We start from the raw sequence: 72,089 nt of genomic DNA, 5'->3' as shown, positions 1-72,089 counted from the left end.
CGTCGTACAGGAACCAACAGATCACTCTCCCTATAAGTATTCCTCCAACTTATCAAGGCCACAAGGACATGAACGTGTGGTCCCCATTTCTGTACGGTAATGCCGTACCCGTGGCGCCGTACCTGGCCGCGTCGTTGACTCAGGATCAATCAGCAGGGATGTTGTTGGTCCATATTAGGATTAATGGACGGGTGAGATGGAAAGTTGGGACGTGGATCTCGGGGCGTTATCATCTCTATGTTAATTGTCCTGCTTATTTAACGTTTGGGAGTGGGTTTTCTGGTGTTTCCGTTGGTCCTGCCATTAAGTTTGCTTTGGATAGAGAGTGCAGCACCGACGTCTGATGTTCAAATTATCCCATAAAATGTTTTTTTTTTTTTTTTCTTTTGTGTTTTTTTGTTGGGCTTTGAGTTTTATCTCTATCTAGAGATAAGGGTAAATTAGGGAAATAAATTGTATAGTTTGTTAGAAAATAAAATAGAGAAGTAAAAGGAGGAAGAAAAAAAATTGGATTAAAAGCTGAGACTTGGGATAAGTAATATTGTTAATTAAATTCGATGTGATATTAATAATTTCAGTTTTTTTTTTTTGTTGTTGACATAAATACCCTCTCCAATTACTACAATGCCGATCGTTGTTTATAAAGGTAAACACTTGGGACATTATAATTACCAGTGTTACAACAAGAATGGATTTAAATTTAAAATTAGAATTCCAATTCCAATTTTTAAACTTAGTTTCAAGTTTTAAGATTAATTTTCTTTCTGAAACAATTTATTTGAATATTATTAAAATGAATTATTTAATAATGATCAAAATAAATTATTTCTTCTACATATTATTATCATCCAACCCTATATTCATCAGGTTAGTTCTTATAATCAAAACCAACAAAAACCCTGATTTTGTATATTAGAGAGAATTATAAAAGTATTAAATACATATATACTAGAAAGTCTTCAGTCAGTGAATACTTGGCAGACGTGGCATGGACACGAAAATCATAAAAGATGGACAGTTGTGTATTCTAAGGAAAATGATCTATTATTTTATATTCGTACCACATCACTTGAGTATTGACCTAGTGAAGACTTTCTAGGTAGAAAATCATTATTCATATTATTTCTTTGAAGAGGAGTCGTGCTGGGGTGACCAGGATTTACTATGATTCTCACAATTCTGATGTGGACATGCATACATAACTATAGATAATTTTTACTCGTATCACGAGAACACATCTATGCTTATGTACACATCCCACGTCAAACTTGTGAGAATCGTAATAAATATTTTGTGTCATTTCAGCATTTTCCTTAAGAGAAACATCAATGAGAATTGAGAAGAGCATGTTTTATTAAAGATAATTAATAAGCAAGCTAGGTTGCTAGAATAAATGTCAATAGTTTTATGTGGGCTATTTGACGATTTTATGATTGGTTGGGTGAGGGGACCAATGTTCCATTTGCATTTGGAGAGATAAAAAGTGGAGAACGGACCTAAGGAAGGTTTAATTTACTTGATCTACCCATCTTGAAAAAGTTGTATATTATGAGAGATTAAACTTACCTACTAACTACTAAGTAGTAATTGATTTATTGGGATTTTAGGTGAATGATTGAATTTTCATAGTGATGGTCCTTGTCACCTGCACTTACCTACTTTCTTTTTGTTCTTTTTTGATTGATTCAAACCTGCACTTACTTAGTGCGTGGAACAAAGTATTAGTGGCATTTGGGTTTAATTTAATTTAAACATGAATCTTCATAATTATAAATAATAATAAAAAAATTGGGCAAAAAAATAAAATAACTTATATAAGGCATGGTTATCATTAGTTTAAGAGATCTCCCTTTTTACAGAATTTGTAGGAATATCTTCCCATCTCAGCTTTTGATTGGTTGTTGTGTATTTATTGGGAACTCTTAAGTTTTCTTCATAACCCTTGGAAGCCTAGACTTTATCATAGTCATAAAGTTCTCTGGATTTTAATTTTTTTAAAGTACATAAAATTCTCTGAAAAAGTATTTGATCGATCAAATTTGTGAATCAATAAACTAATTGACAATTCATCAATCAATCGGAAAATATGGTAATATTTTTATCGTTCACCCTCAAAAAATAAAAAATAAAAATTTCCTCCAATATTAAAATTTCAGTAATTAGATTAGGGCTTTTAGAGAGGTTGAAGAGGATGAGTTTTGACCAGAAAGCTAAAAAAAAAAAAATCATTTATATATTTTCCAAAAATTTTTATGATTTTTTTTTTTTTTTTTTTTTTGAATTTATCCGAATTAACTGAACTGGACCCCTATAAAATCAGAAAATTATTATTATTTGTCTTTATGTACATGTGGTACAATTAGGAATCCGTCCAAAGGGCAAGGATACAATTCACTCATGTAAGAAGATTACATTAAAACTAATTTATTGATGATCCCTCAAATTAAAATCATTGACAACAAAGATAGTGCGAAATTATTAAAAAGTAAACGAACGACCATTGTCTCGATTTAGATAGAAATTACATCCATCTCATTCAATTAATAAACGTGTTTGTTTACGTATGTATAACATTATCCACACTAGCACAAGAAAGTGAAATGGTTGTCTTTTTCATCTTATAATTTATGTTATAAAGTATAAACTCAAATGATACTTGAGACTTATTTAGAATTCGCAAATACTACTATTGAAGTAAATTGTTGAGGTTATAGAGTTTTCTTCTTTCCCTTTCCATGTCCATGAAAACTCAAGTCAATAATGACTACTATTAAGAGTGTGGGGGGTGTGGGAGTTGGAATAGGAGATGCCCATGTGGAAGTAGTTGTCAATGGAAGCTGTCATGCAAGTCGCCATCTAATTAATATTCGTTTATTTCACTCTAACATTACATCTACATTGTGTACCCTATCGATCGATCTTGACCAACCACACATAAAGCCATGAACTCGGTATTTGGAAAGCCAAATTGCTCCTAGTTTGTCTTCAACTGGCTTTTGTTCTTTGTAACGCGTTATTAGTTGAGTAATACAAAAGGTCAGTCAAACATCATAGATCAGTAGGGACGAAGAGTGGTCTGACATGGACCATTGATCTTTGAACGTCTTGTCTTTTGTTTATGATCTCAAAGGGGATGATGAGCAAGCCAATGTGTAAGGGGATACTGGAGTATTCTTTATTGGAGGGATCATAGGCGGTTGTGTACATAATTCATTAAGAGAGATTCTACTGTCACACCAAATTTTGCTAACGACACCCCAAGATGTGTGCTAATTTTTTATGATTTACATATAGTCTAATGTCATAAGGCTCTATCCGGCCTACAAATACTAGAGTAGTTTGTAATAAAGCAAATTTGTTGCATGAATCCGAGATAGCCAAATCCATACATTGAAACCACCAAAGGTAAAAGTGCGGGTTCTATGTGTACAGCATTGTACATAATCATTGCATACATGACCATCATGCTAAGTCTCAGGTTCCACAAGTATGTCGACTTGATGATCTTTCTAAGACACATCGAAGTGCTTCTTATGGCCCTAAGTTGCACTAGGGGGTGTCCGGATATGGACTTGGTGATGGCCATGGGAAGGGGGTAGGGTAAGCATCCTTCCTTTAAAAAGATATTACAGACTTGTGGTAAATCAAATCTTTTGTGTTTAGTGTGATCTGCCCCACACACCAATGCATTTGAAGCATGAAAAGAGGCTAAATTAATTTAAAGGACGTGAAGAATTTCATTGTGCCATTTTCAAAGTACAACCCTTACCTTATGGGAAAATATATATAGAATTCCATTTCATCTCCATAAGTTAGCATATCTGCCTGCTATGCCCAATAAAGGCAGACTGTCCCCCGACTTGAAGGATTTCAGATAGCACCCATTCACTTTTAGTTTTGCTTCTCTAGGGCATTGGTCGTAAAAAAAAGTTAATTCAGGATTTCACATAATTCGGATTCACCAATCGTAGGATGTCACGTGCGTGTATTGATTGCATATCCAATTTACCAAAATACACGCTTTAAGGAAGCCTTCCCTCAATTTACGAGGCATCCTGCTATTAGTCAATTTAGAATTCTGTGATATCCTAAATAGATTTTTCTATGCACAAAATATTCTTTGTGGTTACTCTATTGCACCAGTAATAGTAAGGGTGCACATACGTGGCCAGCCCAACGTCCTCCACCCTACTTGATATAAATATGGGCCTAAGTCTGATGGAATGGGCCTAACAAAGTTGTATCATCCATGAGAGGCTTAGGCTTTATCACTAGTTAGTAAACCTGAATTCTACCTGCCTAGACTCTTATCCGAAATTCCATGATTTCTTAATACATCATTTCCTACTTTAGCCGTGATAGTATCTTGTTTATATATCCTAATATCTCTTCCTCGAAGGCATTCCAAGACCCTCCTTTCTCTTTTATTTTTCATAAACTCTCTCCCTCCTTAAGACTCTGAATCATCGTCACCTTAAGTATAAATCGAAAACTCAAAATCTTGTTTATTCCAAAAAAAATTTCCATATATTTTTTTCATTCAATTTTCTTGGTAGATTTGAGTTGAATAAAATTATTTTCCCTGAGTAAAGATTAAAAATTCTAAATGTACCCATTCTTCCCTTCAATTTGCTCTGTAAACTTAAATTGTTACTCTATATTTTCTTTCTCCTATATTTTATGTTTTATTTTTCATTTTCTGTGCACATGCATTCTATTGGCTTTTATTGACAATAGCTTAAGCCGTTGTTCGTCTTTGGGCTCTACTTTAAGCCCAAGCCCAACTCCAAATATATGTTGGTTGGCCTATGAATCTAAATCAATTGTTGGTCACGTACTCTTAAAAGAACTAAATGGCCCATCGTTAGGACATCCAATTAATGAACCGAGCTTTGGTCTGACCCATCATGGATTGGATTTGGGTGGTATTACAAGGCCTACTTAGTCATCTTTAGGGCTCAGCTCATACTTCATAGTTGGTAATGTAGCTCAGCCTGATAACTGATATTATAATTTTACTAGAGTTTGCACTTGTATACCGGCACGGGCATCCTCTTTGGGGTTAGAGGGTGATTGAGGAAAGACAATTAAGTTGAAAGGGTATTCTTGTAAAAGGGAAACAAAGTGAATAGTTGTCCTTGAGATTTGTGGGGAGATTAAATCTTAACCCCTACTTATGAAGAAATTTTCAGGCCAAGATGGCCCATAAGTGGATCCAAGTACTAATCATAGGTTAGCACCAGCCGTTAAGGACCTGGCCCATTATGTGCTCACCTAATCACCATAGTATTATGGTTAGAATTGATTTTAGTTATGATGAGCTCACTATTGAGCTTCAAAGAATTGTTGACAAGGATGCCTCTAGGCATGCCTATGAAAGAATGTAATTTGTGTTGGTTTTCTGCCTAAAGCCCCAGTTATCTTCCTAAAAAAAACATATATAGATATTTAGGAAAAATTACTTAAAAGGCCCTGACGGAGGGGTTTCTTTCTAAATAATTTCAAATTATTGGACGGTAGCTTGGTAGTCCATTTAACATAGTCACAAAATTCTCCGAATTAAGCGGCAATCCCTCAATTAATCATAGAATATGGTGATATTTGTACCCATCACCTCCAACATTTTAGTTTTTTCAACATTCTAACATAAAAAAAGAAAATAAGATTTAGAAAGTGGTTGAAGATGATAGGTTTTGGTAATATATCCAATAAAATATTTTGTATAATTCTCGAAATTTTCTCTATTTTTTTACGAAAGTTTTCTGAATTTATCTGAATTGAACCCTCACCTAATAATCACTGAATCCGAACTTTGTTACTTAGTCATTTAGCAAATTTTTTATTTCTTAATGATCCCTTAACCTCATCTCACATTTTAATATTTTTAAAATACCAAAATTATCTTTTTTCACATCCTCTTCACAAGTTATGATGAAATCTTTAAAAAAATTAGAATCTTAATTTCGTTCTTCATTTTTTTATTATATAAATTATTCAAATAAATATAAATGTTCAAAATTAGATGTATATCATTCTCAATTCATCCTTCGCGGCCAAAAATCATTGGAATTGATCTCAATTCACGTTGGAAAACTAATGTATGTGAAAAAGATGAGAAAAAGTAGTCTAGGTATTTCAAAAGTTAGGTGAGGTTGAGGGAAGATTAAGAAATAAAAAAGTTCACTACATCGACTATCAAGCTATGACCCAAAACCTAGGGACTATTTAGAAAGAGATCCCTCCTCCAGGGTACTTCAAGTAATTTTTTCGAATATATAAAATAGATATTAGTGTTGACTCTTCTCATAAGAGTTGTTGAGTTTGCTTGAATGACATCAGTACCAGAAAAACCGCTATTCTATATGATTTACTAACATTTTCATACATCTGCTTCTCTCAACTATCAAATTTCCAGATTTTTTATTTTTTTTTATCATTGAACATTGATTAAAGAGCTCCCTCAACCACCCCCCACCCCAAAGAGGATACCTTTGAAAGGCCCACTCCAAGAATCATTATTATTTTTAATGGGTAAACTTAACTTGAACCAAGAACTTGAAGTTGTTCTGCAATTTGTCAAATGAAGTGAGCTATGGGGCTAAGCCCCTCACTTGAAAAACCTTAATAAAGATGATCTTCAAATCTTTGTAAAGTGTTTCATGGATGGATTTCTATATGTAATTTTTTTAACATTGAGGTAATAAACATACCATTATATTTTATTGTTAGTATAGACACCCCAATTTGAACGAGTCTCACTCGAAAAAGGCTCATCAAAATATCATCAATGGGCCTGAGGGTCAAAATCTTCAAAATATAACATTTTCACTCAAATCAAGGGCTCCTCATGGACTCACAATAAGACTTCTAAGCCCAGCACACTCCAACCTCGAACTCACTATCAAGTCTTAGGACCCATTTCTAAGCCTACCTAGTCCACCAATCCTCAATCACCCTAAGCCCTGTTTAAGCCCCACGTTAAGACAAACCTAACCCTAACTCCAACCCTAGACCTAAACCAATTCCAATGGAACTTTTAACCTAACTCACAATCAAATCTCAAGCCCAACACACAAATGGGCCATCCTAATCAAAACCTACATTCCAAACCATACCCATACCCATGTTAATGATCATAGCCAATCAAGATTCATACAACATTTTATCATCAAGGAGGTTACATGTCACCCCTACAACCAACCCCCCAAAAGAAATCATTCTCATCACCCGATCATTATTCTCATATCATAACACATGCCACCACTTAACCCCATCACGTTCTTCTCAAAACATCACATAAGTCATCTTCATACTCCACACCCCTTCTCCTTAATTAACTCACCTAACACACACACCCATGCCTCTTTGCCATGTGTCACCATCTCTTCCACCCTCTCAAAATATCAACAACTACCCTCCTTACATAATTATTCTTCTAACCAACACTCACACCCCTTAACCTCACCTACTACTCAACCCATATGGGTTGAAAGATCCAACTCATTTGCACCACTTTTCACATATACCCTTCCCCTAATCTTAAATTTCATACACCTCATTCACAAGTCTCAAATCATTCCCCTCTATTTTATACTTTCATCTCATTCTACTCATAAAAATCACCTTAAAATCTTATTAAAAACCCCTCTCTTGCAAACCACTAAAACTTAACCCTCTCTCAAACCTCAACACTCTCACCTCACATGTTTTCTAGTCCCCCTTTCAACCTAAAACCTCTCCTCACCTCAATTTTCTCTCTCTCGTCTTTCTATATCTTTAAATCTACAATCCCTACACCATTAACTACTCAACACACTCTCTTTCATCCCTACACTATCAACTATTCAACTCTCCATCTCTACAAATAAATTCAAGGATATCAAAGCTCCTCTATTGAAGATTAAGAAAAAAAATTAAAACTTCAAGATAGACGTAGAGTAGGAATTTGTATTTTGTTTATTCCCTCTCTTCTCTATTCTACCTCTTCTTTCACCTCTTTAATTTTAGTTTAAGAGGTCCATCTCTATTAAAATGTAAGTCATTATGTCTTAGTTACAATGGGGTCCCCCTCTTAATGAGGTGACCCCCACAACTTAAGCTTTAAATCAAGATCCCTTCAAATTTCAGGGTACAAAGTTTCATTTTTGATAATTTTTCTTTTATATTTTCTAAAAAAGAAAAAACAATCAAGTCATAAATTACCATCAAACATAAAGGAAATAGGGTGTCTAATACCTTCCCTATTTTCTAAAATAGACCCCCTACCTAGATTTTAGGCAAACCAATGTCATTTATCTGTACAAAAGTCACTACGACAAAAATGATTTTTCTAAAACTATCTTTCGGGTGCTCATTCACACTCTATTCTAAAAAAAAATAATCCTAAATTAATGTGACATAATTTAAAATTAGGGAAGCCATAATCAATATGCTCCCTAAATTTCATGGTTTTGAGAGTGAACAACCCTACAACGGTCTTAACAAATTCTTGACCTTTTGTCAGACTTTTAGAAAAGATAACTTGAACGAGAAAAGTGTCAAGTTAAGGTTGTTCCCCTTCTTCCTAGAGAATCATGCAGCATTATAATTGAACTCTTTGGCCTCTAACTCTATCACGACATGGGATGAGTTATTAAATAAATTCATTGTCAAATTCTTTATAATGACAAAAACTGAACAATTTAAAATTTTCATTCGAAATTTCAAGGGACGACCCGATGAAGAATTCTCCCAAACATAGGAGAGATTCAATGACCTGCTAGTCCAACGCCCTCATCATGGATAAATAAAGCCCAATTGGTCAATTTTTCTATCGTGGTCTCCCAACAACATAACTTGTCCTATTGGAGTTAATGCACAGAGCCAAGTTTATGAATCAAATTCCCAATCCCTAGTTGAACTGGTTGAAAATGCTCGAAACTGAAGTATCAACTTAAGAAAATTCGATAGAGAAGACATGGGAGCTAAGAAACCAGGCATATATGAAATCAAGATTGGTATAAAAATATCATAACAAGCCTGGTGCAAAACTTAAATAAAACGCTTGACACTTTCAATACCAAAATTAACACTCAAGAGGCTACCTCAATAATGTGTGTCGTAACTGATCCACAATCAATATGCCTCATATGCAAAAAATTTGATCACTCCATCGAGGAGTCTGCCTATAGTAAAGGCTGAGCAAGTACATGTTATTAAGTTTTATATCACTTATAGGAAACTCATTCATAATTTTTATAGTCAAAAACTTATCACCATGATAATATGTTTCACCCGAATTTTTCATATCGTCAAAATGAGCCTATCCAACAGGGTCGTACTCCAGGTTTTCAAAATGGCTATAATAAACAATCTCAATCCGTTTTAAATCTAGCCTTGGTTCTACAGTAATAATACTCTTCATCTTTTTAGAATTCTGATCAAAGGGTGATTGTTGTTGACCCTATGACTAACTAATTTCCCCCAATTGTACAAACAAACTTGTCATTAGAAACATTGATGATTGAGTTGTTAAAACAATAACAATTACAAATCAATCAGAAATAATTGCAAATCAATCAAATAAATGCACAAGCAATAAATAAATTTGAAGTTCAATTAGGTTAGTTAGATCTATTTATTAGGGAGAGAAATAATGGGCAATTTTCTAGTCAAACAATCCCAAACCTAAGAGTGTATGTTTTCAATGCTCAAAAATGGCAATATGAGATAGTAAGAGTTTGTTGCTCCTCAATAAGAGCCTAAAATTGCTTGTCGCTCCTCAATAAGAGCCAAAACTATATGTTGTTCCTCAGTATGAGTTTAAACTACATTTTACTCCTCAACAAGAGTTAAACTGTATGACACTCTCTAGTACGAGATATAACAACATCTTTTTCTTCAATAAGATCATAAACTACATGTTACTCCTTATCGTATGAGTATTAACTGCATGATATTCTCAGTTTGTAAAAACAAAATAAAAATTGAGGAAAAAAGAATTTTTATCTTCTTTAGATTTCATAAGTTCGTCGTTTAAAGTAAAATATATCAAATCATTCTTGTCAAAATATACTTAGATTGCAAATCTCATATTCACTTTTCAGTCGTTTCAATCCTTATCAAACTCTTGGCCTAGGAAAACAACTTCTTACAATAGATCTCATCGCTGTTAGACTCAAAATTTGGGAAGATTACATTTTTTTAATTTTCCAATCACTACAATCAAAGAGTATTACGATAAGTTTGAAAAGTTCTTTAATATAGACCTACAAAATGATCATCATAAGCTTTTTAGTTCTTCCAAAAAGTTTTTATTATTTGAGTTTATTTTATTAAAAGAAGTACCTCATTTAAAAAAAATCAAGAATTTCAAAAAATCATTTTTAAGTTATATTCAATCTCAATTTGTTGAAACACGACCAAAAACACCAAAATTTCAAAACACATCAAATTTTTATCAAATCTGAGATCTCAAACGAGCTTTGTGCTACAAGATCAAGGAATTCTTAGGTCAATCCTGTCAGATCTCATGTTTGGGTAGCCACTTTTTACAAATCATCAATTCATGCGTATTTTCAAAATTGTGTTTTAACGGATTTTTGAGGCCCGCACAAATAAGGATTAAGTGTATTCTTTGTAGCTCTTTGCACACAACTCCTATAAAAAGGGGACAATTGTAGACACCTGAATTTGAACGGGTTCTACTTGTAAAGGGCTCAAAAAGATATATTTATATTAAAATTCCGTCAACGGGCCTAATGGCCCAAATCTTCAAAATTCAACATTTTCATTCAAATCAAGGGTTAAGAATTTAAAATGCCTCATGTACCCATAATAAGGCTTCTAAACCCACTACCTTTCAAACCATCATTATTCCAACCTCGAACCGACTATCAAGTCTTGGGACCAATTTCTAAGCCTACTTAGAGTTCACCAATCTTTAATCACCTTAAGCTTCGTTTAAGCCCCACGTTAAGACAAACCTAACCCTAATAACAATCCTAGACCTAAACATATTCCAATGGAATTTTTAACCTAAGTCACAACCAAATCCCAAGTCCAACACACAAAAAGCTCATTCTAATCAAAACCTACATTTTAGCCCAAACCAATACCCATGTCTAAGGGTGCAACTTAATTCAATTCGAACTGAGAACCGAACCAATCTGTGAATTTTGGATTGGGTTGGTTCGGTTTTAAGTAAGTACTGTTCAGTTTCAGGTTAAAGAAAATAAGAATCGATGGATTCGATTCGATTTTCGATTCAGGGTTTGTAAATAACCAAATTGAACCAAAATTCTATTTAAAAATAAAATGTAAATTTTTTAAAAAACCTAACCCTCCTCTCTCATCTCTACGGCTGCTACCAACTCATTTCTATCTCTCTCTTTCTCTCTCTCTCTATAGTTAGACCTAATACATGCGGCTTGCTGCTGTGACCTCCGACTGCGGCCTGTTGCTGTGACCTTTGGCTGCGACCTCTAGCTGTGACCTGCGGCTGCCATTTACGACCTACGACCTGCGACCTGCAGCTGCACACCGGTTCATCTCTCTCTCTCTCTCTCTTAAGATATATATATATATCTTAAGTTGCAAAATAAATTAAAGATGAGAAAGATGAAGAAATTTCTTCTAATGAGGGAATCTCTTAGCAACCCATGGAACTGAACCGAATTAAGGTCGGTTTGGGTTGGTTCGGTTCTAAAACAATTCAGTTCAGTTCTAGTTCTCATATAATGGAACCGATTTTGGTGGGTTCAATTCTGATTTTACTCTAAACCAAACCAACCCAAACCAAGTTGCACCCCTAGCCGTGTCCACGATCATAGCTAGTCAAGATCCATACAACCCTTTTATCATTAAGGAGGATACATGTCACCCCCACAACCAATCTCCTAAAAGAAATCATTCTCATCATCCCATCATTATTCTCATATCATATCATATGTTACCACCTAACCCTATCACATTCTCTTTAAAACACCCCACAAGTCATCTCCATACCCCCATTACCCTTCTTCTTAATCAACTCACCTAAACATACACCCATACCTTTTTGTCATGTGTCATCGTCTCCTACACCCGTTCAAAAATTCAACAATTATCTTTCTTACATAATCATTTTTCTAATCAACACCCACATCCCTTAAACCCACTTAACACTCAACTCATATGAGTAAAAAATAACTCATTTGCACTACTTTCCACATATACACCTCCTCCTAACCTTAAATTTCATACACCTCATCCACAAATCTCAAATCATTCCCTTCTATTTTATACTTTCGTCTCATTCTACTCCTAAAAGTCACCTCAAAATCTTATTAAAAAAAACCCATCTCTCACAAACCCCTAAGACTTAACCCTCTCTCAAGCCTCAACACTCTAACCTCATATGCTCTTTAGTCCCCCTCTAAACCTAAAACCTCTACTCACCTCAAGTCTCTCCCCCATTTCTCTATATCTTTAAATATAAAATTCCTACACCATTAACTACTCAACATACGCTCTTTCATACTTGTACCATCAACTATTCAACTCTCTATCTCTATAAACAAATTCAAGGAAATCAAAGTTCCTCCATTGAAGATCAAGAAAAAAAATTAAAACTTCAAATTAGGAAAGTAGGAATTTTTATTTTGTTTCTTCCCTCTCTTCCTTATTATACCTCTCCCTTCATCTTTTTAATTTTGGTTTAGGAGGTTCATCTCCATTAAAATGTAAGTCATTGTGTCTTAGTAATAATGGGGTCTCCCTCTTAATGAGGTGACCCCCACAACTTAGGCCTTAAATCAAGATCCCTTCAAATTTAAGAGTAGAAAGTTTCATTTTTAACAATTTTTCTCTTAGATTATCTAAAAAAGGAAGAATGACAAAGGACCAAGTAGGTTACCTCTCAACGTGGAGGAAATAGGGTACCCAAAACCTTTTTTATTTTCTAAAATGGACTCCCTTACTTAGATCTTAGGTAAACCAATATCATTTATCCGTATAAGAGTCACTACGACAAAAATTAATTTATTTAAAACTATCTTTTAGGTGTCCATTCATACCCTATTTTAAAAAGAATAGTGGTGACTCCAAATCCAAGTAGAGATTGAGTTTCAAACCAAAAATCCATGTATATAATTAGATACAAGATATGATTATTTTTAATAGTATTTATGAAAATAAAGATTCTTTTGGAAGTTGTGGCATCAAATATGTTAGGTAGAACCCCGAGGGGGTGGCTCAATGGTAAATTCGAATCCAATAAATGATGATAGTTTGTAGGTTGTGTTTGATACCTAGTATGAGCAATATTTCCTTGAAGCCACCCGCGAGGGCATTCACTCACTTACCTGGTGTGTATGATGTGCGGGCATTGCACATGCCCAGGGGAAGGTCCCATATGCATTGGTTCCAGCCCTGGCTCAACCAATCCCTTTAGTTGAACGTAAGTCCGGACACCCCTGTTATCAAGAAACAAAATATGTTACTTAGAACCACGCATGACTAAATTATTTCTCCTAGTGGCAAATCCTAATAATTATAATAATAATAATAATAATAATAGTAATAAATCTTTAATATTATAATGAGAGAAGGCTGAGTAGAAGTGGTTCGACAACAAAATTTGGAAGACCAAAAATATCCCCATATTATCTTATCAAGATCAAATTTATTTATTTTTCATAATAAATTAAATTACAATCCCACATCATCGTTAGTTCTTCAAAAGTACAAAAAATAATATTTTATTATGTTATCTCCAAAATTACCTTAGTTAATATTTTTAAACTAAAAAGACCTTTAACAACACAAAATTACAATCCCACCACTCTCATAACCATCTTAGTTACTTCCTCTAATTATGGTATATTCAGAATCACCTTAACATTTTAAATTACATAATATTCTTATAATATATTATATCATAAAATATGATATAAATAAAATTATTTATTTTAAAATTTTGAAATAATTTTTTAAGCAATTATAACAAAATTTACTCATTTATATTCCTAATTTTATAATACACATGTTTTTGGACATGCCACCTACTATTAATAATAATAATTGAGAGTAGAATATTTTGGTTGTGTTTTATTTACCAGTGGCTCAAAAGTCAATGGAATTAACTAAGCATTTGTTGAATCTCAAACAGGGGTGTTCGTCAGCGTAGTTGCTTAGCGCGCAAGAAAAAGACTTATTTTGTTCTATAATTTAGAAATACCCCTCCATGCTTTTGTGAATGTTTGAGATACCCCTGCATTTTTAAACTGATGATATATCCCTTGATTGTGGTCTTTTATGAAAGATTAACAGGAAAGAGCAAAAAAACACAAAAAACAAAAGACCTTGATTCTCCATTTCTCCCCCTTCTCCACTCCCTCAAAATCCACTATTTTCAATATATTTATATTTAGGTCCCATGTAAGGGGCAAAACAAAGGGGAGGTATATCTAGATTACTATTTTTTTTAAATCAATATATTCATATTGGGACGATTATTAATAGATCGGATTCCAATTGGATATGAATCAATCCAGGACCAATCCGGTGAGGAATAGGAATCAACCATTGTTAGATATTTTTTAATTGGATCTCAAAATTAGGTTCCAAATCATATCTGATAACAATCAGATCAATTCCTATTGGATGTAAATGTATACATTTAAAATGAATAAAATATATCATATTTTATTGGAAGGAAGTACTATTGTACCATCACATGGTTGACCCGAACCGATTCGACCAATTATCGATCGAATCCTTTTCAAATCCGATCCAGATCCAAAAGTCATCAAATTGGATTTCACGTATAAGAGTCGTGATAATCTGACTACCCCACGTGGCACACTCAATCGAACCTGAAAGGTCAAAAGAGTTCGATTGAATGTGCCACGTGGGATAGTCAGATTATCACAATTCTATCTATGTACTAGAACCTAATAAACATTAATAAGTGAAACCAACACTTTGTACAAGTAACCTCCTCATATTAGACCTTGAATTTCCAAGAAATATCTTTAAACATCATTGTCCCAATCCCAACGCGTTAATTCTAACTAACAACGCGGGCACTAGCGTGCCCCACCCGTAACAATGACCGTGTCTCCAAATTCATTTCCAAACTTCCTTCCATCACATTTCCCACTCTCAAAACATTTATCTATATATATGTATCTCACCTTCACTTCTTATCTTCACATATCTTCTACCATCTCTCTCTCTCTCTCTCTTTCCATGGCTGATTCTAAGCAATCTCATTTGAATGGAGCTTATTATGGCCCTCCAATCCCTCCACAATCCTACCACAGGCCGGGCCGAGGATCTGGTTGCAGTTGTGGTCCATGTTGTCTAATAAGCCTCTTGTTCAAAATCATCTTCACGCTTGCCCTTATCGTGGGCATCGCAGTCCTCATATTTTGGCTAGTCTTTCGTCCTTCCAAAGTTAAATTTCATGTTGTCGATGCATCCCTTACCGAATTCAATCTGACTAGTGATAACATGCTTCACTACAACTTTGAACTCGACTTGGTTGTGAGGAACCCAAACAAGAAAATTGGTATTTACTATGATCAGATTGAAGCTAGAGCTTATTACAATGATGAAATGTTTGCTAAAGTACCTTTGACGCGGTTCTACCAAGGCCACAAGAATACTACAATTCTACACCCGATCTTCAAAGGGGAAGCTCTAATACCGCTTGGGAGTTCTGAAATCACAAATTTCAATAGGGAGAAGGGGGATGGAATTTTCAATGTTGAAGTTATACTATATCTTCGGATTAGATTTAAGTTGGGAGATTTCAAGACTAAGCGATTTAAGCCTAAGATTGAGTGTGACTTGAGACTGCCTTTGGGATCTAATCGCAGCTCGATTGGTGCATTTGATACTAAGAAATGTGGCATCGATTTCTGATCATTGGATGATCGAGACTCATATATTCATCTTCTTCTATCTTAATTGTTTTTTTTTAGTGGGGGGAGGGGTGGTGATTCTTTTTTCATATTATTTTGTTTCTTTACTTATGTTATAGGCATGTTCATTTTGATACATAGATTAATGTATTTGTTTTAATCTTATTATATGGTTTTGGTGAGTTCATTACGTGGTACCATGTACTTCTTTGTGAATAAATAATATGGTGGATTTGGTCGTATTTTCTTAATGACGGCTATGTGTATGACTTATTAGTTATTTATTTTTTTCTGAGGTAAAGTCCTTGTACTTGATGTCAATGAATTTGATTAATTGATCCGGTCATTCTCATCGTGGTTTTGCTGTGTTAGGTAGGGTTGGACTCTTTTACTTTTTTTTTATATCACAAATCACTAATGAAACTATTGTAACTTATTCATATTTTAGCACAATGGCCATCTGATCATTTATATGTTTTGGCTTGATATTGGGCACTATGTCCGATGCTAAATAATCGAATGTTCGCATAGCTCATTAGTTGAAGATCTATTGCGTTAGGTGCAAAAGTCTGTAATTTTCTATTGCAATATATCAAACTAATTGAACTATGGGTCTAAGCCTCTCAAATGGTATTTTGACATTTTGCATTGTAATCAACATGCAAACCACACGGTGAATGATGCATTGATTATTAAAATGTGAATAAAAGACTTAAATGGGGGAAAGGAAATTTTATTTATTTATTTTCGTTTTGATATTTTAGTTCTCGGCCATGTCACCTTCCTAAAAGGTACGACTTGGCAAACATTGGTCCCTGATAAAATATTGTAAATACAAATATTTGTGGCAATTTACATTTTTTTGCTTACTAGGTGCATGCCATTCGATCTGAAAGTCTGAAAAATTTTACAACATGACCATTAAATAGTGACTAAAATGATGAAAACATCTCTAACTGTAGCTCACGATTCTCAATTTCACTAGGGTTATGATGAATTTTGAGGATATGACAAGTTTTTTGCATTCAATTTGCCTACTAGATTGAACAATGAAATATTTATGACCATGAAAAAAAAAAAAAAAAAAATTAGACATTCACAAAAATCAGTATTTTAGTTCTTTTCTTTTAATATTTTATAACGGGGTGTCCCGGACTTACATCCGACTAGGGGGATCAAATGCGCCAGAACCAAGGCATATGGGAACCCTCCCTTGAGCACCTGCACATCACACGCACCAAGTAAGTGAGGGGTGGCCCTGAGAAAATATTGCTCATACTGAGTATCGATCAAACATACAACCTACAGACTCTCACCGCTTATTAGATTCAAAATTGCCATTGAGCCGCCTAGCGGTTCCACCGTTTTAGTGAAAACTAGTGGTCAAAAATATTTATTTAAACTTTCATTCCAAGTTTCCTCTTGAAGTGTTCAAATACCGGAATGTGTGGTCAATAATAAACTCTTAAATGGGAATAATTTTAGTCCCAGTTTCTTGTATTATTTTCCAATTATTCGTCTGAAAGTAGAATAAGCTACGTGATTAAACTTGTCAGAAAATTAGGGCCACCAATGGGCCGAACCATAAGCCCATACTAAATGGGCCTCAAAATCATAATCAAACTCAAGTCCACAATTTCCAATAGCCTTAAAGAAATTTTTATCTTTGTTAGAAGAAAGAGAATAAGTCCAACAAGTTAAGAAAATTAAAATGGTAGGCATTATATTTTAATACAATTTAATTCATTATCAAATAGGCCGTTTATGTATAAATAATTCCACACCTCTTCTTTCCATCACTCTTTTATTTATTGCAAAGACCATTCCATTCCAATGGATTCACCAAAATCAATCCAATAAAAAATCACAAATTAGGGATAAAAACATTACCCTACTCGCTCGACAATACGATAATTATTTTGATCAACTTAGTTGGATAATAGAACATCTAACAATTAATGAATTTGTATAAACAAATGAGCACAAAAAAACAAAAAAAAAAACCTAAAAAAAAGCTACACTGTGGGCTCTAAAAATTGGTTCCCTCTGTATGTCATTTCTTACATCTCATTATCTTACTGGTTATTATAAGATTAATTTGAGTATGATTCAATATATAACTTAAATAATTCATGAGTTACGTGACTAATTCGAATACCCAAAATAAAATAAAATAAACAAAGATCAATTACCATTTGAGACTAGTAAGACCACAAAATTTGAGCCAAGGAAATTTCCATTGACCCTCTCTCTCTCTCTCTCTCTCTCATTATTGGGGCTGTCAATGGAACGAGTCAATGAAAGGATTTTGGTTTTGATAATCGATGGACCCAATCTAATAAGAATCCAATTTGATAATAATATATAAATTGGTTTGGGATCATCATTTGTGGATTTGATAATGTTTTCGAAACATATAAAAATATACAATGCATATTATATATTATAAGTGCTTTTAATAAAGGGTATTTTTAGAAATATATCATGTTAAATGGGTGATATTAGGTTTATCCCCTTGCAAAATATAAGATTAGGTTTACCCCCCTTGATTGTAAATCAATGTTGTGTTTTCTCAATGATTTAACGATGACATTTTAATAATTTTTTAAATGTTATTCAAATATGTAATTAATAAATCAAAATTTCAATGTTAAATCATCAAGAAAAAGCAACAGTTACTTAGGGTATAGGTTAAACATAATCTTGTATTTTGTAAAATGGCAAACCTAATATCACCAATTTAATAAGGGATGTTTCTAAAAAACCTTTTGTTGGGAAAAAATTGTCTTAGAAAATAAAGAAATTATAATTTTGGAACTTTGAGGTGCGAAAAGACCATTTTCTTTAAGATTTTATTTCTCCCCACTTGTAGAAGAATTTGTTGACGGGTTACCAACAAAATAGTCTTCAAGATACAACAAAACCACTATAAGAATTTACAAACAACAATTTTGATAATTCTCCTATGAAATAATATGTATTTTCCAACTTGATAATTTGAGAATTTGAGAAAACTAAAGTATTCCATAATTAATTTGTTAAAAAACTCTAGTTTGAATTCTAAATTCTAAAAAATACAAAGTTGAATTCCTCAAAAACTTAGAGTGATTTGGCCTAAATGCTAATTCTATTTATAGAGATTGAAGGGATTCTTAAGTGTCTCTCCATAAAGACACTTAAACACAAGGTGTGTCTTTTCATGATAAGTCAAGGGATATATCATAACCAAAATGCATATTCATTCATAATAGTCCAAAGAACATGATTCACCATGAATAACCAACCATTTGCATCTCTTAAAAATTTTATTTAATCAAAAAATATATTTTATAAAAATAAAATTCCAATACCTTTGGATCAAATCAATCCAAAAGAAAGATTTTTTTTATTATTATATGAAAACGTTTTGGATCTAAAACTATACAATGATATCAGATTAGATCCAAACTATAATTGATAGATTTATTTGTATTTGTGTCCAGGAGGAATGATTTTTTACTCAAATAAATTTGCTCACAACCCAACAATCGTTTGACATGTAATGCAAATGAGATTAACAATAGGAAGAAAATTTATCTCTTCTACCTAAAAATTTTAATTTTAAGATTTAAAATCTTAAAATAAGTCAATGATCCCACATGAATTATCATGTTGTCAATCCAACACTATAATCTTCTAGATTTTATGAAAAAATTCATATTCAATAATAATAATAATAATAGTATTAATGATTTTAGATCTTGATCCATGAAATTAAAAATGGATGATTATCAAGTACCTAAATTTAAAATTAAAATTAAAATTTAATGATGAAAAATAAAGTAAAAAAAAAATTTAATAAGATTACGTCATCTACAATCCGTGGGATCGGATCATGTTTTTCTCAATGCCAAAAGGAATCCGATTAGAAAATTTCCGTTTTCCATCGTGCCAAACAGAATCGAGAAATTTCGTGCAATATTGCTGATGTCATTTGCGTCATATGTCAAATGGCAAAAGCACTTGCTCAAGAGTGCGCCACATGGCATTAATATGTATGTATGAATGTATGTATGTAGAAGATATATCCAACCTGTATGGACGAACACATCCCATATGTCTTGATATTAGTTAGCCACGTCGCTTCATTTGAATTTCTGTTCTTTTAATAGAGACCAAATTCTGAACTTGTTAGCGGGGTTCTTCTCTTGAGTCAGCCATGGCCGAATTCCAACACAAAAAAGGTAAAATTAGAGATTAGCTTCTACTTCTTGTTTTTCGTCTTTCTTCTTTGTTAATTGTTAATTAATTAAGTTCTTCATTCATCACGATCTTCTCTTTTGTGTCTCTTGAAGATGAAGAGGGTATGATGGATCAACTCAGAGAACCACGAGCCAAGGAATCCATCGACAATAAAGGATTGAAACGGCTTTCAGATCACATAATTCCTCACATTGTCAACTTGTGAGTCAGTTTTCTCTCTAATTTTCCCGCCCTTTTTGGTGTGTTCTTCTTTAAATTGGAGAATTCTCCTCTTAGAATTAAACAACCATGATGACTCGGTAGGTTTCGTTGAGTCCAACTCAGTTTAGTTTAGTATTCAATATTCAATTGGATTTGTTGAGACATTATGAAATGACAAGTCAAACCCTTCCAAACCTTTTTCTTTTTTATGACGAAATCCTTCCACGGTGACAAACTATAGTTAATGGTTTTGTTAGAAGTTGTAGTAAAGGGCATTTAGGTCATTTCCCAGTAATCTATGAGAGAAAACCCAAGTCAGATAGGACAAAGCCATTTTATTTTATTTTATTTTTTTAAACATTAGGTATCTTAAATATTCACCAAAAGGCCTACATGCCACCTTGAGTTTGGTCTTTTCCGATAGACTAATCCAAAATGACCACATTACCCTCGTCTTCAACCTGAAATCACAAACTCTTTGAATTCTCTTCCAAAAACCGGTCATCTTCAACCTCTTGGGTAAACTTTTTACCCTACTTTTCCTTCTTAAGCTAATCTAATTTAACATTTAAATTTAAATTTAAATAATAAGATAGGATTTTTGAAATAGAAGATAGATGAGATTTTTGGATAGAAAATTCCAAGATTTTATACAAGGGATTTCGGCAATGTTCAAAATGATAGATTGAAGATGAATTTAAATAAATTAAAATTAATTTTCTATAGATGTAGAAATGCTTGAAGATGACTGATTCTAAGAAGAACAAAAAGGTTTTTAGGTTACACCTTGAAGATGAGGGTATTTTGTGTTATGTGCCTAATTGTAAGGATGGGAGTAGAGTAGTTTTAAGTACGTATGATGTATAGAATATATTCTTAATAAGTAGTATAATAGTTAAAATAGGTTAGGTGCATGGGATCATAATCTATATTGTGGGAGAAGTTGAGTTGTGGGTTATGGGATAGTGGGTAGTTAGGGTAGTGTTTCTCTTGTATTTAAATTTATTATGAGATTAATGAAAAGATATGCAAAGAAATTATTATTAAGATCCTATTGGATTTTGGAGATTCACCATCTCGAATTGGTGGCCTAGGAGGTCCGATCTCCCTCGAACGAGATCAATCTCAATATTTTTCTTCTTTTTTATTATTTTTGTGATCCAATTTAAGTGGGTACGTAACATTGGTATCAGAGCGGCGATCCTCACATGGAAATTGAGTCGATGGATGATGAATTCAAGGAGTTTTGCGAGTTTATGCGTGATGGTTTGAGGGAATGTTGTCTCATAATCAAAGAATTTCTCAAAAAAAAATGAAGAACTTATTAGAAGAGGAGAAACTATATTTAATAGAGTCGATGACCCTATAAATGAGAACTTAGACGTGATCGAAGATCAACCTCCACGATCATCTTTCCAAAAATGTGAGATAAATGCCAATGAGAATCTCATCAAGTATGTTGAAGACAAAGAACATCAAGAAGAGGACAAAGGCGAAGTCAATATTTTCGAAAAATATTCAAAAATTGACTTTATCCTCCCTATCGAATTCAAAGCGTATGTCATCGAACCATTAATTATTTTCAAGAAGTGTCAAGACAACGACATCCAAAACAATTATTGCGAGGATATCATCGATTCCAAGAGACAAATAGTTTGGGAGTTCATGTGTTAAGATGAATGTAATTGATTCCAATATCAATTGGGATCCGGGAGGTTTCGACCTTGAGGACAATGTCGGTTTCAAGGAGAATGGAATGTTATGTGCCTAATTGTAGGGATGGGAGTCGAGTAGTTTTAAGTACGTATGATGTATATTCTTAATAAGTAGTATAATAGTTAAAATAGGTTAGGTGCATGGGATCATGATCTATATTGTGGGAGAAGTTGAGTTGTGGGTTATGGGATAGTGGGTAGTTTGGAGAAGTGGGTAGTTAGGGTAGTGTTTCTCTTGTATTTAAATTTATTATGAGATTAATGAAAAGATATGCAGAGAAATTATTATTAAGATCCTATTGGATTTTGGAGATTCACCATCTCGAATTGGTGGCCTAGGAGGTCCGATCTCCCTCGAACGAGATCAATCTCAATATTTTTCTTCTTTTTTATTATTTTTGTGATCCGATTTAAGTGGGTACGTAACATTTTGGTTATTTTTTTAAGGTCAAAGGGGCGTGTCATTAGCTTGAAAACACATGGGTATCTCAAATATTCACCAATTTGATACATGGGTGTCTAAATCACCCAAAAAAATTGAGGGACAAGGGGCCCACAAGGCTGAGAGGGGGGGATGTTATCAATTTGAAAATAGAGGTGGAGATATGTCAAATATTTGCCTATGCGTAGAGGGCATCTTACCACCCCAAAAATTGAAAATAATGGTTTTGAACCAAGTCCTGGAATCAACACTCCACAAACCTTACCTACTTAAGTTGATACCCTCAACTGTTAGTTAAATTATAACAAGCTGTTCAAGGTTAAATAACAACAACGAAAACATTCACCCAACTCCGCACAAACTAAATCAATGTTTTTTCTTTGTATTTTTTTTTTTTTCTATTCACTTTTTCATTGAATTTATTCTATAGAATTATATATACTTTTTATTTGTTTAAAAAAGCATGCCCTTGATCCGTGATATACAAGGTTTTTGCCTATTGATATCCATGTTTGTTCAAATTTTCCTCAATTTTCAATCCTTAGGCAGGAAGGAAAGTTTTAATATGAACCTTCTACCATGTTGTTTCAGATATGGTCCATCTGCAACAGCCCGTGATTTTGAAATATATGCTCCAAATGCGACCTTTGAGGATCCACTTATGTGCGCTCATGGGTATGTACAAGTAGCTCTCTCTAAAAAAATGAAACCTAGTTGGATGACATAGCAACTTATTTGTTTAATTCTTCCTAGAGTTTTTATAGGAGAAGATGACTATTTTCCCATTCCCTTTTACATGAAATCTTATTGCTTGCAGAGTGAAGCAGATCAAATCAGCATTCTATTCTATTCCCAAGGTATGGACTTTACTAGTCGTGTTCTCATTGGGTTTTGATTTTATAGAATGCATGAAACATGTCGTCTTGTCAAATTAGGTAGTTGAGCTGAGACCATCCTCCATGATGGATGGCAGGCCACATTTCCTGACCTTGTTTCCATTGCAATACTGGGATTTCTATCAACAACATTCACATTCCCTGAATTGTACAATTCTAGTTCTTAATTCTCTATTATGTTTTGTTATGTCTTCTATTTCTGATTGGTGACTTCGGACTATGTTGCGGACAGACACGGGGATCAGCTCCCAGGGGTGCAGAGGGCAGCGCCCCATTCTGGGGGTGTGGGGGCAACACCCCCAGGTCAAAATATATTACAGTTTTCTATTAGAGGTCTTTGTCAATTTTACCCCTAGGAGTCGTCATATATACTCTTTTTTTTGTTGCCCTAGAAAGAGAGACTAGCCACATAATTGGAGAGATACAGATATAGAGGGAGATTGTAACTCGGATTCTTCATTGGTTGATATAGTGAAACTGCCACTTTCGCCTGTGGGCATAGGTCAATTCTGACAGAACCACATATATCTTGTGCCTTGTGTTTATCTTAATTCTTACTGATTTTATACTTCAATCCACAGTTTTGCTGTAGCCAAATATTTTCCTCATTTCTTGTCATGGTAGAGTTGCTGTTCTGTATTTTAAAAATGTGTAGATTTTATAAAGAGAGAAACGAATAGAGTTTCCCAATATTCCCATGGGTTTCCTTGTACTTGTGAATGAGGTTATGATCCCTTCGCACATTTCAGATATTTAGTGAATCCAAAATTGTGGAGTACGACATACAAGAAAATGTAATTGCACCCGGAAAAGGAGAGGTACGAACCTACTTCTTGAAATATCTTTGAGAGCATGTCAACAACCTGTTCGTATGTACATATTGAATTTTGAACTTCTTTGCATTGAATTCAGATACTAATTGATAACAAGCAACGTTACAAGTTCTTGGGAAGAGATATAGATATGATTTCACTTATCAAGCTACTTGTTGAGGAAGGGAAGGTTGTTCGCCATGAAGATTGGTATGTAATACTGTTCGTTCATTTTCTTCCATCGTTTTGCTTTTCAATCTTTAGAAGAACTTCAGCATAGTATATCGAACTTCTTCGCAGAACTAGAAACATTAATATGCAATGTCCCTCCATACATGTGGATGATGTCTAGAGCTAGAAATGAATTTCATAAAAATGATTTTGGAAAGAAAAAGTAAATCTTTTATAAATTTCTTGTTTTGAAAACCATTTGTACAAAAACATTTCATAAAAATGATTTTGGAAGGGAAAGAAATTAAATCATTTTAATAAATTATTTGGAAATGGGAACACTGTTTTATTAAGTAGAAACGTTGCTTGATTAACCATGGTTTAAAATCACCACATCAAACAAGGCAATAATTTTGTTTTATTACCATTAGACTCCAACACCTTGTGAACCAAACAATAAAACAGAGTCCAATATTACCAAAGATAACAAACAGCACAAACAACATCCCATAGTCTGTCCATATGCCAGTAAATAATGAATCTATGAGTGATTAAGGCACACGACAATGTGCTTTCTTTAGGAATGGATTCGCCCCAACACTAAACTATACTTACTATAATGCTATCTCTACTTGAAATTCCAACATTTGAACTTGGGTGTAAACCTGCCTGTTTTGATTGGGTAACTTAATTGATTTTGCATCTCGGTACTGACATATCAGCTGTTGTGGTTGTTAGAACTTGCAAACAACACTCTCCCTTAAAAAGGGTAAAGTCTCTTCTAAATTCCACACGAATGGTTTACACTTATGTGACCCAGGGTGGTCCAATGAACAATTTTGACCTTCGGGACATAACTTGGATGTCTCAAAGAGCTCTCTACAAAAGATGTGATTTTCTTGTCTAACACGGCACTAAAAATAGCCAAAAGAAAACCAAAGTGAGATAGGTACCACCTAAAATTTTCATTCCAACTTAAATTTCAAATACAAGAAATAAGTATATAAATGCATAGAACTTTTTAAAACTTGCAAAAGCCAATCCCACATACAACTCATCGGACAAATGGTCTATGTCTAGCTGCATGTGTGCCGCTTGAACTGCCCATGAATTTGGAAACTTTTACATGACATGCTTGCCGCCCAATTGAAATTGTGAAGATAGGATACTACTTCTGCCTGTTTCTAGCAAGAGATCTGAAATAATCTATAAAATGTGTGTAGGTGGGATAAGAAGCCTCTTAGGAACAGAGAGACGGTAAAGCTGCCTCTGTTTGGTAGAGTCATTGAAATGTCACGAAGGTGTTCCATGCTTGCAACTCATGCTATGATGAGGTTTGGAAAGGATCCAAATCCATAACCATTATTACCAAATTAAAGATAAGACTCGATGATATTTTCATGTTAAACATTGGTTTAATTTCATGTTATTTCCTTGTTTATTACCAAACATAATCATAAGCTTGTCTCCTAAGTGGTCATGCTATTGGATTTAATCCCTCCTAGTGGTGAGACCTACTTTGATACTGACGTCGATGTTCAAAATGCCGCGTGTCCATTGACCTTTCGGAAGTTTTACCAATATCTTTGTGGATCTATGCAACTGAGTTGTGATCTGTGAGAAAATGCTTGAATCCGATGGTTAGAAGTGTCTAATGTCGTCAAAACAAACCTTTGCTAAGAAATGTGGTATAAGATTTTGATATCCACATTTAATTTCTATAGGACACGCTTTGGACCTACTGGTCGAGAGTTATGATTTGACTTTCCGGTCATGGGGTTCAGGTAACGACTTGGGGCATCGTCTACGTTATGGTGTGAGTCATAGTTGTAAAATTAGTCGAGTTGACTCAAAACTTGGCTGAGTTGATTTGATTGGATTTCGAGGTAACTCCTCAACTTCTGAGATTTCCAGGTACTCAACTTTCTGAGTCATGTCGGAGGTTTGGACAATTCAATTCAGATAGACAGAGGCAGGTAAGAAACTCACATTTCTAAAGCCCTTGGTTTTTCTCTTAAAAAATCCTCCTCAAGCTATTTAATTTAGAGTCCGGCTCTCCCACGGACGGAGAAATATACAAACTAGTCTTAATGTCCATTGGATTTTACCAAAACATATCTCGAGCTTTATAACCACATCAGCCACTTACCATGTCAGCTTCCTCCCACAAACCCCTCCAAACCAAAAGAAAGACCCAGATCCCTACCAAAATCCACCCTCTCCATCACGACACCAACCAACATTAAACGAATTATGACCAGCATGTAACCTTAATCTCTCTCTCTCTCTCTCTCTCTCTCTCTCTCTCTCTCTCTTCCTGTGGGGAAAATCTAAGTTTTTTATTCTAAAAAAATTGATTCAATCGTTGACCAGTTACAAACCTACAATTAGAATGTGTCACATACTTTTTCTACTCCCTAAGAGATACGTAACTTTTATTTTTATTAACTTTTAAGAATTAAAAGATGTTTTTGAGATACTAAATTCCACCCAAAAATTAGTCCAAATGAGTTGGTTCTATTCTCTTGTTGTAACAAGTATTTGATCAAATTTGCAAATGTTGTTAGCTTTTTAACAACGATCTGGATTGTTTTCACACCAAAAATCGAATTTGTTTAGATTTGGATTGAATCTCCTATCACCCCTAATTATTAATACGATAATTGGGTCGCATATTTCATAGATTTTTATGATCTGTAAAAATCAGATCAAATCTATGTTGACATTGTTAAATTTACTTCAGATTTTTTGCTTTCCAAATATTGTTTCATCTTGATCTCACTAATCAATTCTTCAGATGATCAAATCTTCTTCCCCACATCGATTATTTTTTGAGTTTCAGAGAGACAGATTTAAGGTATAGAAAAAGAATCAACCTAACATGAGAGAACTTGGAGTTTTTGTTTAAGAAAAAAGGTGGTTGTTGCAATTTTTTGAGAGACAAACTCTAATGATTCAAGGCTTTTTATTATTATTATTATTTTTTTTTTTTTTAATTTTTATAGTTTGGAGTTTGTGGGAGAAGGAGAGTGACGTGGCAAGTGGTTATAAAACACAAGATATGTTTTGCTAAAATCCAACGGTCATGGGACTAGTTCATATATTTCTCTCCCATGAACGATCATGAGAGAGCCGGACTCTTTAATTTATAGAGATTCTATTAGCACACCAACTTTTGCTCACGCCATCCCAATTCATATGTAAATCGCCAAAGAATTGCACACATCTTGGTGTGGCATTAGCAAAAGTGGGTGTGTCAATATCAATTCTCTTAATTTGTTCTCTTCGATAGGAAAGCCTTTCTTACCCTACCCTAAAGTTCATAATCATCTACACCTCCCCAAAAATCCTGTTTTGTTCAACCTCGTCTTCAACACTATCAGCATCAACATCTTGAACAAAACCCTTCCATATCCTAAAATCTATCATCATCCACTTCTCCAAAAATCCTATCTTGTGTTGATGGGTGTGAATGTTGCACGAGATTGAAAAGGGTTGGTTGAATTCATAATGAGGGCATTGTAGATCATTTAATTTTAATATTAATTTTGCTCGCTTGAGCTTGAGCTGGAGCTCGAGCTGGAGCTCGACATGCAAGTATTGCAATTCCCCTCATTTGGGGTTTGAGGTGACATATATGTTGAGCAAAGTTTTAGCCTGACTTTTTTCCTTTAAAAGCATCAAGAGGATTAAATTATCTTTGAGGACTCAAATCCCTGATTTCATGTGCTTGTCCCCAGAGAGGTACTACACATTAATGATGTCACAAGGCCTTTTGCAATATATATATAATATATATTGGATTGGAATCCGTTGACTCATGAAGAAACACATGATCCCAACCGTTTATATCAAATACATTATTTTGGATTAGGATGAGAGTGACAAATGCACTTTATATCATGATGTCCCCAAGGTCTCTGTGATACTCTCTGCATCATGCTCAACTAAGCCCAAGGTTCATAAGGATGTTCACTTTTATTGATGGTAACCATACAGGACTACAAGTAACGGAGGAATTTTTTTTTTTTTCCTATGGCCCAGCAGTGGACACGTGGCACTTAGTGATTCATAAGTTAAACTTGTGAGATTTGAATCGACATATAGAGTCCAACTCAGGGACATGACTTGGATCCCTATGGTTATGATAAGCCTAAGCCTTCATCCTATCCGTGGTCGGCCAATGCCTAAACCTCGGGAGGTCGATACACAACATGAGAGAGCTATGAGAGGAATGAGTCAACACAATTCCCGAAAAGTTAGGGATCATATGAGCACAAATCCAATAATCTATAAAATCAAGAAGTGATTTCATCAAGGGAAAGTCTCATAGCAGAAGGGATGCATGGAGGCAGGATCTTAGTTGGATACATTTTAAATCAAGATCCTCTTTCTAAAATTAGGTAAAAATATAATTAATAAGTGAGATCCAAAGGGATGCTAGAGTTGGACCTCTATAAATACAGAAGTAGAAGTAATTGAGGGTATGCCTTTTTTAATTATATATTATTATTTTATTATTTTTATATTGAATCTGACTTAGGCATCGAAGAGATTGTGTTACAAGCACCTAAGAGTTCAATACATAGAGATCTCAAGTCATTAATACAAATTTCAAGTTAGTGAAAGCTTTTGCATCTACAGAACCCCTCGCCATCAACATGTTGTAAATTAGAGATTATCCTTGGCATTCAAGGTATTTCACATTAGTTGCGTATGTTTATTTATTTTTTAGGAAAATTAATTAAAGGATTTTGGTAAAGGGATTTCTTTTTAAATAGTCCATAAGTTTTTCGACTTAGTTGAAGAGGTCATTTAATAAACTTTTTCTTTCTAAATGGTCACTGAAGATCATTTTCACCAATTTTGACGGGTGAAATACCCAAACTACCATTTTTATCTTTTTCACACAGTTAGATTTTCCAATGGCAATTGTAATCATTTCCGACGATTTTTTATTTATATCATGAATAAGGAGTGGAGAATGATATTATCTTAATTCTAAACATCTAGATGTATTTTTTTATATTTATTTTGATGATTTATAAAAAGAAAATTGAAGAACGAAGTTGAGATTCAATTTTTTTTAATGATTACATCGTAACTTTTGATTTGCTATCATAATTGATGCACTTTTTGGTATTTCGAGGAGATATCAAGTATCAAAATTGAAAAAATGAAAATAAATAAATAAAAAATTCAATTTGCATTATAGTGTTGAGTTCACCACTTTTTAACTCAACATTAAGTAGTGAGTTCACGATTTTTTATTTTAATTACCTTTGAACTCAACGTTAAGTTAAGAAGTGGTGAACTCAACACTAAGTTAAAAAGTGATGTACTCACTACTTAATGTCTAGTTCACCACTTTTTATTTAATTTCTGTCGAACTCAACAATAATTAAATAAAAAGTTGTGAACTCAACGTTGTAATGCAAATTAGATTTTTCATTTTTTGTTAATTTTTTAAATTTCAATACTTGATTAATCTCCTTGAAATACCCAAAAATGCATCAATTAGTATTGAAAATCAAAAGTTATGATGTAATCATTAAAATATTTGAATCTCAACTTCATTCTTCAATTTTTCTTTTATAAAACATCGAAAAAAAAATATATATATGCATGTAGATGTCCTATTCAATTAAGTTGGAAAACTTAGGGATCATTTAAAAAGAAATCCCTCTGATAGGGTCTTTTAAGTAATTTTCTCTTATTTTTTTTGAGTAAGTTTATCACAACTCTATTTATTTTCATCCACTGTATTTTACCGATGAAAAAAATGGAAATCTATTGGGTAGGCCAACCCGATGTAAAATCCAATGGATGAAAATACATCAAGCATAGGTAATTGCACTTTTATAAGCTTAAATGGTGCTTGGATCCAAAGCTCAGTTCATCAAGAGTCGTTCTAACCTAACTTTCTTCGACTTTACATTTGTCACTGCGCTGGCATGGTAATGTGCATAGCACCATAGATTTTTTTTCCTTAAGATTGCCTAAATGGTGTACTCATACCCTGTTTTTATATTAAAAAATTTACTAAATTAGGTATTTATCCATTTTGGTAAATATAATAATATAAGTCTCGTATACCCCTTCTCATAAAAATATTAAGAGAAAATTACTTAAAAGGACTCTGGTGGAGGGATTTATTTTTAAATAATCCTTAAATAGTCATAAATTACATTGAAAAATCTAAAAACTTGAGAGAACGACTTATTTTTTCCGTACATGTTTAAAATATTTGAAAAAACTGTTAAAAATGACTTTTTCTTTCTTCTTAGATCTTTTCCAACATATTAGAATTTCCAAAACTTTGTAGTAGAGATATAAAAAAAAAAATCTATTTTTTTTTTCATTATTTATGAAAAAAATGAATTCAAACGGTTAAGACATTCAATCGTGACAAATGTGGGAGAATCGAGATGAGAACCTTTAAGAAAAGAAAATTTTACTAAATCAACTATTAAGTATGCATTTGAAAATAATTTTGAAGTTAAAGTGAAGGAGGTTCACGTTTAAAATTCAAACTTTAGAAAACTTTTATTTCCATTTGTTTCGTTTTAGGTTTCAGACTTCACAGGGAGAATTTATAAGTTTTGAACCAGCGATGCAATACGGACAACCAGATGAAACTTCTAAAATTCTGATTTTTAGTTTTTTTTTTCCAGAAATCAGAAGTGTTATCAAATATAGCGTAAAACTTAGGGACTCTTTAGAAAAAAGTACCACTGCCAAGGTCTTTTAAGTAATTTTCTCAAATACTAAAGACTTTAACACACGACTGATTTAGTAATTTTTCCTAATTCTCAACCGGAGACAACATACACAACTTTTCTTCACTTCAAATATTAATATAAAAAAAAAAAAAAATACGTACAAAAATACCAGTCAACAGGTAAGACCACCACAGGGAACGCTCAGAACAAAAAATTCCGTCCGTTCCCATCGAGTGTGTCAGATTCCGACCATCCTCCCATTTTCTAGCTTATGAGGAGGAGGAGGAGAAGAAGAAGGAGTATAATAAGGAGGAGAACCACATGGAGTAAAGAACTGAGTCTCTCTCTCCACATTATCCATCACCACCACCATCACTTCTTCATCTAAACTTACCCTTTTCTTTGTCTTCCTCTCTGATGAAGATTTATCTGACTCCAACTCTTCTCTCTCTTCCTCTCTTATAGTAAACAAAACCCTAGATTGTCCGTACAGTTTCTCCAGATCATCACCGGACACCTGTGGGGATAGGTCGTGTGGGTCAGATGGAGAGGGTTCTATGAGGGATGATGACTTGTTTTTCCAGCACAAGAAGTTGAGTCGCTTTGAATGAGTGGTGAAAGACTCGGTTGTGATGTCAGATTCTCCGGCAATTGTTTTTCGTCGGAATATTTTCCGGCAACAGAGAATGTAGCAGAGTTCGGCGAGTAGAGCTAAGAGAGAGATTGCAAAAAGTAGAGTCATTCCGATCCCGAGTTTGCTTAGACCGATCATCTCTCTCTCTCTCTCTCTCTGATATTTTGAATGAAAGTCTGAATTTATTAGAAACGGTGGACCGGTGAAATAAACGAGGGAGATTCATAGAGTTGTGAGAGAGCCCGTACTGGTAACTGGCACTTGCCGGTGGTTACCAAAAACGTTATACTAATAGAAGAAATTCGGTTATTTAGACTTGGATCCCTCCACTTTTTCTAATATATTTGAGATACCCCTATATTTTCAAACTGACAATCTACACTTGACCTCGGTCAACTGAAGGACTAACAAAATGATCTACCCAAACACAATTTGAACTTCTAACAAAAAATTATAGATTTTACTACTTAAAAAAATCCATTTATCCCGTGCTTTCCAATTATTGACATGTGCCGTAAGGACAAATGTTAAGAAGCATTGAATACACCTTAACAATAATCTTTTGAAGTTATTTCTGGAAGTAAAAAAAAAATAGTTGCTAGTGGGAGTGTTTTATATAGTAAAATAAAATTTGGAGGTGTATTTAATGTATCTTAACATGTACTTTTAAGGTACAAGTAACACCGTCAAATAGGAGTCCAAAGAATAGAAGGAAATCTCTTTGCACTATGATGCATGATTTTTTTCATTCATATTTCTACTTTTTCATCAATATTTAGGATACCTCGTTAAAGACATCATGTGTCATAATGCGAAGAGGATTCCTTCAAAATTTTGGAAGGGGCTACCTGTTTTAAAAAACATTTCCATCAAATAGATAGTTACGATCACGAGTGGATTTACAATGGACGTTGTGGGGGCACTTTCCCCCGAAAGAATTTTCAAAGTCTATGAATTTGAAAGTTATTGCGAGAGATTTTAACGATGGAAAAAAAATGTCACTATTGCCCCTACAAAAACATTTGACCACTCTTAATTGCCGCTATAAAAAAATTTCTACTCTTAGTTGTCTCCACATGGGCAAAAATCCTGGCTCCACCCCAGGTCACGATGATGGGAAAAAACAAAAAATTCTGAAAGGTAAGTCTTTATTTTCTAAGGATAAATATAAGTTTTTTAGATATACATTTTGCTTGGGAATCCCTAGCTAGCATCTTAACTATCTGTTTACTTGATGAGGAGTCTCAAACCTTATAGGTCGACGATGGCAGTAAGTATATCTACCCAAAGAGGTTAAAATGTGTTGAGCATTTTGGTCATTTTTTCACTATCTTCTAGTAGAAGACTAAGGTCAGGGTTAATATCATGAGTTTGAAAACATGAGTGGGTATCTGAGGTATTCATCAAAGCTTAGAGGGGGTAAGCCTAAATATGAGAATAAAATTTGTTGGAAACGTAGGGGAAGGGGAAAAGGCGATAAATGATGACTGACGTGCGTGATGGTTGATATTGATGATGCGGAGCTGCTTTTAAAATTTGAAATAATTAGGAGTAAAGTTCGGGTCTTTAAATAAAGTGACAAAAACAAAACAAAGACCTGTTTGCCAAAAGAGTAAAGGGCAATGAATGATCTGGTGCTACTGGTACCACGGAGATTTCCATCGCTTGGTAACAAGAAATATAGGATTGGTTGATTATCAACTAAAGAAGAATACACTGTTGTGCACCATGGAAACTCAAATTATAGTCCACCAAATTTTGTTCTACTATCATTATAGTATTTCTTTTTTCTTTTCTTTTTTTTTTGTGAATGCATGTGTAATGAAAGCGTTTCTTTTAAGGAAAAATGCTGGAGTGACTTTAAAAGGGAACTATCATTCTCACACCAACATTTTCTAACACCATACCAACTCAATTATTTAGGTGCTGATTGATTCAACTTCTTAAAATTGCTGTCAGCTTCTGCTATCAGAATCTGCTATTTGAATCTGCTGTCAGAATCTGAAAAGCTAAAAAGCTTGTTTGATAGAGCTTTTTAAAATTGTTGTGCTGTTGACTAGAATCTAACTGTGGACTGTTTGATACAGCTTTTAAAATTTACTGTAGTAAGGTAAAATGATCAGAATGCCCTTAAGGTTGATAATGCAATCAAAATGTATAAAAATTATCAGAATACCCCTATACATATATAATTACACTAAATATATATAAATATAATAAAATTATATAAAAATTTAAAAAAATAATTATTTTAATTTTAAAATATTTATAAATCTATAAAAAATTATAGAAAAATTTATAATTCTATAGAAATTTCGGTAGCATCTCCTCTTAAAAATAGACATATAAAATTTTTCTGATAAACAAAATACCTGCATAATACACAATTCAACATAATGTACGCAGAATGCATCAAAAATTACTAAAATACCCCTATAAATATATAATTACATTAAATATAGATAATTACACTAAATATAGATAAATATATAATTACACTAAATATAGCTGAAATAAAAAATAATTCATTTTCAACTCACAAAATGGTAATTCACCCAAAAAAATTAAAGTTCAGCACATAACTCTTTTGTCGACTTTAGGATGATCTAATCAACTCTGCCGAGTTTTGAGTCGACTGAAGGAGTTTGTAATATAACATAGCTTCATCCCTTTCACTAATTAAGACACATTAGCTAATAAATGATCTAGTTGGCCGATGAACACTACTTCATATTATTAGTAAAAAAATTAAAAAGTCAATATATTTTAATAATTAAAAATATTATAAAATGGAATCTCTTTACAAGGAGCATTTGCAGCCTCAAGTTTAATTATATTCCAATCCTTGTTACAGTTGGATTGTATTGGAATAAAAGAATCCATAAATGTTGGATCAGAATATTAGATAAGTTCGATTCCTAATGCAGGATGAGCCACGAATGTATGATAAAGTTACAATAGTCCACATGGCATGATCTCATTGGTTAAAAGATAGTGGTATTAGTCGACATGGCACTTAGTCATTGGATGACAGAAACATATAGGCGTAGGCATCATGAGCAGAAAGAATAATAGAAAAGCTTTGAAATTAAAGCTGGAATTTTTTCCAAAGCTGTGGACATGGCATGATCTCGCCATTCATGAAAATCCTCCCCAAAGCTGAAATTTTTTCTAAGGTGAGCTACTACTCTCATTGAATTGAGGAGAAATTTCCAAGGTCATATGTAAGAAAATCCTCCCCAAAGCTGAAATCCCAACGTTGTAAAGGCCCAATCAATTTCAATATCCCAAATGTTTCTTCTTTCGTAACAAATATTGCTTGTTTCTAACAAAAATTTCTAAAAGACGTTAATCGATGCTATTTCTAACAAAAAAATTTCTAAGAGGCGTTAATCAACAACAATCATTCACAAATATTTCTAACAAAAATTTATTTTAATAAAAATCAACCAAAAAATTACAACCCTAACAGAAAATTTTCTGTTAATATGCAAATTCCGCAACAAAGAGATAGTGAAATCGATGAGATAGAGAAAGAAAGAGAGCTCACAGAGATGAATGGTGTCGATCGACGGTGGGTTTTTCAAGTCGGTGGGTTTCGTTTGACCGAAGCTAGCGTCGTCGTTGTTGATGGGTTTCGTTTGAACAAAGATACCAGCGTCGTCGTCGTCGTCAAAGGGTTAGATCGGTGATTTGGTGGTCGCCGTCGTCGATGAGATCGGTCGGCTGGTCGTCGTCTTCAATGAGATCAGTCGGCTGTGAAATCGAAGGGTGAATGTGAAAGAAGTTAAAATCGCGGACAGTGATGTAAATGTTAAAAAAGTCGAAGGGCATAACAATCTTTTCACATCATCGCGTTTTAACGCTATTGCGCGAAGCTCCTCACATCCGCTTTTCAAAACAGCGGTAAAAATTACAAAATTGCGTTAAAAATTTTAAAACGTTGCGTTTTAACGCTGTATCAAACACTCAAAAAAAATAAAATCCCGCGTTTTGATGCAAACACCAGTAAATTTGTATTTTGAAGCGCAATCAATCGCACCCTTAGTGATTTGCATAGGAGTGGGTGTGGCAATAATAGCCATCTTTCAAAATTTTCACATATGGCCGATGTGGATGTATGTACAAAATTATAATCATAGATGATTTTTATCGAGATACAAGTGAAAAGTATCTATGGTTATGCACACACCCTTCACATCACCAATGTGTGAACCAATGTGAATTTTAAAGTCACTCCAACGTGGGGGAAAAAAATACTTTAAAGGGGGAATTTGTGTGCTTTGTCCAAAGAGATATCCGGTATATTGATGAAACATAGGGGTGTGAGATAAATACAAAAATCCATGTGTCATGTTGATGGCATTGGTTACTTAAATGAAAAATCCTAAAATTATTGTACAAGACACACTACGTTCAACACTAAACTGACGTGGAGTGTTGCATAGTGCAATCACTCTACCATGACTCTAGTTAAATTTGGTAGAGCCAATAAAAAATTAAGAGTCGCGATAATCTAACTCCCCCACGTGGCATACTCTCTTGACGTGACTTGTGCTAGAATCATAGACTTTTTGTCTTGGGATACACATCTATACATCCTCATAAATATGTTCAGTTTTGTATCCCAAAGCAAAAAAGATCTATGATTCTAACACATGCCATACTAGGAGAGTATTTTGAATATGCCATGTGGGAGGTGAAAGATTGCAAGAGATTTAAAATTAGTAGATTTGAAATTGTGCAGTAAAGTGTAAATTTAGTTCCAACAATCAAGAAGAGAAATGTTATATAAACTATGTAATGGTCTAAAAAAAAAATGATTTGAAGTTAATAGTTTCATTTTTTTTAATGACTATTATTATATAAAATGATGGATGAGTTGTGGAAGATGTTATCTATAGAATTAGAGCTAGATAAACAAAGCGAAGGTGTGCTTTCAAGAGTGTTATGTGATGGGTAGATAGTAATAATCAAATTAAAAGGGAAATTAGAAAACAATAATAAGACTAATTATACTTTTTGGAGTTCAATGTTTGGCAATCTAAAAACTCCGTATTCTTAAATTGTGCATAACAAAGGTGTGGACATTGAGACAGACAAGAGGAAATGAAAAAATAGATACAAATAAAAATGAGGACATTATTCGAGAAAAATATAAGAGTAGTTCCTATATATGATAATCTACGAGAAAATTGTTCAAAATGAGTTGAGCTTACTTGACATGAAAGACTAATTACCACTCTTGTTAAAAGATTATTCAAGTTGGGACTTCTACTAGGAACATCATCCAAAAGAATGTGGATCTAGACAAATTGGGATGGAATAACATATATTATTCATTTAGTTGCATCAAATACTTGGTGATGAGTAGGTTTTATACCTACGAATTAACCACTTTTAAATATAATATTTTGTTAATTTTAGAGTCTTTTAGTTGTTTTTATTTAAGTTTAGTTAGTTTTATACTTTTTATGTGTTTATATGTTTTTATTTGATTTTTATGCTTATTTTACAGATTAGGAACAATATGGAACATTGGGATAAGTGGATACGTTTAGGAGAAAATCTGACTCCAAATTGGTTCTCTCGGAAGAAGGAAGCTAAGCATACAAGCTAAAAAGTTTTCAAGCCGCAGCTTGATAGAAAACGATGCCGCGACGGGAATTCAAGAATGGCATAACAGAAATATAGAAATACAAGCCGCGGCATGATATATTGGGAGGCCATGGCCTGCTTACGTTCCAGCTTTACACGTTAATTTATGGTGACCGAATTAGAGACGGATTTTGGGACTCTTAAACCCTAATGACTCCATACCTATAAATAGGAAAGTTTAACCCTTATTTGGGGACAGAAGTTTTGGGGGTTTTTCCTTGGAGGCAGAAGATTGAGAAGGAGGACGGGAATTGGAGATCGGCTCTTGAGTTTTATCTTCTTTAACTTTAACTCTTCTCTTAATTTTGTAATCTAAGAATGGCTAAATACTTTTGTGATTTTGTTTTCTTTTCAATGAAGAACTAATTTCTATTCTAGGGTTATAATGGAACCCATTCATGATATTTGATTAGTTTTCTTTCTTTCTTCTATGATCCCACATGTGATTGTTTATTCTATCCAATGTTTAATGCGATTTGATTAACTGATCATTGATTGAATTGATTTGGTGAACCTTAATAATATCGGCAGAGTTATTTTGTGTTCATGACCTAGATAGATTAACATATGCTAATTTGAGATAGGAATATACTCAGGTTGCATGTGCATTCCTTATGAGAACTTATTCTTAATGAATTCTTCTTGATTTGATTCTCATAGGCATATAGGGAATTAGTCTAGAAGGGTATTTTTACATGACCATCGGAAGAGGCTTGTAGAGAATTTAGTGTTCTTGGATGACAACCATAGTGGATTAATTTATCATAGAGGGAAGGAGAATTAAATCAAGTGGATTGTTTGGGGGAAATTATAAACCTAGATTTTATCACTCATTGATTTTAAATCTGCAAGTTTATTTCCTCCATTAGTTTTCTGTTTAGTCTTAAATCCTATTTTTACTTTTGTTTGGATAAAATTAGATTGAGATAAATTGGTAATTAATAATAGATTGGTATTTAGTCTCCGTGGGAACGATACTTTCTTATCACTTTATTACTTGTTTCGATACGTATACTTGCGTGCGTAAATTTAGACAACAAGTTTTTGGCGCCGCTGCCGGGGACTAATTTATTAATCTTTTTGTTAATATTAATTCAATCATATTTGATTTTAGACCAAACTTTTCTTTATTTTGTAGGTGTTTGGCTAGTGTATGCGTAGTACAGGGAATTTAGAGCTTGTTCCTTTGGATTTTGAGATCGAGAAAACTTGTCGAAGAAATAGAAAGAATAAGCGAGAAGCTTCTCAACACCATACAATGGCCGACCAAACTAATGGTAATGAAGGTCCTAAGTCTATGCGGGACTATGCTGTTCCATTAATGGATGGGATTCACACTAGTATTCGTCGTCCAACGATACAAGCCAACAATTTTGAACTCAAACCGGCTACTATTCAGATGGTACAAGTATCTCAGTTTGGGGGTTCACAGGTTGAAGACCCCAATGCACATTTAGCTAATTTTCTAGAGATATGTGCTACGTTTAAGTATAACGGTGTTGATGATGATGCCATCCGACTGCGATTATTTCCATTCTCATTGAGGGACATGGCGAAGAATTGGTTGAACTCATTGCCAAGGGAATCTATTACCACTTGGGATGACTTGGCGAAAAAGTTCCTTGCTAAATATTTTCCACCGTCAAAAACTGCAAAGTTGAGGAATGATATCACTACTTTCGTGCAGTTGGACAGTGAATCTCTTTATGAAGCTTGGGAGAGGTACAAAGATTTACTTCGGAGATGTCCTCATCATGCTTTACCGGAATGGTTGATCATCCAAATTTTCTACAATGGGTTGGTTGGATCTATTAGAACGATTGTTGATGCTGCAGCAGGTGGATCTCTTATGGCGAAGACATTTGAGGATGGGTATAATTTATTGGAGGAGATGGCCTCTAACAACTTCCAACACCATACAGAGAGGATGAATCCAAGAAGAACAGCAGGAGTGCATGAATTAGATATTTTTACGGCTTTGACTGCTCAAGTGGCATCCCTATCTAAGAAAATTGATTCATTTGGAGTTCATGCTATTCAAACTCCTACCGTTACATGCGAGATTTGTGGAGACAATCATTCGGGAAATATGTGCCCTAATAATCCAGAATCTCTCAATTTTGTTGGTAGTAGGCAGAATAACCCATACTCTAACTATTACAATCCGGGCTGAAAAAATCATCCGAATTTCTCATGGAATAATAATAATCAAGTTGAGGCCTCTTCATCTACAAAGCCCATGTTTCAACCGGGCTATCATCCTCAAGCTCTCCCTAGAGAAAAGAAGCCTTCTTTGGAAGATCTAGTACATCAAATGGGAACAAACACTAATCAATTCATGACAGAGACTAGAACTCAATTCCAAAGCCAAGCAGCTTCTATTCGGAATATAGAAATTCAGTTGGGTCAGCTTGCTTCAACAATTAATAGCCGTCCTCAAGGAACCTTGCCTAGCAATACAGAGACTAATCCAAAAAGAGATGGTAAGGAGCACTGCAATGCTATCACATTGAGGAGTGGAAAAGAGTTGAATGATGTTGTCAAGGAACCAAAGGAACCGGATGTTTTAGTGGCAGATGAAACAATTTCTAAAGAGAAGGGTGAGCAAGAGAAAGAAACTACAAACCAGGAGCATAACACGCCGGGCTTAGAAAATATTACTCCTTACAACCCACCCCCACCATTTCCTCAACGTTTCAAGAAACAAAAACATGACGAGCAGTTTGCAAAGTTTCTAAATATCTTCAAGAAGTTGCATATTAATATCCCATTCGCTGAAGCTTTAGAGCAAATGCCAAGTTATGCCAAGTTTTTGAAAGATATCTTGACTAAAAAGAGGCGATTGAGTGAATTTGAAACAGTGGGTTTGACTGAAGAGTGCAGTGCTATCATTCAAAGAAAACTTCCAGCAAAGCTTAAGGATCCAGGGAGCTTCACTATACCATGCACAATAGGTAACCACTTCTCTGGTAGAGCTTTGTGTGATTTGGGGGCTAGTATTAATCTAATGCCGCTGTCTATATTTCGAAAATTGGGATTGGGAGAAGCTTGGCCTACTACTGTGACACTCCAGTTAGCGGATAGATCACTAAAGTATCCAAGGGGAAAAATTGAAGATGTGCTTGTTAAGGTTGACAATTTATATTCCCTGTGGATTTTATTGTTCTTGATATGGAGGAGGATAAGGATGTTCCAATCATTCTTGGCAGACCATTCTTAGCCACAGGCAGAACTCTTATTGATGTGCAAAAAGGAGAGCTTACTATGAGAGTTCAAGATCAAGAGGTGACGTTTAATGTTTTCAAAGCTACAAAGTTTCCCACTGAAGCGTGACGAGATTGCTATAGAATTGATGCAGTGGACACATGTGTTCGACATGACCATGAAAAAACACTCCCATTTAACCAGCTTGAATTAGCAATCATTAATACTTACAATGAGAAAGATTTTAAGTATTTTGAGTTGGTAAAATACTTGGAGGCTGCACCAAAATTCTCTCGTTCTAAACCAGAATTTGAGTTGTTAGAAGTATCACCATTATGTTCTCATTTGAAGCTGTCAACTCAAGAATCATCATCATTAGAGCTCAAGTATCTTCCTAGCCATATAAGGGAGTTGCGAGATTACAAGAAAGCATTGGGATGGTCCATAACGGATATTAAGGGGATTTGTCCTTCTATCAGCATGCAGAAAATCCGTATTGATGAATATCATAAGCCTTTTATTGAGTACCAATGTCGGCATAACCCAATCATAAAGGAGGTGGAGATCTCTGATGTGTGGGGAATTAACCGTCAAAAATTCACCACCACTCTAGCAAACCTGACATGACTTCAGAGAAAGTCAGGCTGAGGACTTTAAAACAAGCGCTTCTTGGGAGGCAACCCAAGTGTTCTAAACTCTTTCTCCATTTATTTTGATTTTCATTATTCTTCGTTAATTTTTGTTTATTTCAAAAAAAAAAAAAAGTTATTTAGTTTGCTTTTATTAAAATTTTAGAATTCTTTTTAATTTTCTTATGTTGTGTTGAAACATGTTGGGAGTCTCTAAGCAAATCAAGGGCATTAGCAACATGACAAGTCATTGGCAGCACATATTTTAAGAGCAGAAGCCTTTCTTCAATTCCAGTTGCTATATCTAAAACAGACAGCAGTTCTGATCTCACAGTTCGAAGATGCCATGGCTTAACTCTTTTCAGGCCAAGGCATTAGCCCGTGGCAGAACTGATCAGAAATGTTAAAAAGGATGCCATGGCTTAACTCTTCTCAGGCCAAGGCATTAGTCTGTGACAGAACTGATCAGCAACATAAAAAAGTGGGCCACGGCATGATATTCTAACAGGCATCGGCCCGAACTCGTACCCACATAGAAAAGGGGTATATTTGCCCTACTATTTCTATTGTTACCCAATTTCACAACCAACAGTCTCTTCGTGTCTCAACGAAAGAAAAACTCTTCATCTCTCTTCCTCTTCTCCAGCATTATTTTTATATCTCCCTCTCAATATCCAAGGGTGTCAAAAGAGAGATCAAATCCGTGAGCACGATTTCACCAAATTTCAATAGATATTCCAACTACTCTCTTTGCCAATTTGACCAAATCAAGTGGGGCACCATCAGGTTTTGTCTGTAAGTCTTACATTCAATTAACCTATGTTGCGTATTGTGAATAAATATTTGATTATTTGGATTGAAAAATTCGAGTTTTACTTACACTTGTGGTTGTTTGAGAGTGTTTGATGGATTTAATTGGTAATTGGTGATTGATGTTGAGTGATTGGTGGAGTGATTGATGTTGGAATGGGTGTGTGGATTGTTTGATTGGTGGAGTACTATGTGCTGCAATATGTACGGTCCTTTGTGACAGTAGCTGGTATTACTAAATTTTGGGGAGATCATTAAATTTTTGTGCACACCAGGTGTTTGTGAAAAGTTCAATGACAATGAGAAGGTTGGGAAGGTAAGTTGTTGAAAATTTTGGGGGTTGTTTGATATACATGGTGCTTGCTGGATAGTTGCGTGTAGTTGTGATACTTGTCATTTCGGCAGTTGGTGATTGGGTTACAATTACTTGTTGTTGGAGTCGTGATTTTTGACCACCGTTCGTGGAAAGTAACAGAACACGAACTTCAACATTTCATCACTACCACCAGGACTGCATGATAATAACAATGAAGATGGCGCGGATGATGCTGATGACTCCTGACCACCAATAAATATTTTAGGGAAGTTCTTTCACCTACCTTTGATTCTAATTGATTACATTGGGGACAATGCAATAACTAAGTTTGGGGGTGGGAGTAGTATTTTTCTGAAAACTGTTCTTTGATTTTTTTGTGTTTGCTTTCATGTGTTTAAGTTTAGGTTTTGATGTGTTTAAGTTAGTATTTAAAAAAAAAAAAAATTGTTTTGTGATGATTTTTGCTTGATAATCTACAGCCAATGATAATGATTTTGATTGAATACATACATGATTCTTAGAAAATGATGGAGGTTGAACTTGTCTGTGTGTTTAACTCTGATGAAATTCATCCTTGTTTTGAACTCTTTTACATTTAGTTTATAATCTTGATGCACTTGGTTGTTTGATACACTTGGAGAATGTTTATGCTTTTGAAAGTAATCCATGATCTCAATGAACTCTAGAACTTATTTGATTGTTACTCGAGGCGAAATCCTAGGTTGCACTTGATTAGGGACATGATTTAGGCCATTCTTGGATCGATTGAGCCTTTTAAGCTTACCTATGTTGATTTTATCACTAGTCTTCCCCATTGAGCCTTGTTTCCAATTTTCTTTGGCACCCACAACTCTAACCAAGCCTTTTTGTCTAATTTTTCCAAGATTTGACCCATCACCTCTTAGGCATATTGATTACTACTGGATAATTTTGAGCTATGCAAATAAGGGTTGAAGGTGAAGTTCATGGAATGTGGAAGGCAAAGTTTCAAGAATATTTAGTTGAGGGTTCGGAAATACTTATGTTGAAAAAAAAAAAAAAAAAAAAATTCTTATTACTACATCCCTTCTTGTAAAAGAATGCATTGAATCAGATAAGTTTGGGGGTGCAGTGGGCTATAAAAAAAAAGAAGTAAAAAAAAAAAAAAATGGTAAATAAAAGGTTGTCGAGAGAATGAAGTTAAACAAGATTGAGAATGCGGAATGACTTGATGTTGAAATGTAAGTTTGTGCTCTGTGAGAATCCTAAGAGATTGATGTGTTTAAGGGGTGATTTAGCCACAAAATTTTCTTTTATCCTACCTTTAATCCAGCCACACATTACAAGCCGAATTAAAGTCCTATTGATTCTTGATTGAGTGACAACCTACATTAGTGGAGAATAGCATGAAAAGTAAGCCTATGGAGTTCATCAATTTCAATATCTAGAGATCATCTGTGTTTACTCTTGATTGCATAAACTGATTTGAGTTGAAAACTGATTAAGTGAAAATGGGTTGTTTGCACATATGTGGATGGTTCAAGGTGAGGTTGAATGACATTTGGGTTGAAAATCTAGACTGTTTCAATTTCTAAAGTTTTCTTTTGAATTGTGAAATTTGAATAATCTTTGAGGCAAGTGTGGAGAATCAAGCTAGTATCATCACTTGTGTTTTCTTTATTTTAGATTTCTTTCCCGTAATTAGGTTTTTCTTTGTTTTTGTTTTGCTCGAGGACTAGCAAAATGTTAAGTTTGGGGGTATTTGATGAGTAGGTTTTATACCTACGAATTAACCACTTTTAAATATAATATTTTGTTAATTTTAGAGTCTTTTAGTTGTTTTTATTTAAGTTTAGTTAGTTTTATACTTTTTATGTGTTTATATGTTTTTATTTGATTTTTATGCTTATTTTACAGATTAGAAACAATATGGAACATTGGGATAAGTGCATACGTTTAGGAGAAATTCTGACTCCAAATTGGTTCTCTCGAAAGAAGGAAGCTAAGCATACAAGCTAAAAAGTTTTCAAGGCGCAGCTTGATAGAAAACGATGCCGCGGCGGGAATTCAAGAATGGCATAACAGAAATATAGAAATACAAGCCGCGGCATGATATATTGGGAGGCCATGGCCTGCTTACGTTCCAGCTTTACACGTTAATTTGTGGTGACCGAATTAGAGACGGATTTTGGGACTCTTAAACCCTAATGACTCCATACCTATAAATAGGAAAGTTTAACCCTTATTTGGGGACAGAAGTTTTGGGGTTTTTCTTGGAGGCAGAAGATTGAGAAGGAGGACGGGAATTGGAGATCGGCTCTTGAGTTTTATCTTCTTTAACTTTAACTCTTCTCTTAATTTTGTAATCTAAGAATGGCTAAATACTTTTGTGATTTTGTTTTCTTTTCAATGAAGAACTAATTTCTATTCTAGGGTTATAATGGAACCCGTTCATGATATTTGATTAGTTTTCTTTCTTTCTTCTATGATCCCACATGTGATTGTTTATTCTATCCAATGTTTAATGCGATTTAATTAACTGATCATTGATTGAATTGATTTGGTGAACCTTAATGATATCGGCAGAGTTATTTTGTGTTCATGACCTAGATAGATTAACATATGCTAATTTGAGATAGGAATATACTCAGGTTGCATGTGCATTCCTTATTAGAACTTATTCTTAATGAATTCTTCTTGATTTGATTCTCATAGACATATAGGAAATTAGTCTAGAAGGGTATTTTTACATGACCATCGGAAGAGGCTTGTAGAGAATTTAGTGTTCTTGGATGACAACTATAGTGGATTAATTTATCATAGAGGGAAGGAGAATAAATCAAGTGGATTGTTTGGGGGAAATTATAAACCTAGATTTTATCACTCATTGATTTTAAATCTGCAAGTTTATTTCCTCCATTAGTTTTCTCGTTTAGTCTTAAATCCTATTTTTACTTTTGTTTGGATAAAATTAGATTGAGATAAATTGGTAATTAATAATAGATTGGTATTTAGTCTCTGTGGGAACGATACTTTCTTATCACTTTATTACTTGTTTCGATACGTATACTTGCGTGCGTAAATTTAGACAACACTTGGGATATGACTTTGATGATGATGATTAGTTAGTTTTTTTTATTTTTATTTATCAATGTCTACGCAAAAATAAAATTTTATCCCTAATCATACATGTGTCTCATCGAGATAATCATAATTGATACAAAGGTGTAGATGGATTATGGGAAGTATGACTTGAGTGCGTCCTCATGATTGTTAAGAACATGGGAGGATTTACATTGGGGGCTAGAATTTTCAAAGTCTATGGACTAGTGAGTTATTGGGACAGATTTTAGCTACGGATAAAAAACCTCTACCACTATTGCCCCACTAAAAAATAAAAAAATCCCACTTTTAACTGCCCCTCAAATATTAATTCTCACTTTTTGTTGTCCCGACAAAAAATTTTATACTCTTGGTTGTCCCCACATGGGCAAAATCCTGGCTCTGCCCTGGTTATGAAAAATTCAATGCACCGTGAGGTAGCCAAATAAAATGACTATTTGATACACATAAACAATTGAAAAATAGATGAAAGTATCTTATCATACTAGAAATCAAAAAGCCAAATACGATCAAGTTCAGAATAACAAGAATTCTCATATGGAAAATGACAATTGTTAAGATAAATGTACGGTCAGACTTAAATTTTAAGAAATCAACGAAGAATGATACTTGATGTAGTGAACTATTAACTAAGCATCTCAATTAGAACTTATAATGGATCGAACACGAATCAGATATGAGTATATCCATATTTAGATCTGGATTTGAATTCGATTTGGATCTTACTATATAAAACCATATCCAAATCGTTTTGTTTTCATTATAATCAGATTCTACCCAACTCAAATTTCTATATTCGGGTAGGGTCGAATAATTATAGATCTTTTAACATTTTTTTTTTTGTTTTACTTCTTTTCTAATTGTTATGGTAATTTACTTTACCATTATAATCCTTTCATTTTATAAGATGTCATGTTGTATTAAAGTATTGGGAAAATGACATTTCGACAAACCTAAAACTATAATTTTCAAAGAAATATATCATTTAGATATAGGCGGATATAGAGATGGATTCATATTCGATCAGGATCCTTTTCGAATAAAGGGAAATCGACCTTTTATTTATTTGGATCTACCCCACGGGCCCCAACCTTCTAAATTAAATTTTTGGATCACTCTGATTTCAGGACAAATCGAACCCATTTTATGTCATAATCTCGATAAATTAGATAGTTCATCATTTTATGACCCTAATCTCAATAAATTGGATAATCCATGCTTTTGATTATTTGATTATATTAACACTGGTAGATTGATTTGATATTACTTTAAGTAATTTTTATGAATACACTTTGACGGAAGTAATTCATAATATAGGTTTTTTAACAATAGAAAACCATTTTAACTCCGAGGGGGTGGCTTAATGGCAATTTCGGATCCAATAAAAAGTGATAGTCTATAGGTTGTGTGTTTGATACCTAATATGAGCAATATTTTTCAAGGCCACCCGTGAAGACACTCCCTTACTTACTTGGTACATGTGATGTGTGGGCGTTGCAAGTGTTCAAAGGAGGGATCCATATGCCTTGGCTCTAGTCCTAACTCATCCAGTCCCTATAATCAAACATATGTCCGGACACCTCGTTATTAAAAAAAAAAAATAATAGAAAAACATTTGATAACAATAATCATAGAAGTACTTAACTAATCAAAAGTATTTTATATTAAAACATAAACATTTGGCAACGTCTATTAGGAAAGGAACTATAATTCTCTCTTATTCAAATGGTTGGATTTAATTTTGAGGATGGTATTGGGGATTGAATTTGAGTTTATTGCTTATCAATTATAAAATCATGCAATAATTTCGCGGGATGACAAGAAAGATAATGTTAGTGATCAAGGGCATTACAAATGGGAAGTAGTACGTAGTACGTAGCAGTGGCTTATTAAATTCTCAATCGTCTAATTCAAAGAAATAGTCAGATTCCAATAAGTAGTATTAAAGATCAAGATCTCGCCCCCCAAAAGAACAAATAAAAGACAAAACATAAAATAAAATATAAAGCTTTGTCACAACCTCACAACAGGAGAAAACAAATTGCAATGTGAAGAATGAACGAATGAAAAAAAAAAAAAATAGCCATAGAAATCCATTTTTATTTGATCTAAGCAATCAAGTTGGCATAAGCTCTACTACCTAGGCCTTAGGAATTGTTGTCTTTAATAGTCGAAATTGAATCATCCTCTTAGGGTCAAGGGGCGAAAAAATAATAAATTTAAAAGGATATTATTGAAAAAAAAAAAATAATATAGAAAATTGCAGGGGTATTTTGAAAAATGACAAAAGAGAAACGATAATAAAGTAAGGGATAATTTTGGGAAGGAAAAGAAGAGAGAAGATAAACGAGGTGAGACAACTATGCTCATATATGTTGTTTTCGTGGTATAAATCTTGAGAAAACGGAGTAGATAAAGTCATCCTCATTGGGTTGAAAGGGTAAAATAGGATTGGGGGGGGGGGGGGGAGTAAAGTTGGAAGGGTATTATTGAAAAATGGGTAAAAGATAAAAAATAATAAAATTGAAGAGGGTGAAGAGCAATGTTTTGAAAACCAGACTGGATTGACGATTTGACCAAATTTTTTAGAATTATCGTTCCAATTCATTGAGAATGGAAATGTAATTAGGAAATGTTTTTTAACAAATATTGATTCAATTGGTAATATCAAGGATTTGTAGAATTATCGGTTCGCAAATTGTAACGCAATTCATTAATAGCCAGAGTTAATCTAACTCTACGACTTAGTTAAATTTCATATCTAACTAAGGGTTGTGAGTTAATCTTATGGCATAAAATAAAAAATAAAAAAATCTGATGCCACAAGGATATAAAGGGAAAATTTTGAAGAACTTCGAAAAATAAAAATATTTTTCATCTTTGAATTTTAATTTAAAATTTGAAAATTTGATGGGAGTTTAATAGCTCTCTATTTTCAAAACCTTAGATCATACTAAAAAATATTATATTTTAAAATATTTTTTTATTTGAAAATGAGTTTTCCCATAAAATTGAGAGGGCTGTTCTGTTAGATTGCTAATTTGGTTATCCATTTGAACTCAACTACGTTAGCAAGAAAAGTGTTTCTCTAAAACTTGTGTTTTTTTTCTTCTATGGCATAAGTATAACGTGTAGATTGCAATCATTCCTTTTTTAAATAAAAAAACCTTCTAATTAAAGTATTAAATATTTAGGAAACTGTAAATTAGTAGTTTTTTTAAGTGTTTTACCAAAATCGTAAATTAAAACTTACAAAATTGATTTCTTATATCATCAACCTAAATCATGTATTTTATTAGGTTTTATATGGTACAATATGCGTTTTTTTAAGACTTCTAACTAAAGTAAAGTAGTGAATAATGGTATATATTAACTTGTTGAAATTTAAAAAGATTTGAAAAAAAAGGATTTTATTTAAATCTTTTGATTTGTTGATGATTTTTTAAGGATTTTATAGGCAATATTTAAATTAACATTAAATTTATCATATATTAATTTGGCTGATGTTTGGTGAGGATATCATAAATTTATTAATTTGTCTTATGTGGGTTAGAAATTTTAGATTTAGCTGATTTTTTGTGAGGATGATCTCTATGATATCCTCACCAAACATCAGCCAAATCTGAAATTTCTAAATCCATCAAAATTATTTTAGAATTATGGATCGTCGATTTTTTATCGAAAATTTGTAAACCACTTTTGATGGATTTAGAAATTTCATATTGGGCTGATTTTTAGTGAGGATGACCTCCTCACCGTAGGAATCATCTGCACAAAAATTCAACTCAATCTGAAACCTTTAAGTCATATAAGGCAAATTTTGTGAGCCAACATTGTAACCCTAAGATTGTTAGTCCAAGGTTCCCCTATATATATATATATATATATATATATGACCATAGAGATCATCCTCACAGACAAATCAGCCAAATCAGAAACTTTTATCATATAGGACAATATATATAATTATTTGACTAAAAGGAATATGTCTGATCCAATTGAATCCCGTCGGACCTCAATTTGACTAATTAAGCAAATTTTCGATTGGATCATCAATTCGATTTTTAAAACATTAGTGAAGAGAAAATGCAATAAAGTGGGGTAGTATGGACCCCATTTCACTATTATTGGAGTGGGATATTAATACCCTACAATTGTAGCTGGAGTGGACCCAACGTTGTGTTTATTTATAATCAATCCTTGAACGCCACTCCAAACATCTTTTACGATTGAAATGTCGAAATTGCCCCTATCATTCGAACTTATCATTTTGTTCAAAATTTGGATTTTCAGCATCCTAATCAAGTTTTGGAGACTCCATTCCGATGAAAAAGATTTGAGAACAAAGAAGAAGTCACCACTATGTCAAAACTGAAAAATTCGACATAAAAACTTGATGGGCCAAGGCCCAAGAATTTTAGAAACTGAATTTTAACGGTTTAGGACCGTTGAAATTCTTGATGTTCCCAGATTTGATAGCTTATAGTTGTCGAATTTCTATAATCCCTCATTAATTTGACAGTTTCAGCCCGTCAAAAAAAATTTTGACAATGAAAAATTCGACACTAATTTGACCTCTTGGTCCGTCGAAGTTTTTGAAATTTGACAGTCCAAAGTCGTTAAATTTGAAATTTTTTCACATTGTGCACTTTCAAGCATTTTGAAGATGTATGTAAAAAATTAGGATTTTTTCAAATCTTTTTTACTTCATTTTTTGATGAAAAACGATCAAGGATGATTTTTTTTGTTTGAAATCATCTACACAAGTCGTTATGTCAAGTTTTTAGTTGATCTTTCCATGTATTTTAATCGAAAAAACTCGAAAAATAAAAATGGGTGGGTTTTACCGATGTTGAGCTCACAATTTTTTATTTTTGGGTTCAACATTTTTATTGTCGAACTCGACATTTTTTAAAAATTATCGAACTTAACAATAAAAATTGATGAACTTGATAATAAATAAAATTGGTGAGCTTGAAAATAAAAATGTTGTACTTGATAATAAATAAAAAGTGGTGAGTTTGACACTAAATTTTTTTTTTCTTTTTTGAATCTCAACTTTGTTTTTCATTTGTTATTTTAAATAGTCGAAATAGATTTAAAAAAAAGGTACATCTAAATGTTCAAAATTAGAAATATATTATTTTCATTCATTATTCACAATAAAAAATTATCGAAAATGATTAGAATCATAATTAGAAAATCTAAATATATGAAGAAGATGAAAAAATGGAAATTTAGATATTTCAAATAAATTATAACCTCATATAAGGTTGATGGACCATTAATAAAAGAAAATTTTACTATTGGACTCTCTAGCAATCATTCAAAATTTAAGAATTATTTATAAAGAAATCCCTCTGCTTGGGTTCTTTAAGTAATTTTTTTTTTTATATTTTAAGAATAATATTAAAATATATATGGGTTGTATAGTATGACGAGATGGTGCATGATAAGCATAGATGCTTTTCATCCATATTTATGCGTCCCCTCCGCACTAATATTTATGCGCAGTGATCTTTTGAATTCTTGTCTTAAACTTATGTGACAAAGAGTTGAGATCCTGTACTTCAGAGAGTTGGGTAGTTACCCAATTCTTCAAATATTTACTGCCACGTGGATCATTTTGTTAGACCACTGGCATGTCAGTTCGGATAACCTTTCAAATAGCTTTACTGAATAAAAATCATTTTGATTGATAATTTACAACCGTTCATATTTAAGCGTCTTTATAGCTATTGAACACCCTGAAGTACATGATCAACAATCAGTATTAATTAAAAAGTTGGAAATAATGGTTCATCGGGCGAAGATATCCCATGGCGGCGGCGGCGGCGGCTAGCCGCTCATCATCATACTTGAAGACCTTCCGTCGTTTAGGCTCGAGGACTTCGAACTCTACAACTCCCTTGATGTTCGTGCGAAGTACTACTATTGGTGAGAGAGAGAGGGAGCGAGAGATTGATTAACTCAACGATTCATTGGTTTGAGTTGTGGCAGAGTTTTCGTGTCAACTTGAGGAGAATATATAAAGGTCTATCCTCCACTCATCAATCGTGTTGATTCATCTTGATTTAAAAGAGAACTGTTATTGGCACTCCAAATTTTACTTATTACACTCTAATTAAAGTAAAAATAATAGGGTGAATCTCCCTTTGGTGCACTGAATGCGACTAAATCCCAGCTTCATACACTGTTCATTTTAATTTCCAAAACATAATTTTATGGTTAATTTGTCATTTTTATAATTTATAAATTCGTTGATAAAATACCAATGATTTTACCTTATCAATCATCTTACTGATAATTTATCAATGAATTCGTTGATCATAAAATTGACAAATTAATTGAAAAAACAAGTTAGAGAAATTAAAATGAATAGTGTGCCGAATTAGAATTTGGACATAAGTTGAGCACGTTTTGGAAAAAATCCCAAAATAATAAATCAATAATTAAAATTTGAGGTGCCAATAGAAACTCCCTCACTTTTTGTTTAGGTATGTCTATTTGTTAGATTTACGATGAGTCCAATTAACCTTACTAATTTAGTAAGATTTCAACTCTGACTTAGGGTCATTAACCTCATCTTGTGACATCCAAATACATGACCAGATGCCACATTGTTTTACAGGATAAAATTCTATGAACTTAATTTTTTTTTAAATAAATTATTTTTCATCGGTGAAATTTAATTTTAAATTTGGGAGTTTCATGAAAGTTGAGTAATAGTCTCTTTTAAAAACTTTGAATGAAAGTCATTTTTTTTATTTTTTATTTTTTTTATTTGAATTTTTCCATGAAATCTAGAGGGTTGTGGTATTAGATTGCCAATGCGTTAATAAGACTTGAAATCTTACCAAGTTAGTAAGTAAAGTATTTTTGTTTAGGATTTCATATGAACCTAATCCTAATTGTAAATAACTTATGAATGTGTTATAATGTTTTGTAATGTTGAGCTAATAATGTGAAATAAGTTTTCGTTGTGTTTGAATGGTGTCTTTTAATCTTTAATTAGGGTGTGGTTAATACTTTAAAAAATTGAGGTGTAATTAATGAAAGTTGGGGTGCCTTTAATAGTACTCTTTAAAATTAGATTTTTTTAACGTTTTTGGAGTGATAAAAAGTAGGGGTGTAAATGTGTACCCATTTAATCAAAATCGGAATTAGAACCGAATACCTCAATTTCGGATCTTTTTTTATTGGAATCGATTAGAGTCGGGTCTAAAATGAAATCGGACTGATAGGAACCGAAACCATTAAGTTCTTTCTAATGAGTATCTACAGGTATTTGGAACTAATTTATTTTGTCATTTCTTTCTATTATAAATAATTTTTAAGTATTTTTTTATTTTAAAATAAATACGTGTTATATAAAATTCTTCAAATTTTCATATAAATTATTAATTGAAACTTAAAATAAATTACTCTTCTAAAAATTCATTACTTTTAATCAAGATAAATTTTTATTGTTGAAAAAAATCATTAATTTATATTTTAAGTATAAGAAATTATAGTTAAATTAAGAATTTTATCAATAATGATTTAAAATATATTAATTTTTTGAAAAGAAATATTTTTTTTAATGGTTTGAAATATTTTTTTTTCTCATTCCATTCTTGAGAATTGGAATCGATGGCTGCCCGTGATTTTTTACGATTTTGATTTCAATCCCATTTATTTTATTCTTGAAATCGACAAAAATCGAAATCAAAATAATATAATGGTTATGCTCCTAGGTTCCTTAGAGCTTAGGAATCGAATCGCATCCGACCCATCGACACCCCTAGTAAAAAAGTTAAAGAAAAGAAAAAAAAAGAAGAAGAATAAAGGAAAAAACCGTAGAGATAAAAAGCAATCAATATAAGTTCAGATACTTCTTTCTTTTGTGACAAACCAGAGAGAGAGAGAGAGAGATGGGAGTTCCATCGTTTTTTCGTTGGTTGGTACACAAGTACCCAAACGTGATAGTGAACGCAAGAGAAGCAAAAGGAGAGGATGAAGAGATAGATAGCAGCGAACCAAACCCAAATGGGATGGAGTTTGATAATATGTATCTCGACATGAATGGAATCATCCACCCTTGTTTCCATCCAGAAGATCATGTCCGTCCATTTCCTTCTCTTCTTTTATTTAATTTTCATTCTCTTTTCTTCTTCTCAAGAGATTTCTAACTTCTTACTTGTAACTTCTCTGTGTATGTGATGCACTGAAACATAATACAAGTAGTTGTGTTTGCTAATGGAGAAGGAGAAGTAATTAAAATATATTAAATGGGTATATTTGATTTGATGTGCAGGCTTCACCACCAACCACCTACGACGAAGTGTTCAAGACCATCTTCGAATACATAGATCGTCTCTTTCGAATCGTACGGCCAAGAAAGCTTCTGTATATGGCCATTGGTATGATCTACTTGTTCTTCTTCTGGTTCAGTTGAACTTAAATTACTATTAAATGTTTGTTTTTTTTTGCTTAATTATGATAATTTGGATGCATCGCACCATCAAATATGGACACTGTAAGTAAGTGTAGTGGGCAGTGACAGTGGGTTTCCTTTTTATTTATTTTTTAGTCAAAGTGGTGGGTTTCTTAATGGATAGGATATGAAATTAAATTAATGCTAGATTATCTTTTAGCTATCTGAAAAAAAAAAATTTTTTTTTTTCAATAGGCCCACTAATAAGATCGTCCCAATTGAAAAAAAAAAAAAATCTGAGAATTATCATATTGGGCCGAGCAACAAAAAATTTCAAAAGCCTTACCCTATAGCAACCTTTGGGCCAGGTCTCTTCTTACTGGACCAGGCCTAACCTAACCTATTATGTTGAAAATAAATAAATAAATAAATAACATCAATTTTTTAGAGAGCTGCTATTGCCACACCAATTCCTATGTAAATTGGACACAGTTGGTGTGGCGTTAGTACAAAATTGGTGTGGCAATATTAACTCTGTTTTAAAAAATAAAATAAAATTAAGGAGTATAATTAATGACGGATAAGGAAGTGGATCACAATAAGGTGATCTATCGTTTTTAATGAGAGTCGTGATTTTCCGACACGCCCCCTTGATGTGGCATGGGTTAGAACCACTGATTTTTCACTTGGGATGCACAACAGTACATCCTCATAAATATGTGTGGTTGTGTATCCCGAGAAAAAAATCTATGGTTCTAACACATGCCACATCTGGGGCGTGTGTCAGACAGGGGCGTCAGAAAATCATTATTCTTTGCAATATGTACATAATTTACATAATAAATTTTTATTTACAAACTTTACACGTTTTCAATAATTCTTTGACTCTAATTCTGCTTGTTCAGTTTCTATTTCAATCAAGTTTTGAACTAAGAAACAAAATAGTTTTTATTTTATTTTATGATGCATTATTTAAAGTTATTAAAAAAAAATGTTGTTTTTGTCCCTCCAACTTTTAAGTTGTTGGAAAAATAAATTATTTTCTTTGTTAGAAGTCAATTGGAATTTATAAGTGCAGTTATGGAAATATATCATAATAGTTGATTAGATGTCCATAAACCTAATATTAAACTAATTTTTTCAAGAATAATTTTAAGTATATCAGTTATGTCTCTTTCTTTTAGACATTTTTATTGTATTATTCTTAAATTTTCATAAATCAATATGGTTGAAATCAAGGACCAAATGCATTATGTATCCATCCCTCCAAACCTTGACTTTCTATTTATGAAACTAATTGTTCTGATTTATTATATTTTTCAATGTTGCTTGTCGAATCATAATTTGGTTAAACCTAAACGTAGACAAGATCTTCGTAGAGGTCTTACTTATTTGTGTTGGCTATTATAGATGTCCATTGTTGAATACTTGATTATGTCTTTTAAGGCAAGATGCTCTGCTTAATAAAATGTTACAATAATGGCAACATGCCTTAGTTATTGTATAGAGTCACGCTAGAGTGAACTCAAGATTGTACTTCATATCGCACATTTTGATGTGAAAGTGGATAGGAATCATAGATATTTTTTCACTCGTATCTTGATGAGAAGCATCTATGGTTCCCATACACTTTCACGTCAAGATGTGCGATGTGAGGTACAATCTTCAGGTCACTTCAACATTATTCTATTGTATATCCTTCGGGTTTTTTTGGATTGGGAGATTCAATTCTATCTAAGTGGGCCCGAACATCCAAGTTCTTTTTTTTTTGGTTACGAGTCTATGACTATCGGGTTTATTAGTAGTGGATGATTCCACTAATTCTTAAGGTGGTACTCCTAGTGGATGATCTCTAGTAGGGAAAGATTCATAATCAAAATCTTGATTTTAAAAGAATAGAACTAATTATGCTTTCCCTATCTTCATCCATGTTCTTTTGCGAGGATAAAGATGATGCAATAATTAAATTGAAAACTTTAGATAAGAACTTGAATTTGAATGTTTATGCAAAGACTTGTTCTATCTTGATTCAAGTTCTTATCTATAGTTTTTTATTTAATTATTTCATCGTCGTCATCCTCATAAAAGAACGTGGATAAAGATACAAAAAGCAGACATGCACACTCTTTCAATAATAGAAGAAGTAGTTATGGAAAGTGTGTAATGGAGGAACATGATTTATTCAGCCGACCCCAAATCTTTGGAATAAGATGTACTCGTCATCCTCAAACCTTTATCCTGACTAATTTATTATATCTAATTTAAATGGCAAATTTTCCGTACTTTTTTGTGTAGATGGAGTAGCTCCAAGGGCTAAAATGAATCAACAACGGGCAAGACGATTTAGAACAGCCAAAGATGCTGAAATTGTGGTGGGTTTTTGCTCTCACCTCTGTTATTGTTATCTTGATATATGGCATGGCCTAGTTCTAGTGTTAATGTAGTTGTTGTTTCATAGGAAGCTGAGGAGGAGAGATTGAGAAGAGAGTTTGAAATGCAAGGAAAAAAAGTTTTACCAAAACTGAAATCTGAAGTTTCAGATTCTAACGTCATAACACCAGGAACTGAATTCATGGATAGATTGTCAAAAGCATTACAATACTATATCCGTTTACGATTAAACTGTGATCCTGGTTGGAAGAAAATCAAGGTTTGATGAACACTACTACCATATGAATTAAAATTAGATTTTTGTATCCTAGTTGATTTAGTTATTTCTTTGAATTTTTTTTAAGGTTATTTTATCGGACGCAAATGTTCCCGGTGAAGGGGAACACAAGATAATGAAATTCATACGTCTTCAAAGGAACCTTAATGGCTATGATCCAAATACTCGTCACTGTTTATATGGTTTGGTATGAGCTACTTCACAGCTGCTTCATGAGCTTTTAGTGCTCAAATTTCAAATTAATTACTTAAAATATTAGACGCTCGGATTTTGATCGATATTGTTCCCGCATCTTTTAATCAATTTGTTTTGTTATACTTCAGGATGCAGATTTAATAATGCTGGCTTTGGCAACCCACGAAGTACATTTCTCAATATTGAGAGAGGTTGATCCCAATTAATTTATGGTTTTTCGTAGTTGTCTTTATGCCCCATTCATCTATTCTTTATTAAATTTGAAATTCAGGACTTTTTTTTTTTTTTTTTTGGGCTAATCAAGCAAAGAAATATGTATTTAGAATGGGAAAATTACAACTTTAACGGGGGCATACCACAAGAGGTTACGTTACACAAACAAAATTAGTACTATTGATCAGACTAAGCTTGATGACACTAAGTTGCATTTATCCATTTTACCCGTAAATTGTAGGATGTATGCGCCGAAGAGCAGCGGCCAATCAGCATACAAGCGCTAGAAAGCAGCCTTTCAGAATTTAACTTCAGTGCCAAGGTTAACACAATCATTCGAGGTCAATCTTTGGTTAAAAAACCTTATCAGGTATTGTTTCTATTATGACATTCTTGTCGTTCAGTCTTGTTCATGGTTCACCAAAGTTTGATTTCATTTGTAATTTTGGCAACATTTTCGCAGTTTGTCAATATCTGGACGTTGAGGGAATATTTGGAGCTGGACCTCAAAATTTATGATCCTCCTTTTGTGATTGATCTTGAACGAATCGTGGATGATTTCATCTTAATTTGCTTCTTTACGGGCAATGATTTCTTGCCTCACATGCCCACATTAGAAATCAGAGAGGTGTCATCCTTTCTAAGCTTTTTCGTGGACCTTTTTTTTAGTGAGTTTTTGCATAAACTTGGCATGAACAAGTGTCGAATTTATTTGCTTATTAATTTTCTTTGACAGGGTGCGATTGATCTATTGATGAGTGTTTATAGAGATGAGTTCAAGAAATTTGGAGGGTACCTTGTTGACATGCAGAAGGTAGGAAATTATTTCCTCTTTGCTTATTTGATTTAAAACGCAATTTATGATCACTCATGAAAATCTTTTGTTATTCTAATATTGGTGAGCAGGCAAAAGACAGGAAAGCTGCTTATGTGAATTTAAAGGGGATGGAGAAATTCATCCTTGCGGTGGGTACTTTTGAGGACCGGATATTTAAGAAAAGGATGGATTTACGTCAACGAATGATTAAACGTCTTTTACGTGAGAACGCCAAAGTCATAGATGATCAGGATTTTGAGGTAAGGTCCATATTTCTTAAAAACATGTATCACAATTTGGACTTATTATTCTTTATTCACTAAATTAATGTTCTCTTGAACTCTTGTCCAGCAAGAAACCCCAGTTTTTCAATCTACGATAGGTTATTTGGAGCCAAAGAGAAGGAATTGGTTTTGCAATCCTGTGGATTCAACTTTAACTTCAAAAGCTAAATCAGGGTGTTATCAAACATCTAGTGGGATAACTAGTAACAATGAAGATGACATTGTACGTGTAACTCTTTCTTCAACATCTAGATTTGACTACTATTTGGATCACTATTTTATATTTTCTTATTAGTTATAAGTCTTCTTCATATTTTGTAAATTTTGACATGAACATGTTGGGTTGTTGTTTGCTGAATCTCCTATGTGATGCTGTAGGTCCGAGAAAATACGAAGGAATTGGAACAAAAATTGAAAGATTTTATTCGGGAGAAATCGGACTTATTTAAACAAGGTGGCTTGGAGAGAGACAGGGTCTGTGCTTTTCTTTTTTAGTTTTTGAATTGTAGTATGGATACACCATGCATAAGAATGCAGAAATGATAGATTTTATTTGTAAAGTTTGTATTTGTGTTTGTGTTGGTCTGTTTTGTAGGTCAAATTGGGTATGCATGGCTGGAAGGAACGCTATTATGAGAAATACTTTTCTGCAAAAAGTCCCAAGGATGTTGAGGCTACATGCAAAGAAATAGTATGTTCGGATGTAATTATGATATTAATTTCTAGCTTCTTAAATTTTTTTTGTCACTTTTATTAACAGAAATTTTGTGTTCCACTTCGAATTTGTCAATTAAGTATGAAACTATAAATTGATTGTTTCCTCAACACCATTGTATTTGACATTTTGATACAAGACGTGTGGAAATTGTTCATTTATATAACCGTGAGTAAATGAAGGAGAGAATGATAGACCACTCATTGGGTGGCATAACCAACTTAAAATCACGCCGAAAATTACGAATTTGAGTTTATTTTTATTACCCACCTCGAGTCCTATTTTAGTGTGTTTTGGAAAAGTTCTATATATACGTGTTTTCTCAGAAAGAACAAGTACTCGAGGAATTTGGCAATGTAGTGCCCAAAAATTGTTCAATAATTGAATCTTTATTGGAATTTTATCTTACTTACAAAATTTAGATTCAATAATTCTTCAGAAGCGGCTATATTTAACATTTCCCCGAAATTCTTGACGTACATATATAAAGCACATATACATGTCTCCAGCCCTCCGGAATCCATGTTTGGATTATGCTCGTCAAACCCAGAGAAACTTGTAAAACCTATGTCCCTACCTCATAATAAGATGCCTCATTAACATATAAAGATATACTAATCTAAATCACCTTCATGAAGACAATTTTATGGTCTCTTTACAATGCATGTAGGTTAAAAAGTATATCGAAGGTCTCTGTTGGGTACTACAGTACTACTTCTTCGGAGTTTGCTCTTGGAGTTGGTAAGTACTACTGTTTGTGTAACGAAGTTAAATGCTATCTAGTTGGGATGTTTTTGCTTACACAGATAAGCTTGTAATTGAGATATCTTTGCAGGTATTACCCATACCATTACAGTCCTTTTGCCTCTGATCTAAAGGGCCTTTCTACAATTAACATATCGTTTGAAATGGGCGCTCCATTTAAACCTTTTGATCAACTGATGGGAGTCCTTCCTCCTAGAAGGTATGTCTTTCGTTTCTCGTGTTGCACTTTTTTTGTTATTATTTCATATTCTCCCTTAAGATGACTTTATATTTTCTTTTGTGTAGTGTGAGTGCACTCCCTAAACCATACTGGAATCTAATGATATCGGAGGAATCCAACCTTGCAGAGTTCTACCCGACAGGTAAGAACTAAGGGTTCAACTTGGTCCAGTTCAAACTAACAACCGAACTAAATTGATAGCCTTGGGCTGGTTTGGTTCGATTTGGAATAAGTAGCGGTTCAGTTCTGGCTTAAGAAGACGGAGAACCAATCAATTACATTTAGTTCTCGATTCAAGGCTTGTATGGAATCGAACCAAATCGAGAACCTTATATAATAAATAAATAAATAAATATATTAATTTATAATGAATTATTTTAGGACTTGGGACATAAATTAATGACTTTTTTTATGGATAGATTATTTTTTGTTTTTTTATATGAAATTTTATATTTCATATTTATTTGTTTTTTCGTTAAATATATGCTGCTTCTAAGCAAGTTTATAAGATGTTGGCAACCAAAGAACTGAATCCGAACCAAAGATTTGGTTTGGTTCTATTTGCATTTCCGTTTGGTTTTGGTTCTTATTTAGTGGAACTGACCTATGTAGGACAGTAATTTTGTTATTCATGTAAGAAAATTAACTCATTACTTGTCTGCTTGTCAGATTTTGATGTAGATATCGAAGGAAAACGTTATCTGTGGCAGGTATTCCAAACATTCATTGTTTATATTATATTCTCTAATTATCTTTTTTGTTGTTGAGAATTTCTTACTAATTACAAGCTTAAATGACATTATTAAAGGGTATTGTCAAGCTTCCCTTTATTAATGAAGATCTTCTTCTCTCGGAGACAAAGAAATGTGAAAACGAACTGAAGGTACGTATCCTGTTTCAAGCTAAAAATTAATCTGATTGTGCACTTGTGCATCTAACATATTAACATTATTGCACTCCTTCAAAAATATTTCAGGAAGATGAAGCCAAGAGGAATTCTGAGGCCATGAACAAATTGTTTGTGATGAGATCCCATGTTTTGGGTTCCAGTATTTCGTCCTTTTACAAAAAGCACGAATCCGTGAAAAGGCGAAAGAACAAAAGAGAATTAATTGATCCACATTTAAGGTATATTATAAATGTTAGTGGCTTAATAAACTTATTAGGATTGTATTATAACACTTCTATCGATGCAAACCTGATTTTTTTTTCCCTTGTTTTGGTTTTCAATTTTAATCATAGTGGTGGAATGAATGGTTTTATATACCCGTGTGATGATGATTTGGGTTTGGCCAACTCTGTTTTTGGATTGAAAGGAAGGGAAGAAGACGTTGTGAAAGACGATGTCATGTAAGTATGGAAAAGATGTTGAGAATTTTTTTTTTTTTTTGGTATAATTTAATTTTTTGTAATTTTATCTTCATCTGATGCACAAGATGTGTGCGATATGAATGCCCCGATAACCATCCTCATATTCCTCGTCCACCCATGGAGGTAACATTCCCAGAAAAGGTATCGTTAGTTTCCAGCATTTTTGTTTTCTTGTTCATTGATTATATATTACGTGACAACCAATTACAAGACTTCTACACTTCGCATTCAAATATTTCTACAGACGATTACTGAAGCGGACATTGAGAAACAACCGCTATGGCATGAATACGAGGGTCATAAACCACCTAACAGGTAAGTTGTTTAAGCACATTTCGCTCTATTCTCGTTTGAGTCTTCTATTATTTTTCTTGATAGAAATCATGATTTTGGTTTTTGCTACTATATAATCGACAGATTGCAGATTCAACACAATTGCAGGACTGCTATAGGAGGAAAGTTCACTTTGCCCGATTCGTCGTCTGATAGAGAGGTATGGAAAGGAGCCAGTTCAGGATTTAGTGCTGGTAGGGGAAAAGGGTATTCAGAAACATCGAATTCTCATCTTTATTACGAGTCCTATAGTGGAATCCGGGCTCTGGACAATCAGAAATTGATCTCAACGGTTTCCACTTCAGCGAGTGTAAAATGGGTCTCTGGTAGAGGGAAAGGGTATACAGAATCATCGTCGTATACCAACCAAATTTTGCACGGGGTGGACAAGGATGGTCTCGGGGAGGTCCCAATCAAGGGAATTGGAGTGGAAATGGGACTCATGGAGACTCGAATTCAGGTCGGGCTTCGGGATATGCCCGTGGAACTCGGTCAGTAAATGGTGGCAAAGCTGACTCAATTAGCCCATCATCATGGGCCGGACGACGATGGACGCATGAAGGTTTTGGTCAAGGAAACTGGAATGGGAATGGGAACCATGGAGTATTGAATTCAGGTCAGGCTTCGGGGTCTGCTAGAGGAGCTTGGGTCGTAGTTGGTGTCAAAGCCGTGTCACCTGACCCATCATGGTCTGGACGAGGATGCCCGCGTGAAGGTTACAATCAAGGAAACTGGAATGGAAATGGGACCTCTAGAGCATTGAATTCGGGCCGGGCTTCGGGGTCTTCTAGAGGAACTCAGATGGGGAATAGTGGTTTCTTGCCATCAAGAAACCTCTCAACAGATAGTAGGAGATATCAGGGGTAGTAGAATCACATAGTTGTTGGTTGTTATAACAGTTATGTTTTGGGCACATGTCTGGTCTTCATATTTAATTTTTTGGGCCACAACTTTTGGGAAACATGGGTTGTTTTTTTGTTGGCCCAAGGAAAATTTAAAAAAAAAAATCAAGAAAAGTTATATTTGTTTTTTTTACCTAGTGTTGGTCTCACCTTTTATTAAATTAAAAATAGATCAACAAATCCAAGATATCATTCATACATTAACAAAAGAGTAATCAATCGTTTATAGTACATTCATACTTTATATTAATAAAAATAATACAATTTGAATTAAAGTTAGGTTTAATCAATTAATTAATTAGCAAATTCAATGTCACTCTCATTTGCATTATTAATTAATTGGTTTTGGTTAAATTGGTACTCATTGACACCCGTAGGTAAAACGGTCACCATGCATCTTTATCGAGGTTGTCTCCTCTTACTAGAACATTTGCGAAGGCTGAAATTTTATTTTGTCGATCTACCTCGAACTATAAAATAATATAATCCCTTATTTTCGTTTTCCCGGTTCAATTGAGAAATTAGTGATTTAATCGTAAAATTTGTAAAAGTCACAACATATTGAAAAAAAAAAAAGCATGTTTAAATCAAAATTGAATTAGTGAAAGAAAAAAATCACGCACTAATTGGAAGAGACAATCTTGTTTCTTCACTAGAACAAAGTAATAAATTATCCAAATATAAAATGTATATTATCTGTTAATTACTAAATTAACAGCGCAGGTCAGATTGCAAACCATAGTTATTGGAAGTTTCAGGAGGGCCACTCTGACCAAGCCTGATTTGTTTTCTGAGGGCTAAGCCCAAGCTTCTAAAGAGCATGTCATGGGCCTACTGACATAGACCATGGTCTAGCCTGCAAATCTAAATTAATCCTCTTTGTGAAACCATATGAATTTTATGAAACCATGTGTTCTGGCTCGAATTTGTAGTCAATCCTATTCTGTAATAGTGTAAAAAGATGGCCTAGCTCCAACTTGTTTAAGAATAGCTGAATGGTGAGACTTGTATCGACAGTCGCACAGCTGGACTGCACAACGGGCTTTCAGAGGCTATCTCAATGGGACAAGCATTGCAAGGGGACCGTATGGTAGTCATATATTACTTTAAGGTTGTGCTGCTTAAAGCCCAGACTCGGCCGATTTGTAAGCCATTGGTTGCAAAATTATTTAGACATTTTAACTATGACTTTTTCATAAATGCTCCTAAAAAAAGCATGGTATGTGTGGTTTGTGGAGAATAGTATGTATTCGGGGGATTTGGGTGAGATATGGTGCTCTAAGAGACCAGTTGCCTCCCTTGCCAGTCTAACGGTTTGGAACTCCATTATCAAAAAATAAAATAAAAAGTATCCATTATTTTTTCTTTTAACTTAAAATGTAGTGTCAGTGTGTAATTATTATTATTATTATTATTTGTGAATTTCATTAAATCTCAAAATATTAGTCATAAAAATGTTATAATTGTACAATGATAAGAAAAAAAAAATATTTTCTATACCAAAAGATAAAACTTATTTACTGTGGAGGTTGCTATGTCCCAATGAAGTCTTGAATGTGAAGATATTACAAAAATACTATTGAAGGGACACATGTTGCTAGGGTGAAGACTTTGTGAAATCATGGGCAAAATATTTTGTTGCTTGTAAAGAGAATACTTAGAAACTTCTATAATTTATATTTATATTATTATACATTAAATGTTGATAAGTAGGCTTCAAAACCTTTGAGGGTTTGAGTTCATCTATTTGGGTTTGGAGTCGCCATCATTCAATTAAGATGTGAATGGACATCATAAAAATATTTTCAAAATCTATTTTCTTGACTTGTAGTAACTCTTATATCCAAATGGATAGAGAGGTTAAGTCTACCTAGAGATTCTAAGTAAGGGAGTTTGGTTGAGGGACAAAGAAAGTGGAACCTTTGGAAGATAGAGGGAGTTATAGAGAGAATTAAAAAAATTGCCTATAATTTTATTTTGAAAAATGAGCAAATTGAGACAATGAGCAAACTACCACTAAAAAAGTGCTTGCTTAATTTTTTGTGAGCATGGGACTTCGATGGAAATCCACTTGGATTTCATCATTTGGGGTACCAAAGCTTCAAAACTAATTTATGTGTGGTATTGGTTTGATCTAGAGACAATGTTCATGATTCGAACAAGACCATGAAGGGAGTCAAAACATTATGCATGAGTTGTTATCCATATGAGGATAATATTTTTGTTGGCTCTAAAGATTAATTATAGGCCCATAAGAACTTACACTCCTTGCTTGTAGCGATTTAAGTGTGTGTGTGCATGGGGGTGTATGCATGGGATGGACTTAACAAAAGAAGATTACCTCCAATGAGGGTTTACTCTTTAGTTCTATTGCCATAAAAAAATAAAGTAAAAAACCATTATTCTAAGAATCTTAAAGTGCAAGTAGCGTAAATAAAAAATACACAATTAATCTAAGAATTTAAATTGCACAAAAGTAAATAAAAATAAAGACAACCTATTTTAATGCTCTCAAAGAGCCTATTGGGGGAAAGGGGATTATTTTCTCTCCCTAAGCCTATGGAATAAAAATTTAAATAACTACATTAAAAAGCATGGAAATAAACTAAATAAGGAAAAATACTTGAAAGTAAATAAGGGGAAGGTGATAGTAAGGGGATTAGAAGGGATTTCTTGGTCCCATATTAGTTTTCTTCTTATTTTTCTTGAGTTTTTTTTTATGGATTTCTAGAGAGGTTTGAGAAGAATGGAAGGCAAAAGCGCTTTGAGAGGCAAGTTGGACAAAACTTTGGATTACCCTTGAGGGCCTCCCATTTGCCTTAAATGGATCTCTTATTTATAGGATTTAGGGAGACTCTTGGGGATATCTTGGTCCGAAGACCTAGACTTCCCTTAATTCATAAGAAAATTATATAGAATGACTTGTTTTACCCCTCAACAATCTGGTCTTGATGGTTTTTCACTCACCTATGAGTCTAACCAATCAACATAATCATATGATAGGTTAGTAATCGACCAAAAATTTTAGAGAATTCTTTGAAGAGGGAAAGTAGTCTTAGACCCTATTGAGAGAGAATGAGTGCAAATGACATGTAAATAACATGTTTGGTTTTAGGCTTCTTTAGTCACTTCTCTTGGGAGAGTTTCTAACAAACTAGGAATATGTTGGTCATTAAACTCAAGTTCTAGAGAATTCTTTAGGATGAACAAAGTGGTCATAGGCTTTGAAAATGATCAATTTACATTAAATGCCATGGAGCCTCTTTGAATTTTGAAAAATGTTAAAAAGGTAAATGGTGAAGTACCTCTAATGAGTCTTAATAAACTAAAATTAGAGGGAGTAATTCACCTTAAGTGGGAACCAAAAAGGACTTTGGGTCAAGTTTAGAAAAATGAGAGGATTACTAAAAGAACCATAGTGACAAAAATTATGAAGGTTTTAACACAGGTAATGATGGAATTAGGAAGAGATTAGATGAGGAAAAATCCAAATTAGGAGGGTGGATAAGGTCATTTCCTGTGAAGGATTTCGTGTATACATGGGCTCTTCGACTGCCTAACTGAATTGAATGTATGTTTAGTACAACCAGAAGAAATTTTCCTTGGTTGTTCTTGAAGAAGGACCAGTGTGAATTAAACCTATAAATATCAACAAGAAAAGTCAACATAAAAATTTGTTTGGCCATATGCACCAAACGGCCAAGCAAAACTATGCTTAGCTGGTTGGCTTATATGGCCAAACAAAACTTGATTTTTGATGATCCTGCTTGATCATCTTTGATTGGTTTAAGTGGGTTTCACTTTTTGATGGAAATTTTCTTAATTTGATCCTTGATACTAGATTCAAACGAACTCTTGAGCTTGTTCGATCAAATTAGGGTGTCTACGTAAATTATTTCAAATGCATTGATGAATCTATCTAAAGATACTTTATGAATTTTTGAAAAATAAATTAAAGTGGATTTTGATCTACAAATTTCACCCTTCTCTCATTATGATGGTACTGGAGATTTAAAAGATATCGTTTTAGAGATTTCAAATAGATAGTCTAGCTTTATAATAATTTAAGAATATTAACGAACGTGAATTTAGGTAAATAATATTCATGCTCCGCTTACTATAATCCTAATGATGATGTAATATTGTTATGTAAGGGCTTATTTTTATAATTTAAAGAACTGACTAATGTAACATTGCCGTATCTATAATAAAGATATATCAGTTGTTAGCGTAAAGATCATATTCTATAGGAGCAAAATGCCCATAGTACTTGTTAAAAGCTCTATGTATCTTTTTGATGTTTTTGAGGTAGGAAACATATTTCACAAGCTGGTCTGCATCTGCCTTAACCCTGTGGACCTTTAAAAAAAAAAACATATTTCACAATCTTTGGGTCCTAACCATAATACTACAAGAATGGAGTTCTTGGATCCCTAGGGATTAGGAATTATTTTTAGGAGAAAAGAAACAAATTTATAAAAAGATAGATGAAACTTTGCTTCTCAATCAATCATCCTCACATAACTCTAATTACTAAAACCCCCCACCTCTCTCTCTCTCTCTCAAATGCATTGAGATAACGACCAAACAATTGCCAAAGCATCATCATACCTTCTCGTTTACTCTCATGTGTCCACTTTTTTGACCGGGCCTTTACGAAACTTGGACTTCAGACACATGGTGCTGACCCTCTCTCCAAGAACTGAAGCATCAGTACTTAAAGGATTCTCTCTATATCTCCTTGGATCCCTCAATCATCAGTTTCAAATGATATATATATATATAAAAGAGATCGATATGATTCAATACTTGGAGATTTGAGCCCATTATAGGAACTTTTTAGATCCAAGATTTCCCTTACTTTCATGCAAAATTCTCTTACGAGAGAGAGAAAAGTGAAGGAGATGGTGATCTTATAGAAAGAGCAATTGTTAGCTCCTCTTTCTTAAAGTCTGCAAAAGCTCTAGGTGTGGAAACTTTGTCTCCATGCTTGTATATCTTTTGCAGATGCCGACATTAATTCTCTTTTTTTTTATATATTTAAATTATGGGTTGTTAAAGTTAGAGATGTAACTGTTTGTCTTGTTTAGGACTTGGTATTTTATGCAAGGAAAGTGAGATAGATTACCTTTGGTGAATGTCTGTTTATGTTGAAAACTATAGACTTAGCTTTAGAGGGAAAAGAAACCATCTCATAACTTATACTTATTAATTACTATTAATATATACTATGATTGTATCTCTGCAAAGAATATTAATCGTCATCATCATGAAATCCTTATTGATCTCAGGGTGTTGGTTGATTGAATGTTGTTTCTCCATTCAACCAATAATCTTGCTTGCCTAGCAAATTATATCAATATTTTGTCCAAGTATATGCTGTATAACAATATTTTGTGCAATAGGATCGGATATGATTTCATTTGGTCCCAATTCGATTATTAATATTGAATGAAGATTTTGACATCCTTTAATTTATCACATTGACGTATGGGCACTAAAATTAGAAAAAATTACCAAAACGGTTGGGTTTGTGAGGTTTCCTTAATTGATTAGAGCATCACCCGTCGTGGGACTCTTTCCAATTTAATGATGGGTTTGAATTAGAAAGAATGGATTAATAAATTAAGTGGAGGCCGTCTCCAATTACACACGATTCTCTCAAGCTGCACATCATCTTCAATCAAGTGAAGGTTAAGGGTAGTGCACCTTTCGTAAGTTGAAGAACATTGTTTCAAGGGCATTGGGTGCATATTATTTTGCTTAAGATATCTATAATTGGTTTGATATTATTCTAGAATCAGCACTGTATGTTCATCGAATCGAAATAAAATAGTTTCTATTTTTGGGTGATTTTGATTGAATGTGTTAGCAAAGATCGATCTTCATTCATTGGGTTCCAAAACCAAACATTTCTAACCTCAAGGGAGTTTAGATGCACTCGTCAAGCATATGGCTAAGATGGGAGGAAAATTATAAGATTTATAGAGATTGATACTATTTTCTGAGGGATAAGTTATTCAAGAGAATCCCCCAGAATATCCTTCCATCTTTTGAACATTCCATGCTTTGCTGCCTCAAATCTAGTTTAACATGTGTAAAATAATTTTTTTCTGCACTCCTATAATCAGTTTTTAATTAGTTAAGTAAAAAATGTTGGGCTTGACTCAGATCCAAGCCTTTTAAGTAAAAAAATTATTCTTTTAACATGGGTCTACCAGTTCAAACCCAATGAGCCCAAACATATTATCCCCATCAAATCCACTTGCCTAAGATGGAGAATATAAAAGGGTATCAAGCACTTTATAAAGGGAGGGGAAAAAAAGAGTACTACTAACCAAAAAAAGCACCATTATCTCAAGAGAGAACATACACAAATTCCAAATCTTGAGAAAGATTTGTGATTTTGAGTTGCAAAAAAAGATGATAGGAGTTTCATTTCATGGTGGGTAGAAACTAGAAAAAGGTTCTAAAAGTGAATCTGATTAGCACTCACAAAGCTAAGATGGGAATTGGTCTAATGAGTATGTCTCTCATCCCATATGGCTTATATCTGAAGTTTTTACAAGCACTAGCACCTCTTGTGACAACGCTCCTCTTCATCCCGTTATGGAGCAATGCTCGAGGCCTTGTCTTTATTATGTGATTAGGGCTCCACCACCTTAATTTAAAGAGTCTCCCACTCTCATCCAAAGATGGATAGAAACATATGAATGGGTGGGTATATAAAAGATAAGGACTTGAATGGGTGTCTCTCATTTGGTGGTTATACATTACATACCTACTTCATTACCACAGGTCCCTTATGTCAACATATGAACTCAAACAAATCCCACATGAGGCAAAGCAAGGTATTCCATTCCCACCTTGGAGTGAGAGAAGAATTCTGCTAGAAATAGAGCCGAGATTCCAATGTAAGAATATTCAGTTGGGAGAGTATATGATAGTGTCCATCTCCATCAAACTTCATGGAGCCTTTTCTCCTCGCCAGACACATGGCATGCATACCATACTTTAAACTACTCCACCTCTCATATGTTCTCAACAACACTCGGATACTATATTAGAGAATCTCTAATGGCATGCTCTTTAAGGGTACCCATTTCAAATTTTGGCCCGACCACCCAAAAACTGTGCTCCAATGTATGTATTAAAAGTTGTCTCAAATATAAATGTGGGATTTTTTATGCTAAATTTTTCATTGGATTTAGTAAATTTCAAAATATAAAAAAGTTTCTTTTGGATTAAAAGAAGCGTCGGTTACCAAACTGTCATTGAAAGCCTACATACGAATGGCATTTTATTGCAATGAAGCATTGTAGAGTCCCATGTCAAATATGATACTTTTTTCATTTTATTATTTCAAAAAATAAAATTGAGGGAGACAAATTAATATAACATTGTCATTGGAGATGATCTTAGGAAAACACTAACATAAGTCAACAATTGAGATGGGAGAATACGATCTTCGCGATTCTCAAGAAATATGTCCCCCTAGAAAATCTATATTGATCCCAATAAACCTTATACTGATTTTTAGGAAGCTAAAATCTAAATTTAGGACAGCCGCTACATAAGAACCAAAAGTACAATGGGTTCAGGTCCTTAAATGAGTTATAAAAGGTTAAAAAGAACATGGCCCTGTGTTCGTTGACCTGGGCATTCAAAAGATAGATTATCAAGTTATGTATCAATGGGATGTGTTATTAGGATACGTATAAATCCCAATCGATCATTGGATTTTGCTCTTACACAATTAGGACCATGGCGTATTTTTTTTTCCTTCAATTACGAATACTTCAAGATCGCCAACGAGTCACTTGTAACTCTGGTTTAAGTTGTCATTTTTGAGGAGCGATGTGCATTGTACCTAACTACTGAATGTTCATTCTCAATTTTTTTATGTACGTAGAATTGATCACCATGGTCCAATAATTGGTGATTGATCCAATCATTTAGTGTTATGCTCCAACCAATAATTATTGATCCAAACATTGAATGTGACCAATCAAATTTGGAGTCCAACTTTGAAGTGGGCAGCCTGCTTCAAATTTTGAAGAAACCCTCCTCGTTACAAGACATGTGGCATTTTGAATTTATTTCACACCCCTACATTTCTGCCAAAATTTGAAACATCTCCTTCGAAATGCCATGTGTAATCCAACAGAGAGGGTTCTTTCAAAATTTTGAAGCCGAGTGCCCGCTTCAAGGCTTTTTCCTCAAATTTGAGCCCAACATTTGGGAAATCAAGACTATTGATGACCTAGGCATGAGTTGGGGTGTCAAAGGGTCAGTTGTGCCTTGAGTGATGAGTCCGACTTTGAAGCGGGCAGCCTGCTTCGAATTTTGAAGGAACCCTCATCGTTACAAGACATGTGGCGTTTTGAATTTATTTCATGCCCTTACATTTCCGTCAAAATTTGAAACAGCTTCTTGAAATGCCACTTGTAATCCAATGGTGAGGGTTTCTTCATTTTGAAGCTGGCTGCCCACTTCAAAGTTTTTTCCTTGAGTGATAAACTTACTATTTGTCGTATCAATGCTCATATTTATTAAAAATAATATTGATTTGAGTGTTCAAAAAGAAAATCTATTGAATAAGCTTGATTTTAAAGAGACCTCTTCAGTTGTGATGGGTTTATGGTATCAACGGAAGTATAAAATGCATTGTTCAAACGTCCATGAGACATGTACTATTTATGTATCTAATCAAAATAGGAGAGCTATGGTGCAAGATCTATCAACAGATTTTGTTTAGGAGTAGTATGAATTAAGATTTTTTATAAGAAAATATCCAACAATTATGTCAATCAGGATCTTCCTCATTATGATATCTTTTTTATATTTTGGTAGATGCATGCACTTCTTTATAAAAAGTTAAAAACCCATTTTAGGAATTATGGGATTAACACCCAAATTTTAGAGTCAAATCAAATGTTTTGGGAGATGCACTCGGTATGCCCGCTTATAAAATTTCAGATTGACCTATGGTGCTTTCCACCGTGGGATTAGTCTCCCCCGAAGGATGGGAATACCCACGATAAAAAAGAAAAAGAATCATGATTTTGAAATTCCTCCAAGACCGAGATGAATTATTAGTCATATTAGTATCATTCGTGAATGAGACGTTACATATTGATCTATGTCAACCATCATCATCTTCTTAAGGCTCTCGTCCAAGATATTGAGATGCAAAACCGATATCATTTGTGAAGGAGTCAAGTCGCAAAATTGAGTTTTAAAAAATAGTGATAGAAGACGTCTAGATTCTTATTTTTTTTTAAGGTACAACTAACCAAGGTTGTGGGACATATAAGTAATGTAAACTAAAATAAGTCCATTTTGTAGAAGATTTACGTCATCATCAAGGCCTTATCCCATAGACAAAAATTGTTTAATGGCATGATCTTAACCATTCAATTGAAAAGCAATAATGAGACAACTTCCTACTAGATTGACATCTTAAGATCATTGACCTATTAGGTGTAAACTTGATCGGAAGGCTAAGATTGACCAATAAAATGAATTTTTAGTCAGAATTCCACTTAATGTGATAATTGTAATGGACAGCCAGCACTACCTAGCATTTCCTCAAAGAATTAAAGTATAAGATTCTAAGGCATAATGGGAAAAGGGGAGTAAGTGAAACACTTAAAAAACTTAAAAGAGATAAAAAAGATATAAAGATAGAGCTGAGCCGGCAAGGAAGGTCTGGAGTCTGGAGATCAGTCAAAAGGAATAGAAAAAGA

At 33.6% G+C, this 72,089-nt stretch overlaps 3 protein-coding genes, 1 non-coding gene and 1 pseudogene across 4 annotated transcripts; 4 read left to right on the top strand and 1 right to left on the bottom strand.

Moving 5' to 3' along the window:
- The window catches only part of LOC147400143 (NDR1/HIN1-like protein 1 pseudogene), a 908-nt pseudogene extending 329 nt beyond the window's left edge, over positions 1-579 (top strand).
- Positions 580-15,166: 14,587 nt separating this feature from the next.
- Positions 15,167-16,169, top strand: LOC147400142 (NDR1/HIN1-like protein 10). Its single transcript, XM_086445750.1, has one exon. It carries the CDS (start codon positions 15,211-15,213, stop codon positions 15,886-15,888), a length of 678 nt encoding a protein of 225 aa, XP_086301876.1. The 5' UTR covers positions 15,167-15,210; the 3' UTR covers positions 15,889-16,169.
- A 3,835-nt stretch (positions 16,170-20,004) lies between these two features.
- On the top strand, positions 20,005-25,839 carry LOC147400141 (Nuclear transport factor 2 (NTF2) family protein). Its single transcript, XM_086445749.1, has 7 exons — positions 20,005-20,110; positions 20,222-20,330; positions 23,079-23,162; positions 23,305-23,344; positions 24,133-24,201; positions 24,296-24,405; positions 25,590-25,839. The coding sequence occupies exons 1-7, from the start codon at positions 20,086-20,088 to the stop codon at positions 25,723-25,725; spliced, it is 573 nt and encodes a 190-aa protein (XP_086301875.1). The 5' UTR covers positions 20,005-20,085; the 3' UTR covers positions 25,726-25,839.
- Positions 25,840-39,034: 13,195 nt separating this feature from the next.
- Positions 39,035-39,141, bottom strand: LOC147400140 (small nucleolar RNA R71). The gene has a single exon (XR_015179558.1). It is a non-coding gene; the product is annotated as a small nucleolar RNA R71 (small nucleolar RNA).
- Positions 39,142-53,342: 14,201 nt separating this feature from the next.
- Positions 53,343-62,385, top strand: LOC147400139 (5'-3' exoribonuclease 3-like). Its single transcript, XM_086445748.1, has 23 exons — positions 53,343-53,543; positions 53,738-53,843; positions 56,153-56,229; positions 56,316-56,507; positions 56,593-56,712; positions 56,849-56,911; positions 57,175-57,303; positions 57,397-57,561; positions 57,670-57,747; positions 57,840-58,010; positions 58,102-58,257; positions 58,413-58,508; positions 58,630-58,725; positions 59,420-59,490; positions 59,585-59,713; positions 59,800-59,876; positions 60,404-60,444; positions 60,543-60,617; positions 60,711-60,862; positions 60,977-61,084; positions 61,171-61,246; positions 61,350-61,420; positions 61,523-62,385. The coding sequence occupies exons 1-23, from the start codon at positions 53,355-53,357 to the stop codon at positions 61,935-61,937; spliced, it is 2,853 nt and encodes a 950-aa protein (XP_086301874.1). The 5' UTR covers positions 53,343-53,354; the 3' UTR covers positions 61,938-62,385.
- The last annotated feature ends 9,704 nt before the right edge of the window (positions 62,386-72,089 follow it).

Source organism: Akebia trifoliata, chromosome 6 (assembly GCF_017979445.1).
Source record: "Akebia trifoliata isolate Shusen 1 chromosome 6, ASM1797944v1, whole genome shotgun sequence".
Taxonomy (NCBI): domain Eukaryota; kingdom Viridiplantae; phylum Streptophyta; class Magnoliopsida; order Ranunculales; family Lardizabalaceae; genus Akebia; species Akebia trifoliata.
This window is presented reverse-complemented; position numbering and strand designations above follow the sequence as displayed.

What these genes read in the sequence shown, in the direction of transcription:
- LOC147400142 (XM_086445750.1), top strand. Translation starts at nt 15,211, where the DNA reads ATGGCTGATTCTAAGCAATCTCATTTGAATGGAGCTTATTATGGCCCT.
- LOC147400141 (XM_086445749.1), top strand. Translation starts at nt 20,086, where the DNA reads ATGGCCGAATTCCAACACAAAAAAG. An exon ending in CATTCTATTCTATTCCCAAG is followed by an intron (nt 23,345 to 24,132) that starts GTATGGACTTTA and finishes CGCACATTTCAG; the next exon opens with ATATTTAGTGAATCCAAAAT. An exon ending in GTTGTTCGCCATGAAGATTG is followed by an intron (nt 24,406 to 25,589) that starts GTATGTAATACT and finishes AAATGTGTGTAG; the next exon opens with GTGGGATAAGAAGCCTCTTA.
- LOC147400139 (XM_086445748.1), top strand. Translation starts at nt 53,355, where the DNA reads ATGGGAGTTCCATCGTTTTTTCGTTGGTTGGTACACAAGTACCCAAAC. An exon ending in GCTTCTGTATATGGCCATTG is followed by an intron (nt 53,844 to 56,152) that starts GTATGATCTACT and finishes TTTTTTGTGTAG; the next exon opens with ATGGAGTAGCTCCAAGGGCT. An exon ending in GAAAACGTTATCTGTGGCAG is followed by an intron (nt 60,445 to 60,542) that starts GTATTCCAAACA and finishes ACATTATTAAAG; the next exon opens with GGTATTGTCAAGCTTCCCTT.